The sequence below is a fragment of the Papaver somniferum genome, chromosome 6, assembly GCF_003573695.1.
Source record: "Papaver somniferum cultivar HN1 chromosome 6, ASM357369v1, whole genome shotgun sequence".
In the NCBI taxonomy this organism is placed as follows: Eukaryota; Viridiplantae; Streptophyta; class Magnoliopsida; order Ranunculales; family Papaveraceae; genus Papaver; species Papaver somniferum.
Window position 1 is genome coordinate 53,007,956 of NC_039363.1, and position 72,089 is coordinate 53,080,044.

General features: G+C 37.2%; 2 protein-coding genes and 1 long non-coding RNA gene across 4 annotated transcripts; all 3 read left to right on the plus strand.

Moving 5' to 3' along the window:
- The first annotated feature begins 307 nt into the window (after positions 1-307).
- On the plus strand, positions 308-1,892 carry LOC113285665. The gene is made up of 4 exons (XR_003328848.1): positions 308-637; positions 927-1,188; positions 1,340-1,388; positions 1,497-1,892. It is a non-coding gene; the product is annotated as an uncharacterized LOC113285665 (long non-coding RNA).
- A 28,936-nt stretch (positions 1,893-30,828) lies between these two features.
- Positions 30,829-33,859, plus strand: LOC113287571 (PRA1 family protein H-like). Of its 2 annotated transcripts, XR_003330141.1 has the most exons (5): positions 30,829-31,441; positions 31,549-31,685; positions 32,454-32,563; positions 33,224-33,295; positions 33,383-33,859. XR_003330141.1 is itself a non-coding variant. In XM_026536361.1 (4 exons), exons 1-4 carry the CDS (start codon positions 30,954-30,956, stop codon positions 33,403-33,405), a joined length of 720 nt encoding a protein of 239 aa, XP_026392146.1. In that variant the 5' UTR covers positions 30,833-30,953; the 3' UTR covers positions 33,406-33,859. The 2 variants fall into 2 exon arrangements, 1 of the variants encoding a protein (XP_026392146.1); XM_026536361.1 differs by lacking the exon at positions 32,454-32,563 and having other exon boundaries at positions 30,833-31,441.
- Positions 33,860-35,532: 1,673 nt separating this feature from the next.
- LOC113287572 (germinal center kinase 1-like) lies at positions 35,533-42,816 on the plus strand. The gene is made up of 21 exons (XM_026536362.1): positions 35,533-35,764; positions 36,092-36,366; positions 37,051-37,107; positions 38,012-38,039; positions 38,125-38,247; positions 38,731-38,842; positions 38,993-39,030; positions 39,167-39,220; positions 39,522-39,590; positions 39,675-39,791; positions 39,888-39,956; positions 40,076-40,155; positions 40,276-40,401; positions 40,482-40,803; positions 40,912-40,995; positions 41,099-41,269; positions 41,363-41,460; positions 41,703-41,841; positions 41,959-42,086; positions 42,190-42,366; positions 42,469-42,816. The coding sequence occupies exons 2-21, from the start codon at positions 36,272-36,274 to the stop codon at positions 42,506-42,508; spliced, it is 2,127 nt and encodes a 708-aa protein (XP_026392147.1). The 5' UTR covers positions 35,533-35,764; positions 36,092-36,271; the 3' UTR covers positions 42,509-42,816.
- The last annotated feature ends 29,273 nt before the right edge of the window (positions 42,817-72,089 follow it).

Below are 72,089 nucleotides of genomic sequence, written 5' to 3' on the forward strand. Positions count from 1 at the left end.
TTATTCTCCACCTCCTTTGCAGGAAAACCAATTTGATTTGTGTCAAGTCATCGGTGTCAAGTCTTTTTTTTTTATCAACATAGTGAGTTATATTCTCCACCTCCTTTGCAGGAAAACCAATTTGATTTGTGAGTTGGAAGAGTTATCCTTAAACCCATGGTAAGTATACTTACTAAAAATTAGTGTTCTGATGAGCTGTATCTGCTACGTTTTTTTTTTTTTTTTTTTTTTTTTTTTTTTTTTTTTTTGTGCGTCTTTGTACTTAATAATTACTGGCTTTTTGTTGTGATCAGATATATGTTGGTTGATTCCCTGTGGGGATGGTAAAACCTTATACCTGTGTTTGAGTAACTGAAGGCATAGAAGGAGAAGTCCTCGGGTAAAATGCTGCTTAACTGTATGAAATATTTTCAAGTTCTCTGTTTTGTGAAGCTTTGTAAAAGAGTTTGAGGATCAGTAAACTACCCGGGTACTTGTGCAGATTTGCATCTGTTCTAGTCTTTTTCCTCTGGTCTGTTTGATATGTTACTAAACTTCCAAGTTTGTAATGGTTAAAGAAGTTATCGAGATTGGAAAGCTTCGAGAAGCTCATGCAAAGCCAATATAGTTCAAGGATGGTACATGACTTCTTAGACAGGTCAGTTTGTTCAACTATTTTACTGCGTACACTTTCCTTACTTATACATAACCTTTATTAGTTTTTATGAACGATAATGGTGGTTTGTTTTAAGTGTTCCATGTCATCTATCTTGATATCAACTTTGTATTGGAAGATGACTAAATGAGAATGATTTTCCTAGGAAGACAACTTTGTCAATGGATCAGAATGGTACTTTAGGGAATACAATGAAAGGAGTACAGATGCTAAATTTTTTTCCTTCACTTTACTACTCCATTTGACTGGTTGCATCTGTTACATAATGCAGGTAACACATCCTCTAAGTGATAGAAACAACTTAACCAACTCCCAGTCGAAGATGATGACTGCACTGGTAATGCGAAGGAGATGATAATTGGTTCGCCGTTATTGAGCAAGATGGGAAGTGGCAAAGTTCTCAGGTGGCAACAATGATGCATCATCATCCTCATGCTCGGCAAGCCATGGGAATTGGTGCTTCTAGACCAGCTAGTCGAGCAAGTTGCGATACTGGCTACTGCTTGATCCTGCAATAGCGATTACTGGTCGAGGTGAATAACTTGTCCTTGATGTGAATCTGAACTGATATGTTACTTGTATTATATGCATAACTTGTGGTCATATTAAACTGATTTAGATGTTTTTCTGTGTATTTCTTGGTTCTTTTCTCCTATCTGAATTAGTTGTTCTTAATTGTTGCAGAAAATAGGGCAGCGCAAGTGTTTTGTACTACGCATGTTTCGTTCTTCAGGTACATTGGCTTCATGTAGTTGATATTTACGTAGTTGTTAGATTGCATATCTATTCCTCAAAGATATATTTCATAGTTTACGCTATCTTTTACTCTCTTTTTTTCCAGATTTGTTTGAAGACTTGTCCTTACGGAGGCTATATACAACGGTGATGATAGGAAGGGATCTAAACTGAAAAGAGCTCCTCATGGCAAGGTACCACTGGAAACATAGTAGAAGAGGATCTGGAATTTTTCGGTTGCAACAAGTTGGGGACGAGTTGCGCCTTATCAGAATCTCACAAGCAGTTATTTGATTATGTCAGCAACTTGATCTCAGATAACAGTCTTGAGGTATAAGGTGCCTTGGACTTGAAGTACTGGTGCTTGCAGAAGTAGGCCTACTCTTTGTGATGTATTTTCAACTTATCTTTCATGTATACATATCTTTTATTCCAACAATAAAGTGTAAGTACTATGTATTGCTGGTTTGGAAGAGTTTAGTTGAACCTAATTTATGTGATACAGAGAGTAATTGATATGCCAGAGTAGTTTTTTTTTGGCCTGGATTTGTTGCAGGGAACTCTTGACTAGGTCAACGACAAATTGACTTGACTTTTTTTTTTCATGTTGCAAGAGTTTAGCAACGGATTTATTTGTTGCTAAATTTAGAACCAGAATAATAAACCGGGTCCGGCTAAGATTAGTCGTTCTAAGTTTTTTGGTTCTAAATTTCGCAACTGCTAGAGGCTGTTCGACAAGAATATAGCAACAACAAGCAACTGTGCTATATATATTCGCAACGGCCAAAACCGTTGCAAAGGCAAGTAAAAAAAGTTTGCTAAACAGAAAACCGTTGCGAAATTTTCGCAAAGGCTCAAGGAGCTGTTGCAAAATATATGCAACGCCAAGTTTCGCAACGGCTGTCTGCTGTTGCAAGCCCCTTTTGCAACCGCGTGCAGACGTCGCTAATCCCGAAAAATGGTGTAGTGCAGGATTACAACCTAATTGAAACATTAAACCTAGAATCATAATTAAGTAAAGTGCTGATAACAAAAATCCAAACTCTCTGATATTATACAAATGACAAATCTCTCAGGTGATATGAATATTTTAATGTGTTGTTTACAGAAAAATTAAAGAATACATATATGTAAAAGATTCACAACATCTCTAACATCGCTAAAAGCTTTAAGCTACGAAAACAAATATATTCACACGCACCATTTCTTCTGATTACTGAAACTGAAGTGGCAACGAGTGAGCACATCATCCCAAAGGGGTGCTCAATGAAAACATACAACTTACAAGTAATTACTAACATGATACTAAAAGATAAACAATTAAATTATAACAATATAAAAAAGCAATTAACACCGAGCACAACATCGGAAAATATAGCATTTAAGGAAAGAAAATGCAGATTTAGCAGTCCATGATATAATCTCTAAGATCAAATAGTTGTGATATGCATATGACCGTTTTCCCCAAATACCTCGTAGTAATATTTACACTTCCCGTGCTGAATAAAATATAAATTTACCATATAAAATAAAAAGTAATACTATTTACACTTTTAGTGCTGACATAGTTATTAACACTTCCCGTGCTGAATAAAACTTAGCAAGGAGCCATGGGGAAACCATTTACACTCCTGCGGGGATACTAGGTAACGTATATCACAAATCATGCCCATTCAATTACACACAATTATGCTCACAAGAAGTAAAGGCATATCATGCTCACTGTTGAAAGAAACTTAATGATTACAAGAAGGTTACATAGTTCCCACCTGATTGATGACAAGCCACTCCTATATTGAATTCTTCAATCCACTGGTTCATACTTTGAATCGGTCGTTGTTAATAAAGACTAACTGCAATAACAGCAGTTCCAAGCTCTCACAACAAACACTAACCGCAACTCCATAACCATCACTGTACGATTCATAAATTACAACCACTTAACTTAAGCAACAACCCTGCAATCTCAATTCAACATTCACCAGTTCATACCCTAAAACCATTCAATCACTGCAATTGTATTCTGCAACCCATGTACAACTGAGAATCCATTTTTCAACTTCCCATCGCAGTTACTCATTTACCCCCTGATACTTACATACCCATCATCACCACCAATAATTCTAGTTCTAAACTTATCTTCACCAATTCAACATCCTCTTAATCATTATCAATTCTACTCAAACCCTAATTCAATTTGGGGAAGAACACAAGAACCTTAACCCTTAAATTCTCAAATCGAATTCCCAAATTAACACAACAAACTTCTTCTTCATGATGTGTTCCTAAAACCCATCATTTAATTCTTCTTAATCATCACTTAATCGAACTCCAATGAATTTACATAAACCCTAGCTCTTTGTTTCTTCCATTCATCTTCAGAACAACTTCATATCATTAATATAGCATCAACCCGTTCGATCTTCAATCATTATCAACTCGAAATCATCATCATCAGTTCTATACAAATCTAACTTCAAATTTATAAACCCTAACTTACTGATTTCTCGATTCAACTTCCACTTAAACTCAAACAGCAAAAACACCACCACCATCAACTACTCCATGATCTCCACCACCTATTACCGGTCGCAAAACCTCCACATGATCTCTCAATCACTTGCGGAAGAGAAAGAACAGGCAAAGAGAAGAAACCAAATAAAGAAAGGAAGAAGAATAAGAATAAGAAAAGAAGAATGAATCTTCTCAGCGAGGTGAAGATAAGGCCGAGCAAGATTACCGAAGCACCCTCGCTCTGGATAAGGACTGCCAAGTCGGTTTATCTATAAAATTACTAATCTTCCCTTCATATTCATCCGATGATATCTTATTCATCTGGTATCCAAATGACACGTTCGAGTATCCCATTTCACATAACCTTTCGAGTTCTATCCAATGGTACTAAATTTGTATCTAAATAGTTGTTAGATTAATTTATAATAATTAACGTTCGTTTTAAACTAAACGAGTCATTATCGGCTAAATCATATCTTGATCATCACTAGACCAGTAAAATAACATTGGCGAGCTTACGAATCCTTACATTCTCCCCACCTTATTTCATTTTCGTCCCCGAAAATAAAATTATCCTTTTGATCTTTAAAGCTCCCCACCTTATAGAGAAGTACTATCTCTTGACTAAGTGAAAGTACTGCTCATATTTAGAAACGCGCGAAAATGCAATCATTTAAAATGAGTTCTAAATAATTATAAATGAAACACACACGTGACACCTATATGGATTTGTACAACTAAAATCTATAATTTGTAGCTCTAGGTTGAAAAGACTAATTTCTATTTTAATACACTATTGGTTCTAATTACAAGAGAAGATACTCTATCTTAAAGTTTTCATACGAATCTGTAATCTATCATTCAAAATCATCATACTAAGCTATACTGATTTAAACACTAACAAATAATCAAGTCTCAGTTCTTCGCACTAATTTTCTAGCTCAATAAATTGATGACTCTATATAAATATAAAGGTACTCAACGAGTTTCTAAATAAATTTGGGATCTATCAAATATACTAACCTTGTTATTTTCCTGGTGTTGGATGTCTACGTGTTCATAATTTTCAGCTAATTATTCTTTAATCTCTAGCAGCTTCTAAATCATAATTGCAATTGGTTTAACCTACATTTTTTACTTCATAAAAGGTACAGAGAGCAAGAAAAACAAATCAATCAACCAATAATCTTTTAGTTCTTGAAAGATTTTAGTGATTAAGATTTATCTCTCAACCCGATCCATCTCTAAATTAATCTAATATACCAACTGATACTGGGTAATATCTATTGTTTCCCATGTAAGATCTAATAGTGAGCTCTGATACCAAGTTGTGACGCCCCAACCTATCACCTGCTTAGATAATAGGATTACAATCTAATTGAAACATCAAACCTAGATTACCGATTTTAAGAATCATAATTACGTAAAGTGCTAATAACAAAAACCCAAACTCTCTGATATTATACAAATGACAAATATCTCAGGTGATATGAATATTTTAATGTGTTGTTACAGAAAAATTAAAGAATACATATATGTAAAAGATTCACAACATCTCTAACATCGCTAAAAGCTTTGAGCTACGAAAACAAATATATTCACACGCACCATTTCTTCTGATTACTGAAACTGAAGTGGCAACGAGTGAGCACATCATCCCAAAGGGGTGCTCAATGAAAACATACAACTTACAAGTAATTACTAACATGATACTAAAAGATAAACAATTAAATTATAACAATATAGAAAAGCAATTAACACCGAGCACAACATCGGAAAATATAGCATTTAAGGAAAGAAAATGCAGATTTAGCAGTCCATGATATAATCTCTAAGATCAAATAGTTGTGATATGCATATGACCGTTTTCCCCAAATACCTCGTAGTAATATTTACACTTCGCGTGCTGAATAAAACATAAATTTACCATATAAAATAAAAAGTAATATTATTTACACTTTCCGTGCTGACATAGTTATTAACACTTCCCGTGCTGAATAATACTTAGCAAGGAGCCATGGCGAAACCATAGACACGCCATGCGGGGATACTAGGTAACGCATATGGCAACTCATGCCCATTCAATTACACACAGTTATGCTCACAAGAAATAAAGGCACATCATACTCACTGTTGAAAACAAACTTAATGATTACAAGAAGGTTACAGAGTTCCCACCTGATTGATAAAAAGCCACTCCTACCTTGAATTCCCCAATCCATTGGTTCATACTTTGAATCGGTCGTTGTTAATAAAGACTAACTGCAATAACAACAGTTCCAAGCTCCCACAACAAACACTAACCGCAACTCCATAACCATCACAGTCTGATTCATAAATTACAACCACTTAACTTAAGCAACAACCGTGCAATCTCAATTCAACATTCACCAGTTCATACCCTAAAACCATTCAAGCACTGCAATTGTATTCTGCAACCCATGTACAACTACGAACCATTGCAGTTACTCATTTACCTCCCATGTATACTTATATACCCATCATCACCGCCAACAACAATTCTAGTTCCAAACTCATCTTCACCAGTTCAACATCCTCTTAATCTTCACCAATCACCATTGCTACACTAGTCCAAACTCTATCATAACCAAATCCATACCCACACAAACATCAACCTCAGTTTAATTCAAACAACACAAACATGTCCATCTTAACCATTTCAGCACCAAAAGTTCAACAAGCTACAACTGTAACTCAGTTCCATATCTACCATATCCAGCTCTTCACTGCTGCAATCATCAGTTTACTGTAATAATTCCTCCTCCAGTTCCAAGGAAGCAATTGCTCGAAGAAATTTTCCCTATAGTCCAACAAATCGACTAAAATACTTAATTTTATTGTTGAACCGATTGCGTATCTACATTCGCTTATTTCGATAAGACCAAAATAAAGATCACAATTAACTTTATTTCTCTCATCAGGTTCTAATTATTTCGGAAAATGACTTAGACCCTTCCCTTTAGACAAGACAAACACAAGGTTAGTTAACTAGTTTTTCTTGTCAAGGCATTCGATTAGACTTGAATAACCGAATCCTCCAATTGATAAGTCTAACTAAGATCAGAATTAACTTAGTTTCTCTTATCTGGAATCAACTGGACTAAACAAATGACCCCGTAATTTTGTTAAATCCAAAAACAATAGATACAAACAAAAATAAATTGACTTGCAGTTGTTTTTCTTAACCGGAAGCAATTGAAACAAATATATACATTACAACATTGTAATTGCACCGAATTTCATTAAGCAAAAACACTTGATAACCAAGAATAAATAAGATGCCAAATCATAAGTCAATAAATTGACACATTTTTTCTTAACCGGAAACAATTTTATCATATAAAGCAATCCATACATAATAATGAAACATATCAGTTGTACCGAAATTTTGTCAAGTAAAAGCAAAATATATGCAATAAAATCAAGCTTTTTGTAAGAAGGAAAAAAGATTAATTAACAAATAAAACTCGTTACCTCGAATTCCGTAGCCACTTCTCCCCAAAAAGATATATCGTTTAAGCGCAAGTTCAATAAAAACTCTCACTCTGTTTGTTGTCATTCTCTCACAAGAACAAAAAAATAACAACAAGAGCAACCTTTACCAGAGAAAAGTTGAATCGGTTTTAACTAATGCGTGCCATAGCAAAAGTTTAAACCCAAAACCCATACGTTATGCTAAACACAACTGATGTAAACATAAACTGATTATCAACATATTGTGACTTTTCATACATGAGTTTTAACCGGAACACCTTATGATCCTTTGATAAAGCCTACCAACATAGGATAGAACTTAATCCCACTAATTAAAAAAGACACACAAATCATAATGGCTACACCATATGAGATCGAATATTAAGGTTAATAAAAACCGAAATCAGACATCTCATAAAAACTGAAATCACATAGCAAAAATATAAACATTCATACACAGGCTATACAATCGGAAACTATCACATGAAACAAAAATTATAAAATAACAATTTTATTCATAATAATAATGTTGATAGTTTTATTCAAATATAATCAACATTTTGAATAGCCTAATTTTAAATAAAAGCTTAATCTTATTTCTGCTTTGCATGCCTTTTCTGAGATTTCTTTCAGAAGGTTCTCAACTTCTGTCATATTTTCTTTTGCAGTAATCCAAATTCCTTCTATACTTGGCATCATCTCCTTCATGTTTTAGAGGCCACTGATGATTAGTAATATGATGCTCATAGAAAGAGATTCCATGCTCAGCATCGGCAATTTCATCTTTGAGTAGATCTCTTCTCGCAATGAGTTCCATTGTTCCTTCGAACAGACTAGAAGCAATGATTTTTGAGAGAGTTGTCTTGATAAGAAACTGACAGTATTCAGAGCACAATTCAACTTTCCCCTTTTCAAAATATGTGGAGCTTGACTCGAGAATTTTCTCAATCTTATCGAGACAATATCACCACATTTTCTTCCCTTCTTTATAAAAGAAATAATATGAAGTTCTTTTGAAAGTGGCATAAATCTGCAGGAATTAATTACATCCGAAATTTCCTCTGTTAAATCTTCCCCACTCTCTTCTTCATAGGAGAGAATACTGTACGATATCTTTATGTATACCACAAGATTATCTTGTACTAAACTTGATATTGTATGAAGAAGAACAAGTCCGAAACTATTCATATAAATAGCCCCCTTTTAAAAAAAGGTTCAAGAAGGAAACCTTTAAATTTCAGAAGTAAAAAAAAAAGGAAATTCTCCTTTGATTACCAAAACTCATCTTATGAGTATATGCAAAAAAAAAATTAAAAAATCCATCCCCCCCCCTTTTAGAAAAATAAAGAAGTAAAAAATTTTTGCATGCCAATAAGATTTGAGTAATCAGTGATTCCTGATTAACTTCTTTCTTATTATTCCACTTTGTAGCAGATTATTGAAGGATACCTTTGTATCGATATCATTGGATATATTTAGGTTCTCTTTGAGTCTAATAGTTATACGTTCATAATCATATTTATCTAATATCAAAACTTTATTGTTGACCTTAGTGCTTTATTTAGATGACTCTTTTGTGGTTTTTACTTCAGACTTGGGCATCCACTTGTAAGAGGATTTAGGATGAAGATATTGTTTCATATCTTGCAGCATTGCACTTTTCCAAAATGAAAAATCCGATCTCATATTTCCATTGACAAAGGTATTTACCCTTTTTATCATTGCTCTTTTTAGGAATAACCCTTGTAGGATAGGAATGCGAACTATAAGGATCATTCTTTTGTCTCAAAATAGGACAATGGTGATCTAAGTTTTTGTTAGAAGTAAATTTACTTAATTCTTTTGAAACAAAGGATAGAGCATCCTGCATCTTTCGAATTTTACAAACTCCTCTGCATGTGACCTTTATCTCCACAGTAGTAACAATGTTTATTAAAAGGAGTGTAAGTTTTAGAATTACCTTTGTGAGATGTTTTGGTCTTTTGTGCATACTGATTCTTAATCTTTGGAGACTCAGCATAATACTTGCAGAAATGTTCTCTTCTAGAATCTCACTTGAGTGTTTTGGAAGATCAGGAGCATCAGTAGGTTTAGGTGGATCCTCTAGTGCGCAGGTACTTGCAGCCTTTAAAAAAATTATTTCTTTGTTGTTTGTAGGAGCAATATTGATTCCTTCATAGCCCAAACCAAGTGTATCACGATGACTTCTTCATGTTTCGAACATAAGATATATTGCTTGCACTATCATTGAGCCTTTTTAACTTTGCAACTTCCTCTTCCAGAGACTTAACTTTGTCAAGAGCATTGACAAGGTCGACTTTAAGAAGGTTTTCTTTGGAGAGAAAAGACTTCTCTTTTTCTTCAAACATTAATTGTTGAGAATTAATCCTTGCTTCAGTTTCAACAAGTTTCTTATTCAACGGATAATGTTTTTTGCAAAGATTCTCATAATCAAGAGATTTTGAGTTCAGGCTTTCTCTGCAGTCATTAAGAAGATATCAAGCATTTTTAAATCCTGAATAGAATCCAGAGAAAACTTTTCTCAGCTTCCTATTTTCTCTGCAAAGTGGCGCAAGAAGTCCAACAACATATGAGGTAGATAGCTTTTTTGTAGAAATAACACCTAATAGTGAAGAGAATACAAAAATGTCTTCTTATACATCTTGATCACTTTCTGAATCACCATCATCGGAAATTTCATCGAGTTGTTTTTCCAGGCAAGTTTGCCAGTCATCAGAATCTTCATTACACTAATCAACTTGTTCAAGAGATTCACCAGAGATGACTTTATTAGGTATTGATTCTTCACATATGATTTCTTCATCTTGTTTTTCATTAACTTAATTATTTATAGGATCAACTGTGACCATTTTGATTCAAATCTTGTAGGTTGGATCGCACCAAATACAAATTGTTAGATATTTTCGTGTTTTCTTGCTCTGATACCAATTAAAAAGACGAGGGTACCCAAATACACCGTAATCTTTTATTTATAAACTTATAAGTCCTCAACCGAATGTGATCGTCTATAGATAGATTTGAGACAATAAAAAAATTCGGATCACACTTCGTGTGATCCTTTATGGATACGATATCGAGACAATACAACAACAAGGTTACTTGTGTGATTGACTATGGATACAATATCGAGACGATACGACAACAAAGTGTTTATTTGATAATAGGTTCGGTAATAAGCGAAACTCTATTGGATCAATATCAAGTATTACGGAGTTAACATACTTGTGTATTTTACTTAATTATAATAACAATTATAATGAGAAAAACAAAGTAAAAGACACAACAAGATTTTGTTAACAAGGAAACTGCAAATGTAGAAAAACCCCGGGACCTAGTCCAGTTTTGAATACTCTCAGTACCGTTATACAAAATCAAATACCAACTTCGTATAGTTGAGTCCAAGCAGACTACACCTAGATACTTAGTTCCCTTAGTATCCATGCGCACGTGAATAACAAGTCCTTTAGATAGTATTCCAAACAACAAAGGAAGACTCTGTTTGGTAACCACTCTAATCAATTTTGCTAGAAGATATGTGATTTATTGACAAAAGCTCTTGAAAAAGCGGGGGTATAACAACCACACCGAATATTTCGTTGGAAAATCTGTATGGACTAACTCCAATATAATTCCAAGATAATCAACTAGACAGTCAGAGTCAATCAAGGAAATATATCCAAGAGTTATATCTCTTTTTCTCAATGTAATCAGCAAATCAAACAGATGGAATCCGTGAGCCTGAATACTCTGAGAAACAACTTGAACGGTACCAAAGACCAATGTTCAAGTGTAAATCAATTTTAATCAACAACCAAAGGTTGGATTTAGCAATCGATTGAACTACGCACAACCTGTGATATTTTAATTATATTTCAGACACGAGGAAACCGCAATGCAGAAAAATCCCGGGACCTAGTCCAGTTTTGAGCACCGTACTGTATTAAGGCGCTACAGACTCTATTTTACTACAAGTTAACTTCATACTGGAATGTACTTGATCCCTAACCAAATTCACACTGATTAAGGTACAATTGCGTTCCTTACGTCTCTGAATCCCATCATGACTCTACGCACTTTATTACCTTAGCTGATCTCACGCACAACTAAGAGTTACTACGTCCCAAAGTCGAAGACTTAATAAACAAATATGTCTCCCACAGAAAAGTCTATTCTGATAGATAAATCTGTCTCCCACAGAAATACCTATGAAGTTTTGTTCCGTCTTTTGATAAATCAAGGTGAACAAGAACCAATTGATAATCCGGTCTTATATTCCCGAAGAACATCCCATAAATATAAATCACCTCACAATAACTTAACTATATGGTAGTAGAACAAGTTATTGTGGAATCAGAAAGAATGAGACGAAGAGCTTTGTGATTAATTTTTATATCTTACCTATCGGAGATAAATCTCGAGCAAATCTTATAGAAGATAGTACTCAATACGATAGAACAAGTAAGATCAGAACACGCAACTACAGAGAAAATAGTTGGGTCTGGCTTCAGAATCCCAATGAAGTCTTTAAGCCGTTAACTTATAATGGTTTTAGGAAAAACCTAGGTTAAAGGAGAATAGACTCTAGTTGCAACTACTATCACACAGGAGGTGTGGGTATTAGGTTTCCCAGTTGATAAAGTTCTCCCTTATATAGTATTCAAATCAGGGATTGGTAGCTTTGAAACAAAGCAATCAATATTCACCGTTATATGAAAACCTTATTTAAGATTCAAGCTAAGTTTGCTTAAAACCAAAGCAATATCTCTCCACTGTTAGATGGTCTTAGCTTGTTACACACAAATGAAATATACCTTCATTTAGATATGGGTAACCGTACCTAAACGTGTATAATGAGTTGGTTCAACAATAGTTAACTGAAGTTAGCCATATGAACACTTTTGTATTAACCTCATTCAACAAACACTTCTAGATCATATGATAATCAAATGAATCTAATTGTGTTACTCATAGAGTTGTTCAATTGTTTATATTCTCATAGAAGTATACAAGACACAATTGAAGCAAAATCGGATTGATTCAAGAGAATCAGATCATGAACATTTTAGCCTCGGTTTGCAAAGATTGCATTCCTTAATTTATAGATGTATTTGTTCATGAGTATGAAATCATACATAACCGATTTTAGAATTTAAACCAAATCAGTTTGCTAATTGGTATGCAAACTAGAGTTCCGAACTTTGATCTTTTCCGACATTTCACAAGCAGGTACGCATATGGTCGTTCCAAACCGAACTCAGGTGAAATACTTTGCAAACGGGTACGCAAACTTGGTTCCCAGACTTTAATAGTTAAAACCGTTCACATACGGGTATGCGTACTTGGTTTCCGGACCTGAATCATTCTTACAACAGTTAGCACACGGGTATGCATACTATTCTATATTCAGACAGTGGTTAATTGTTCTTAACTCCCATTTCAATCATTGAAACATCCTTAGAAGACGACAATAGATATCTCACACAAACTATTAGCATATAAGTAATTTTCAAGTGATCGAATGATCAATACGAAACATTCCGAGTCTACATCAAATGACTGTCTCAGACAAATCATGTAAGATGTTACAAGGCGATTTTCACATTATCATCTTTTGACTCATTATTTAGTTTCCAACAAATAAATTGTTTCCAACTAAACTCGTCAAGAACAATGATGAATGTAGTTAAATCAAAAAGTTTTCCAACACATATTCCGAGAAAGATATAAGCGAGTTAAACTTAGCTCGAAATATCAAATGTGTATAATGTAAAGTCTATATAACTATACGACTTAGTATCAATAGGAGATAGAATAGAATAGACTTCGGAGTGATAGATGAGTTCAAGTCTCCATATACCTTTTGTTGATGAAGTTCCTCCAAGGTCCCCTTAGTAGATCTTCGTTTTCAATCGATGAACGTCGTGAAGTCTAAAGCTCAACTACACATTCTATCCTAATCTGAGACATAGATATAAGCAGACTAGAAATCAATACTTATAGTTTTGACACCTACACTTGACAAACAAGCTTGAGATAGCAACGCTTGCGAGTTCGACCGAGCAGTAGCTCTAACAATCTCCCCATTTGTCAATTTTAGTGACAAAACTATCAATACATATGGATTATAAAATAAATAAACTTTTTAGATTCTCATCCAAATGCTTGATTTCCTTGGTTCTTAAACATTCCTTGAATTCTTCGTCACTCCAAGTACTCCAGTGACTCTGAACGTGTTCAACTCGGCATCATAGTTGTTGAAGATCCACAGCCATAACAATAAGAAAACAAATGTTCTCAATTATTGTAATACAATGTCATAGTATTATTACACATAATCAAAGTTCAATTGTATCACAACTTTGAAAATAATACTGCGGTGATATGTATCACTCCCCCTTAGTCAATACTTCATCTCATAATGAAAACCACTCCCACTTACATAATGATTCGTAAACCATATGTATGTAGTGTGAACTACAAAATAATTCTCCCCCTTGTTGTCAATATAATTTGGCAAATGAACGGAAATTAACGGGATCATAATGAAATTCTCATAGAGACACGTCATGACTAAAAGAGAACATATCAACTCTGTTTCGATGATTTCACATGTTCGAAACTTAGTGTATTCATCAAGGAGTTTATAAAGATACAAGATAACTCCTACAATATTCCACAACCGCATTTCCCACAAAGATTTGGCAATTAAGCAAAAGTTCAATTAAGAACTCTCCCCCATAAAATGTCATTCCCGAAAGAACAACAAGAGCGACCTTAATTTTACAAGAAAAGAAGGATTTCTTTGGACATTAACAATTACATGAAACATAAATTTGTATCCAGTAAACTCGAATAATATTAACCACAAGAGAACCTTAATGATTAATTTAATCGGAAACGCTCAACATCAGAAAACTTACGGAACCATACAATACTTTCACATAGAAGTGGATCAGGGAAAGATCAATACTGCGGAATATACAAAAGTTCATTCTATCTTTTATCAATATTTTCATAATGACATAGTAGACTTAACTTTTGACATATGGGACAATCATAGTTCACATATCCCATAACATTTTTGCAATATATATAAAACCAATAAAGATTAATACTGCAAAATCATCTTCCAAATAACTTAGAATTTAAATAAATAAATCTAAAACATTGCAAGATGAAAATCGTTGGCAATAGCTATGTGTAATCACAATATTTTCTATTCCAAACCCTAGTTATCCTTCTTAAAACACAAAAATAAATTCTCATAGGAAGTTTCCTAGACATAAATAAAAAAACTTAAGAAGAACAAAAATAAAGGACTTTAGACATAATCAGCAACTAGAGATCGCACAGAACCAAGTTTCATCAGTTGCTTTCTTCTGTTCAGTCTTCAGAAACTCAAGATTCTTTGTTGCAATTTCAAGTTGTTCACGTACAACCCAAAATCTCGAAGAAGATTTCCAACCAACTGAGATGATATCTGAACTGGAAGATTGTTTTCATGATCAACTGCATGATAGCAGGTTATGGAAATAGGGTTCTCATGAAACTCGATAACTTTGCCAACTTCAACCTTGTCTTCCTTTTTGCATCCATCCACTATGCACTCCATGATATCACAAGAGAATTCTTGACGGTGCGGAACGAGCATATATCAGAAGAAACAGAATCCTTGATATATATATATATATGTGTGTGTGTGGGTGTGTGTGTTTCATAGGGAAACCCTATAGTCACACGTTTATCTTTCCAAACTTGACAGTATTGAAACCGTATGTTTGGTCATGAAGCAGATGCATGGATGTTCGTGGTTATGAACCAAAATTCGGAACCAAGGCACTAATAGACTCTATTTTAGAAGCATGTTTTGACAGAAAATCAACAACAAGTTCTAAATTTTCGACATAATAGCTCACCCTAAAGAAGATTAGAGCACAAGCCATTTGTTGATAAACAACAAATCAACTGTTTAAAGGAAGAACAAAAAAAAGTTCTTTCAAAGCAAACAACAAAGAGCATTATCTCAAGAGTCACGATCATTTATATTACAAGAGTAATAATTATCCGGAGCAAGGATCAAGAGTAAGATGATCATTATTAAAAAAAAACAATATACAACAAAGACCACTTTGTAAATAAGAGGATATCTTCTTGAGAATCATGTCCATCCTCTCACGGTCTCAAAGAGGACGCACAACAGTAAGCAGTCAAGTTTTAATTTGATGAGCATATTGCTCATCAAGGGCATTGTCATTCTCAACTTTTCATTCTTGAACAACATCAAAGAAGTCAATAAATTTAGTATCAAGAGAATTAATAAAAGGAGGACAAGAGATACCTGAAGCTGCTGCCTTCTTAATGCTATGCTTGAGTCTATTTATACTGGTCTTGAGTTCCGAAACACGATTATTGATATGAATATATTCAGGAACGGTTGAGACTTTTGATCCAAAACTTCCTCCAGCCACGGAAGAAGAGTTTGAAGAATTTTTCTTACTCATTGGATCAACAAGGCAGTCATTTGTCCTTATAACACTATTTTTTTTACGATTGTAGAAAGACTTTGTGTCATCTTTGCAGGCAAGAATTGGCCCATCACAACACTTTCCTTGTCTGAGGGTTGGACATTTAAGACCAGAAATATAGAAACATGTTTGATTACTTCCTTAGCCATACAGATAAGAATGTTATGAAGTTCTTCATTCCGCAAACGAAAACGACATCTCCTTTCAAAATGACCCTTGTTTCCGCAATAATAACATCTTAAGGGAATGTTATTAACCATACTCATATGAACATGAGGTAGACAGCCCTTGTTTTTTGAACCTTCTGCCGCTGAAGGTAATTTTCCACGTTTGCCGTCAGTGAAATTTTTCTGCTGGAATTTGCTATTAGTACAAACAAAATCAATCTTGCTACTATGAGTTCGACCGAGCAGTGCTCTAACAACTCTTATGTTTAATGTAATAAACTCATTTGTATGATTAGATCAATCTAAATATTAATTGCTGAAATAATCAATTTCTAGATTCGCAATCAATCAGTATAGATCTCAAAATAGAAACTATAAAGTGATGTCAATCTCATGCACCTAATCAATCAAGTCTATCAAAGATAAACCATTCTATTTGGATCCCAGCCGATCAAGGTTTGTGCACTAAATCCACAAGATACGAAAACTAATAAGAATTCTTCTTTGTCTTGAAATCTTCTATTGCCTTCAAAAACCTGCATAACAACACTTGAATCCTCTTGTGATCAATCACACACAGACCTGAGTCTGTTAGCAATGGATTATCACAAGATGTCTTTAGATCCAACAACAGTTCTAAAGACCCCGTCGATACTTTAATCTAGTCTGAGTGAATCTTATATCATAAGAGAAGATTCTCAAGAATAAACAAACTAGGTGAAATCAAAGTTTCAACAACCGATAATCAGTCAAATCAATCGAAAACTAGTAACAAGGCAATTATCTAGTTTCCCACCAATGGTACTCGTAGAGCTTCTTGATCCCACAGAAGTCTTTAAACGAGCGGTCGTAAGAGATTTCACCTAATTTGGATACTTTTATCTTCGAATAGACGGCTCCACCAGAAACAACAAGAAATGAAGTTTACCTGGCTCCTAGGATAGTTTGCTAGAAACTTAGGTATTTATAGACCAAAGTTGGTTGGACACCAAGGAATTTCCAAAATCGAAATTATTCTTAAGATATGCAATGAATGCCAAATTCGGTTTTCCTACTTCCATTAAATGTGACCTAATATTTCCGAAATCTCTCATAGAAAATCTCCAGTTAGTAAATACACATTACTAATTTTTATTCTCTTGAGCTATGCATTAATTATCGGTAATTAAAGTACATAAAACCAAAAACCTTAAATAAAGGATTCTTAATTTATTTCGGTACAAGATCACCTTGAGCATCAAGGAATTTCTTTGAACAACAAATGATAAGAGTTATGTACATGTTTAAATATGTCGACATCATGAAGATTCTCACCTTGGTAAACCCTTACACCCTAATTCATACACAACGTGAAAAAAAAATGTGAACCATAGTTTTAGATCACAAACCTACTATACCATCACTCCAAAGAATGTTGTGATCGGATACAGTAAGATTCCCAATATAGGTTGTAATCAGTTATGAGATCGGTTACACCTTGCTTCCCGAAGTCATCATGTGACCGGTTACACTTTCTTTCCAAGGTAACTATGTGACTGGTTACACTTTGCTTTCCGAGGTTATCATGTGACTTATTACCACTAACCTCCAATACATCATATGACCGGTTACACTTTGATCCAAAGTGTTTATGTGACCGGTTACATCTAGCATACAACATAGCATGTGATCGGTTACACTAAGTGACCAATTTTAACTAGCTACTCATTATAGTTCATGACCGGTTATACCTCAAATCTTAACATAATCAAGATAGGTTTTACCACTGTTAACTCCATTGGTCATCTTGATCGAAATTTTGATAGTGGTAAATAGAGTTGTCGTTCACTCGGACTTTGTTGAATTGATTCTAGGCTTAAATATAAAAATACTAAAAATAAGAAATTATATACAAAATGTGTCACAGGATGAAGAATTTACTAAGACTCGGGATTCCACTGCTTTTCATGTTCATGGGGTCCATAAATTAATCCTAGACTTTTATAGATCAAAACAAAAGAAACAATAACTCTATTCTTTGCCAAACTAGATTTCGTAAAACATTAGTTGTAAGTTGTGAGCATGACGCATCAAAAGTAATTAAAACCAAGCATGCGACATCAAACAAAATAACCAATAATTAATAGAAATCATAAAACAATTAAATTCTATGCAAATAGTTATAAAAGAATTATTTTAATTACCACATGAACGAAACACAGCCTCCTCCGTCGTCCCAGACATGGGTCTAGCTCCGCATGGTGAAAACACACTCAAAGGAATTTTTCATTGCTCGAAAAGGTGTTTACAAATGATGGAAAAGGTGAGAAATAACTAAAACCGGGTTTGTAAAAATTATATTTGTTACAAACCAAACTGTTACAAAGAACGATAAATATGAAGTATCGTTGGCACTGTAGCAATACGACTGTCTTTTGTGGTCTAATGTTCTTCGTGTTCTTCTTCACCAGCAGAACTGGTTCATCTCTGCAACTTGATTTTTCTTCATCCTCAACCCTATGTTCGCTCCCCTATCACTCCATCCTCTTCGAGTCCCAGGAAATCTTTTTATACTCGACAACGATAAAATATCTCCTCATAACTGCTCTAAATCTTCTCTCTGTCAAGCCATAAACTCGGGAATATTTTCTTCTCTGATTTATCTTCCCATGCACCTGATTGCGTCTAACTCACTCCAAACACGCGGAAAACCTTCTTGCACGCTTCAGAAAGTGTCCCAAGTCCTCCAAACTAGAGCAATGTTCATCTCAAACTCACGGCCAGTCATGTTATCCCGTGAATATCTCAACTGCACACTGACTCCCCTGTTTTATTCCCAACGATTATCCGGCCCAAATAAACTCATTTGAACACCCATACCAGTATTGTTTGGGCATATCACATTTATCCCAATCGAAATCAGTGGTTGAGTCTCACTGATACTCCTCCAAAAATCCAACAGAACATCCTGCAGGAAGAAAACCCGGGAATATGTTCAACCCTTATATCCACCGTTCTAGCCAATTCTGGTATAAACGACGACCATTAATAGCTCTATTGGATCAAAATAGACAAACCCAATGAGTTTCAGCCCTTGAATCTCAATAGAACACGATCAAAACTTCAACCCTAATTCTGCCAGCGTCTGCACTATCTTCCCGCTAATTTTGAAAATTGAAATGAAGAAGAAGAGGTGCCATGATCCAAAACACGGGATCCTTTAACAACAGGGGTGTCCGGGGTGCCCTTATCCAAAATGAGGGTGCCTTTAGTACTTTTCTTCGGGGGTCTAAATCACACTTTTTGAGAAACTTTTTCCACACAAGTGTATTTCTCCAAAAACACCTACACAAACATAAAAACACCATAATAAGTACAAAATCAAGCACTAACATTAGAGACACTGAGGACAATTCAGACACAAAAATGTGTCTATCACATCCAAAAAAGATATTCAAAGAATAACAAGATCAATCATGATTTCCCTTTTGATTATGAAAACACTTCATATATCTACTTCGTTAAACTAATGTAAAGATATATAATTTTCTAGGATGAAATCATACCTATACGATGCACACATAATCAAATAAATATATACAATAGATTATGTCGATGTCGTCTTTATGAAGTTCCAAAAGATAAGCGTTTATCTTTCGTACTATGCTTCCTTGATACTTTGGTCACACTACTATGACAAAGTCTCATCATTAGAGTATTATATATAACATATACAACTTCGCATGTTATGTTTTCAATATAGCGCGACTTGAAAGATACGTTAGGAATTGAAACAAGATCAAGTCAATATTACTAACCTCAAGTGGAAGGATGATGTCGCCGTTGTAGTCGTTACTTATTCTCATTCTTCAGATCTTCAGAGTAATACTTGTATGTCTCAACATCCCTAGACTTTCTAGTCTAACCTAAACGAAGTTGACTCTAGTAGTAATCAAGCGACTCTAGATGAGTTTTTATACTAAAATATGACAACCAACCTTGACATACCAACGCCTGGTGAGTTCAACCAAGCTATGCTCTAACACAAAAGACTATCAAATATTTGAAGACAAGAAGATTTTTCTTATTGGTTTTGTATATTTGTGATTTGCTTCGTGCACAAACTTGATCGGCTGGGATCCGACTAGATCTAATTTATATTTTGATAAAATTGTTATTGATAGTCGTATTTATATAGTGTTAGAGCATTGCTCGGTCGAATTCACAAGTGTTTCTATATCAAGCTTGTTGTCAAATTTTGTTTATCAAAACTATGTCTTTATTTCTAATCTGCAATTAGTCAAGTCTCGGATTAGGATAAAAGTGTGTAGTTGAGAATCAGACATCACTCTATTCCACCGTTTGAAGGCGAAGATCAACCGAAGATTTTGGGGAACTTCTTGAACAAAAGGTAAGTGAAGACCGAACCACATATTTCTCAAGTTATATTCATCCTTCTATCTACGAGACGATGTCACATGACTAATTAGACTATCGCAAGCATATCAAGAATTTCGAGTCAAGTTTATCTTGGTAATTCGTTCTCGAAATATATATGACTAAGCTTAATGAAAATTTGTTTATACTTGATGAATTTCGATTAAGGATAATTTATTGTTCATAATCTAAATTGTGATTCAATATAATCATTCGAAAATAGTATGGAATAGTGATATGTGTCATTGATGTTATTGGGGAATGTTTCGAATTGATTTAGAGAGAAATATAGAACTACTGTAAATATGGATACATGACAGTATGCATACCAGTTTCACATACTGGTGTTGATGGTGGATTTTCAACCAAGGCTAAAATCATAAAATCATGATCTCGCATGTTTCTGATACGACTTCAGAAATGTATGTGAAACTTAGATTTTAGGATTTGTGAAAGCTCATTTCACAACCTCTGACTGCGCGTACATCCTCTCAGTGTTTTGTATGAATATGTTATTTGTAAAGCCTCTCAGCTGAGTTTTTTGACACTTCGTAAATTTCATCAACACCTTTATATAGAATCGAAATGATTGGACGTCTCCTAGACATATTGCATACTAGTATAGAGCGTTAGCGTCTTCAGGATGCCACACTGTTCCCTGACTATGTAGAGCGTATATGTATAGAATCTCTTAACGAAGGCTCATAGACATATTGTATGCTAGTATAAAGTGCTAACGTCTTCAGGATGCCACGCTGTTCCCTGACTATACATAATCAATATTCAGAACGAGTATGATACTTCTATCATTTCATACCTTTGTTCTTGAATAAACTCGCTCCTAGACATATTGCATGCTAGTGTTAAGTAATTCATAGGTTAAATTCTAGTGCAACGTTCATCAATCGAATTCCTAGAAAAATAATATATTCTATCTCATTACTCCGTTGCATGGCTTATTACCGGTTGAATTCCATGAATTAACAATAGATTCACTGTTCGGGCATCTAGGCCACCACCGAGTAAGCCCCGAGAAAATGGTGCTAGTGTACTTAACAATAATGCACGAACAAGCACCCACACGCATGAACGAGCATTCAAAAATATGGACGAACGAGGAAACATATGTGAAACAAGAGAAGTATAATAATAAAATATAAAAAAAGAGGCGCGCGGGACCGGGCCCACCGACCCGCCGGTCCACGCCTCTCTCCTTTTTATTTTTTATTTTATTTTATTACTTTCCTCATCTCATGAAAACTCCCTTATTTGAGCAAACTTCCTTGTCTGAGCAAAACTCCTAGTTTCTCCATATTTCCCTCACACGATGATAAATATAAAAAATAGGGAAGGGTGCCACAGGACAGGGCCTACTAGATGGCCGGTCATGCCCTCGTGGCCGGTCCCACACCCTATAATCCCTTATTTTATTATTATTATTTCTTCCTTCATCTCATGGAACTCCTTCGTTTGATAAAAAAACCCTGGGTTTTTCCATATTTCTCAAACTACCAAAAAACTAAAAGTCAAATTATCACATGACCGTCCGGGATTCTCATGGAAAACATTAGAATATCATTATTTTGATATTCTCAAAATATTGGTCGCGCGAGCAAAATTTTACTTGCTCACTCAAGCAAAATCGAGAGTTTCAGTCAATATCAAACTCTTCTGAAAATCCAAAATACTGCTCGAACGCGCACTAGAAAATATCAAAATTCTCAGGATCGAGTCACGGACAATTTGATGACGCGGCATGCCACCTTGACTGACCAAGGTCGTCCCTTAGGCTTGCAATGAGCCGGTCCCACATACATTAATGATTTTGACCTAATTTTACTTCTACAGTTCATATTGGGTTCAAACTCTTTCCAATCAACATGGAACTTAATCAATCAACCACCAGCTGGTCCCACGACCACCAGGGCCCTTCTCATACCCCTTGGACTGTCCCTCCCCTCTCCATCATTAGGTTTTACCACTTAATGCTCAGACGAGCACTATTTTAATAATGATTAAACAAGCATTTAATCATCCTTTCACCAACTGGTCTACAAAGAACTTTGGTGCATGCTCATGCGAGCACCTGAGCGCTAAGTGGTCGGCCCATCATCCCATGTATCCGGTCCCTCTCTCACTCACCGTTGATTTTCAGTAAATCATCAATTCATCAACAATCGATCAAAATTAGGGTTTCAAACCAAATGCTCTACAAACCATAATTCTGAGCAGGTTCAAACACTAATAATTTTATGGTGATCCAACAATCAACATCCTAATTAATTATACAATATTCGGTCTAACTACCGGTATTTTTTTAATTAATATTTTATTTGGTCTCGCTACTAATAATTCATGAATCGAGCAATATTTCTCAAACGAGCAATATTTATTTTGCTCATCTATAACACTAAATTGCTTAATACACGATAAAATGGGTTAAGAACTCACTGATTAAACTATCAATTGCTCGACCGAGCAATATTCCTCATGTTGATTCAATTATCAACATTCGAGAATTTTATTGATCCAACAATCAATATTCTTATTTATATTTAATGTTTGGTCATGTTACCAACATTTTTGCTCGACTGAGCAACATGGTTCGAACGGACGACCATCAAACGTTTCTGATTCCTACTTTATCATTCGATCACTCATGATATATTAGATCCGAAATGAGCATTCTATATAATTCATCAATATCCTTTATTTTCTGTCGAATACTCGACATATCAAAATAAGTCCTCGATCGAGCAATCTCATCGGACGCTCGAGCCAAATTATCAAAATATCATTATTACTTCGACTGGTAAAATGATATATCAAAATTCTTCAAGACTTAATGTCTTTCCATCATTGTGTCCCAGCAGGAACCTTATGCTCAATCCATGAGTCTCTGAGCATACCACATTCGTTCATTATGCTCGACTCATCAAGGCTAAGACTCATCGTCCAGTCAAGTCAGCAACTGACTAATTAAATGCATGTTTGCCATGCAGACTCCACATTCGTGAGACATCAATCACATCACATGGGGGATAATCACTAGGGTTTTGGTATGGCGGCCTAAGACACGTGTGTACACCCACGATGAGAAATGTGAGTAAGTCATGCAAATGATTGGGGAAGTTATCAAAGTAGTGGATGGACAATCAACCAAGTCTCCGCACGACATGGAACTAGTTTACCCACGATTTCCCACTTTCCCACTATTTCTCTCCAGCAACCGTCACACTTACTGGCATCAATGTATCTATTATTCTTACAATATAAATAAGTTTCTGAATCCACGATTGAACAACCAATAGTCAATCACACGATAATTTCGATCAACAAGAAATTATCTCTCAATCAATCAGAACTTATTCGAACCCAGCTGTTCACAAAACTTGCAGAAATATCCAACACATCCGTAATCGATCATCAGTAATCTCACACACTTCTCAGCTTCCCTCCTATAAATCGACCCTCATCCCTCTTTGTGACCGAATTTACTCTGGAACGGCCATTGTCTTAGTTTAGGCCGGAGTCCTACTGATTGATCTCTCGAACTCAAAGCACTCCCGTGTAGTGCATCTGTTTAAAAAAGGTTTCAGAAAATTGCTCGGTCGAGGAGTAATAAGCACGAAAGTACGATGCTTTTTCACCCACAATTACAATAGTTATGAGTCATTATTTCTCTAATAAACTTGTTTTAGATGTTTTTGGAAGAATAAGCTCTTGTGGAGAAGTGGCTCGAAAAAATGTTATTTGCACCCGGAAGACACGTGTTATTCGGACTCACAGTGTTGGTTAAGGGGCACCTCAATTGATAAGGGGCACCTTCTTTACTATTCAGCACATGTTGCTATTCACATTCCAGAATCGGTTAAGAGCTGTCCTTTTTCTTCTTCGTTCAAACACAAAAATTGGCGGGAAATTTTGGCTGTGTAAATGCGATATTTTCTGGAGCATATTTGGACAGGTTTTTACGTGAGAATTTTATGCAGTTGGATTGGTATAATCCTGTTTCAACTAAACAGGACTGGGAAGTCCATCAGAATCGGAAAACTTGGGCTCGTCACGTGGAGTTTTTGTAAAACAGGGCGAGGGAAATAGTCAATCAACTGCAAGATTTTCTGGGTAAAATTGGACGTGATTCTTGGAAGCTTTCTTGTTGTTTTGGATAAGAAATGAGCTATCACAACTGAACAGGGTAGATAGTATATTTGGTTTCGAAAATAAAGAGGTTTGGTAGTGATTCTTGTAAAACAGGGAGAGAAGAAAAATACTCGGGTTTTTGTTATACTGTCACGAGTTAATTGAGTTATTTTTGGAAGTTGCGGAAGTTTGGCTCAATCCTTAACGTGTTGGAAACGTGAAGAGAAGACGTATGTAAACCACCAGAAGATGTATGCAGAGAAGAGAAGACGTATGCAGAGAAGAGAAGACGTATGCAGAGAAGAAAAAAAGGAAGTAAAATATATTCCCATGACTGTCGAACTAATGAAGATTATTTTGGATTGAATACCGAAGATTTTGGTTTCTTGGGCTATAAAAAGGAGTCTTGGGGGTTCATAGAAGACATGGAGTGATAGGGGAGCCAACAGAGGGTTTAGGATCGAGAGAAATCAAGTTGCAGAGAATAACCAGTTCTGCTGGTTAAGAAGAGGACGAAGAACATAGTGCTGCCGAGAACTGTCGTTTTTAAACAGTGTCTGCGACAGTTTTCGTAACACTTGTTCTCAGCTTCGCAACAGATATTTTGAATTCACTAAGCTTACATTGTAATAGTGTTTCTGTAAAGCGTTGCGAAATTCTGGATTTAATTATTTTCTCTCCTTTTCATCTTTGTACACACTTTTTGAGCAATAAAAAATTCTTTTGAGAGTGTATACAACATGAGAAGCTAAATCCCTACATTGGGGTGAAGGAGGAATCCGAATTTCATACATGGGTGAATTTATTTTATTCTTTTTATGACTTTTGCACTTATTTTAAATTGATTTATGATTTGAATTTTTTAGTTATTTTTTTATTTGATGGGTCATGCTTGCTTAAATGTTTGATGTCCCATGCTTACAATTTATAACTAATATTTGAGAATCTACTTTGGCAAAAATTAGAGTCCATGTTTTTTTTTATTGATCTATAATTGCTGAAGAATAAATAATTGAACCTTATGATATGAATTCGGTGAAATCCTAGCCCCTGTAACTCCCGCTTTTATTTAATTTCATTAAATATTTAAATTTCATCTTCACAAGTCTTAGAGTTCGAATCCTATTTACAACAACAATATTGAAAAATCCCATGAAGGAGTCCCTATCTGCGCGGTCGTCTATTCACTTTCCCAAAAAACCAGCAAATCGTTTTGCCCCATCAACAGATTGGCTTCCACAGTGGGAGATTAATCTCTCGGTTGCAATATTAATTTTCACAAAGATGGCCGGTCTTAGGTCTGATTCAACTACTCAGAAATCCCCTCAGAATCTTTCAAATGGAAATGTTCCTCCTTCAAACACTATATCTGATGGCACGGTCAATGGAGAAGTCCCAACCCTGATCGAGTTGGCACGGGTACAATAAATCCACACAAGGAACATGGACCTAATGAAAGAGACGATAAACAACATACTTAATATCCTCGTAAGGTTAACATCATATTTAAGGGCGCCTCTGCTCCAGAAATTCCGACACTAAGGGCCAACTCCTCAAATGATGATCATCCTAAAGCCCACAGTTTCATTACTTATGAGAAGCCGGTGGACCAGGAAGTTACACATTTAATCGAAAATCTATGTGAACTCCTGCACTTCTCCAGATATCAACGTACGAACACGTTTGTTGCACTCGACCAAATATCATCTGACGTGCAAATAACCCCGTCATTTCTAGTACGTAGTTGAAGAAGTATCCATGGTGTCTGAACATTCGATAAACAATATCACCTTCACTGAAGAAGATCGAATGGCAGAAGAAGGACATAATCGAGCCTTGTACGTGACTGCTTTTATCAAATACTCTGAATTCAGGAGAGCTCTCGTCGATACAGGCACTTGTACCAATTTAGTTTTGATAACTATTTTGTTTGATTCATTATAATCCCTATTTTTCTCCTTTTCCAATTTTGTTGACTAAAAGCTGGAGAATTATTAAGTAGTATCCAACTTCATACATATAGCTTTTCGAAGCATTATGTAAGGGAGAGTGGATTATGAACTATAATTTTTACTTATATGCAAAACAAGTAAGTATTGAGTAAGGGGGAGAACATATCATCGTAGAATTGCTCCAAAGTTGTGGTACAATTTAACTTTGAGGAAGGTAATAATACTATGTTTTTGTATAACAACCATTGAGTAGAGTGATTTTTCATTCTAATAAAGCTCTAATTGAGTATTTCATAGGTTGTTATCACTATGGATCTTCAACAACAAAGGTAAACGAACACATACAAAACCATAGAATAAGTTGAAGTACGAAGAATTCAAGATGATGCTGAAGAACCAAGGAAATTAAGGATGGTGGATTTCGAGCTGAAATATCGATTTATTGTTGAATTCATATGTATTAACATTTTTCACTAAAATTGACAAAAGGGGAGATTATTAGAGCATAGCTCGGTTGAACTCGCAAGTTTCTCTTTATCAAGCTTGTTATCATGTTAGATGAACAAAACTATATCTTGATTTCTAATCTACTAAAGTCAAGTTTCGGACTAGGTATCTTGAGTATCAGACATCATTGAATAACCCTCTAAGATAGAAGATCGACGAAGACATTTGGAGAACTTCATTAGAAAAAAGGTATGTGAAGACTGAACCATTCTATCTTTACAAGACTATGTTGTATAACTTCTGGTAGATTTAATATTACAAAGAAGAAATTTTGGGTCAATCTTTCCTTGTTAAAAATCTCAAAATATGATTTAACCAATGGATGTTCATTGGTCCTTGATTAACAATCTTAGTTGTTTTTTTTGATGCAAAACTTAGCAATCTTAGTCCGAAACAATTTATTGTCAAGAACTTTTTTCATGGTAAATGGATCATCTACGTAGATACCAAAAACATATTGTGCCACGTGGCGCAATATTAAAGGTGAAGCAACTTATTATGTTACAACAACACACGCTACATCTCTTCTTAGGATGCTTAGTTATGAAGATATCTCCATCAACGCGTGGTGCACTATTAAAGGTGGGAGTAGCAAAGTACGCTGCAATGGAGTACACCAAATCACTACCAAGATTGCTTTATTGTTAAGCAATAGGCTATAGTATAGGCACGTGGGTGCGTTTGTTTGACAGATGTAGCTGAGCAGTCTATACAACATTAATGCGAAGGTGTGTTCTTCAACCAAGTGGGCTCAGGGTACGTGGCATCCTATGACTGGCGAAGGTACGCGGCCAACGAAGGTACAACTTGTACAGAGGTTTCACAGTTCACGATGGCACGTGGAGGAAGCTAAGGCGGCATCCTATGACTGGCGAAGGTACACGACCAGTGAAGGTACAACTTGTACGGAGGTTTCACAGTTCACGATGGCACGTGGAGGAAGCTAAGGTGGCATTGTATGATTGGAGACGGGGAGAGGCCAACGAAGGTACCAGATTGACCAAGGACCATCGGATCTCGATGGAAAAGAAGACATCAAAGATATACATGATGCATATGGAGCTATAAATACCCATCCTTACCTCAAGAGAAAGGGACAATTGGGTTGGTTAAGAATTAGAGAAAAGGCTCTCTCTTTCTACTATTTACTTTATGAGCTTCATAGTTTCTTTAATGGGCTTCTTCCACCTTTTTGTACCGATATCATCAATAAACTTATCATCTTTATCCGTGGACGTAGGTTAGGACTAACCAAACCACGTAATCTCTTGTGTGATTTGTTAACTTAGTTGCACTTACATTATCTTCTCACTTAGATATTTATTTACCGATTTATCTCTGTTTTCAGAGTTATATGCTCACCTGAGATATCTCTTTATTTAGCTTATTTGCTTACTTCTATCTGTTTTACATACATACCTTTGTTTTCTTAGTATCTGCTCGTACGAAGTATCTTTACTTACTTAGTATATATATGATCTTCTGAGTAGATCTCATTTTGAACATATCTTTTATTTACTCAGCGATACTACTTAGTATATGATCCTCTGAGATGCTCATGTTACGTAGACTATGGGAAAAATAGTAGTCACAATCTAAAAATTTCCTAATAGTGGTATTTTACATCAATGGCAAATGAGAATGTATCAAAAGAGAGTGTATGAGAACTACTGAAATATGGACTCAGGGAAGGTTACCGAACCATCTCGCGAACCATGGATATCTGAAGTTTCGGAATATAGGTAGGTCTAGGAACCCAGTTCGCAAACCGTGGAGTTCTAGATGGGACAGTTCATGAACTCTGATGATCTAAATTTGTAAAATAACCAATGGTTCACGAACCCAGTTCATGAAATGTAGACATCTGATTTTGAGAATAACTGAACGGTTCACGAACCGTAGCGCCTTGAATTCACGAACCGTTTCACAAACATTCCCATTACATATTAGCAGATATTCAAAGACTATTTCGTAAATATGTCTAATATTGCTATGACTCTCATAAACACCTCGAAGACATCTATGATCACTAAAACACATGTATGTGTATCATGATTCAAGTCTCAAGTGTTTTTATGAACTCATTGCTTACAAGTTCAGAAGGCATATTTTCCAAGAACTATAATTTTACATGGTTCTGGAACCCGGTCCACAATGTATATTCTTTTATATGATTTTAAGACAAGTTTCTCACATGCTTACTTGAAACCCTAACTAGAGTTTCATCTAAAAAGAGAAAGTGTTTGCTTAATTTTCAAGTTATCTTAGCTTGAATTCTAAGCAACCATCGGTCTTGAAAATCTATATATAAAGAGACTCATTTAACTGGGAAAATCAATCCATGACACTTCTGCGTCCTAGTTAATTATTAGAGTCGTCCTCTATTGATTAAGGTTTCCTCTGAGAAACATAATTAGGTCTACGAATAAAAGACTTTCACTGAGGGATTCGTGAATCCATGTCCGACTATCTTTACCTTGATAATTCGTGTATCCTGATCTTATTATTTATGTTACCGAGGTTTTAGTAATCTCTTTCAGGAACAAGATAAATAAAAATCGCAAAGTTCTCTTCGTCTCACACTTTGTGATTCCTCAAGGTAAATATCTGAAAAGTATTCTTAATTTATTAGTTCACGACTGTTCATTAGAGGTGGTTAAGAATCCAAGATTCTCAGCTAACTGAATATAAGTGTTGCGAATTTGTAAGGTTTGCTAGGTTTGTCTATTGCGAACAAATTTCCAAGCCTTGATCTGTTCGATCTAAAGCGAAAGCAAATAGGCTTGTATGTTAGAGGCAGATTTGTATCAAAAGTCTTCGCTTAGGCTGAAGCAACTCTTATGATGTAAAGGACGTCATCTAAGGGAATTGATTGCGTAGAGCCTTGCGAGGTTCAAGAGACGTAAGGAGAACGGATGCAGCCGAATTGCTTGGAGGGTGAATTCGGTATCAACTACATTACAGTCTGAAGTATGATAGTAGGCTATTGTCTGTAGCGGTTTAATACAGTTCGTTGTTCAAATCCGGACGAGGTCCGAGGTTTTTCTACAGTTGCAGTTTCCTTGTTAACAAAACTTCTGGTATCTTGTGTGTTTTCTTTTTTCGCATTATATTGTTTATCTTTATAATAAGAATAACGCAATTAGTACATACCCAATTCTAATAGATAAGTTCATAATAATTGTGATCGATTACGAGACTCGTTCTTGTAGAATTTGTATCTTGAAAGATAGATAGCAAGTTTCATACTTGGCAAATCCGATTTGATTATTCGGAGGTGTGGTATTTATAGGCGGTATACAGTCGACCGTTGGCGATACTGAGTCGAACATTGACGATATAAACAACATCGAGCGATGTTGAGAAAATATCTAGTGATAGGGTCTCCATCGCTGACGAAATAAATAATATCCTTCGATGAGAATTCAATCGCTTAATTCTTGTACCACTGACACAACTGGTTTGTCATACCACCTGATATCACAGATAGATATTTTGGTTATAGTGCATAAAAGTAGGCTTTATGCATGGCATTAATAATACATTACAACTACATGTAGTTGGTAATGTCATGCACTGCTAACGCTGACATGCCAAACAGACCCTTAGAAATATTGGTATGTCATCATGCATGCTAACTCTGAGTGCCAAACGGACCCTTGGAAATGTTGGTCAAATTGAGCTTCCTCCTGGCTATTGTCTTGGACTGTTGGACAGGTGGAACTCTCTCTGGTCAGAGCCGATAAACACAATCTTCCTCTCTTCTCCCGATTAATCCCAACCAAAAGCACCACAGGTCGTTCTTCAATCTTTGGGAGGAAAAATGGTATTTTCCGCAAACCCATTATCTCTAAGTGTTCCAGAACCAGCTTTCGAATCATGGCATCGGGATACTGGTTACCTCGAAATTCTCGATGAACGAACCACAAATCTCGATCATCACTCTTCTTACTCGAGCAACAACCAAAGTGATAAGAAAACAACCACCACCGCCGCCGCTTCTAGCACCACAAAATCTTCATCGTCTTCAACGATTACATCAACGTCGACCATTACTTATACTTTATTTGCATTAAGTTTCTCTTACTTATCAATAATCTTCTCTCTTTTCACTCTAAATCCTTTTTCTAAACTCACAACCGATGATTTCTCAGGGAACACCCTATCTTGGACTGTTGGATTTATTGGTTCTTTTGATTCTTACTCTTTTCCTTCTACTCCTTCACAAGCTAAACTTAGGGTTCATGAGAATATTAAGCGTTATGCTCGGAATTATGCTACACTCCTTGTCTTGTTCTTTGCGTGTTCATTGTAATTTGTTTGCACTTTTCTCAATTGTGTTTTGATTTCTAATTTGTTTATGTTGAATTTTAATTTTTAATTATTGGATTAAATTATGTTACGTTGGTGAATTCCAGGTATCAAATGCCCGTTTCTCTTTTAGGGTTGGTTTCTGGTTTAGCACTTTGGGACAGTGTTAGATATTGTAGTCATCGATGGAATTTGGAAGAATATCCATCTTTAAAGCTAACTTTGGTTCGATTTGCTCAATGTGGTGAGTTTTTATCTCGATTGCCAACCTGTTTTAAAGTTAGTTTGATTGTTATTAGTCTGCACTTGACATGTTACCATACTCATTAAGTATTGCAATTGCTTTCATTGATTTCACTTGTGGAGTTGGTGAAGTGTATGCCGTTGTCTGTGGTTCAAATCATATTATTTGCACAAACACGGAGAATCACGGGATCAACTAGACATAAGTTCACTTCACAATTTATCTCTTTGGAGAGTAGTACTAATTTGTAAACGTTTGGCTATTGAGTTAAAAACAATCTTTTGCTGAGTTCAGAACCATGGACATCAGAAAACATAAGAACTAGAAAAGGGTTAGTCACTGGATTTTAAGAAAACACAAATATTATTGGTGAGTGTGATGAATTTGGTTTATCCACGAGCAGATCAGCATCCTTGATTTAGAATCGGAACTTGGGACCACGGATAGAAGATAGAAGATAGTTGGTCAACCTAAATACCTAATCATGTGCAGAGAACAATATCTGCACAGAGGATTTTTTACCTGATTTACTATGGGTTAGCACTGACGTGGTCGTTCGCTGCTGGCATTAGTTTATCAGGCAAATACAGTCTCCCATCATTGCCATTAAGTACTACCTAATATTCAATCTGCTGAGTGTTAGATTCTTAAGTGTTGTATGTATCTCTGCTGAATATTAGATTCTAATCTGCTGAATATTAGTCTTGCATCTAAAGCAGTTTTGATGGCATTTATAACTGGTAGAATACCTTGGATGATTGTGAATAGATGGCTACAGATCAAGCAGTACATTGCCACAACTACTTCCAGACATTCTTTCCGGGATATTAAATTTTCTGCCGGTAAGATGGCCAAGAAAGGAGTTCTTCTAGATAGAGGTGAGGTGGTTTTCTATGAGGAGAAACCAGTTTTTTTGAGGGGTATGGAGTGTGAGCAAGCATTATATTCAGTTAATGTTTAGTTTGTAGGGTATAGCCTTTGAGTGTTTGTATGCTTTTTGCAAGTTTTTTGTAATTCTCTGCCTATGACTTAATGTCTTGGCTGTTTTTGTTTTCCTTTGGTTTTTTTGAGTAATAAAATTACATGATTAAACAAAAAAAGAATAAATAAACACAAGGATAAATCAAAGGCTTACTGCGAAGAGGAGAACTGGCACAAATAATCAGCACATGTGTGTCCAACTTGCTGCTGCGTATAGGAAAATTACGCCGTGTTTATCTGGAAGATCACCTTGAGTTTTCTTTCCGCAATATTCGTTGTCATTTCATGTTTACAGTATGCTTGTTTCTAGGTATTTACGTGTTTGACAGATATATAAATATGCAGTGATTAGCCTATACATTTCACTTTACCGAAATAGTTGTTACCAAGTTCTCGATCAGTTTCTTCGTTGCAATTAGATTGATAACTTACAAAATGTATGTACTGTGAAATCCTTTAACAGGTTGGAAATATGGAAATGTTTTCATTAATGAATGGTTGTGCATAATTTGTTGACAGTTGGCTTTGAACTAATAAAATCTGTTTTGTTCTTCCAGCAACTGCAGTTATTCTGTATTGTTCCAGCGTTCAGATAGCTACCTTTTGGGCGATTGCCGTCGGTTATGCAGGTTTGTGTTGGATCTACACTTGTATAAACCGTTAAACGTGCTTTACTTTTCTTGTATTGCATCTTAGTTTCCTACTTCTTTTTCCAGTTATGCTTATGCATGCCTCATAACGGAAGTTAAGTCCATCAAAGCAATCTGCTCGGGCTGACGGGAACAAAAGGTTTCTGCAGAGCAAAAACAGGGGTTAACTACCATATTTTACCTCATTACCTCATTCCAGCATGATACTTCTCAGGAATGAGAAGAGCCAAGAGAAATCAGACTAAAGTTGCGATTTCTGTCCTCATGGAGAAATCTGTAGTCCATACAGAGAGCCAGAGCCAGGAGGGAGAGGATTTCTTTTGATTTAACCATGGGTCATATTCACCATATGTTGAAGTAAGATCAAATTCTGTCCCAGTAGCATAAGGAGCATCATGTATATTACTATAATGTTTTGCCAGTTGTAATGTACCTGAAATAAGATATCCTCCTAAATTTCCAAGTGTTTAGAAGATGGCTATGTGGTTTGACTATTATTCCAGAGCTAATTAATCTGATGCTTCTCTTCTGTGGGTCATGCCATACTTTGATTATTTTATTTTTTTTTGAGAATTGGTTGACTTATACTAAAAAAAAACCAGCTAGATGATTAAAAGCTCATTAAAGTTTGCCCTGGACAGGGATGGTCTCCTCCAATAAGCTCCCAAATCACCAACTTCAAATGAGAAACATAAAAAGTATATGTAAAGACCTCGGAAAAAAATTGGACTTGCACACGTTTGTTTGCCTTATTAAAACCTTGACAAAGAAAATCCGATGTGGTAAAACTTGACCAAGTTGCCTCATTAAAACCTTGACAAGGAAAACCCAATGCGGTAAAACTTGACCAAGGAAAGAGTACAACTGTCCAAAAATTTTGACAAAATTAAAACTACCTAAAAAGAAAAAATTACATTTATAATCCTTCATAATTATATGAATTCGTCGTTCTCCATCGGTGCTAATGAGCTGTCTTCTATGGTTGGCAATATGTATGTCGCCACAAGTAAATTGTGGAAGTTGAGCGTCCTCACTCGTGATAAAACTATCAATGAATGGTCCTGAGCCTTTCTATTAATATCAAGACTAATAGAAATGTCATAATGGCTTGTAAAGGATAAGAAATTCGTCCTTTTGGAGATTGAGAATGACGGTATAGCCTTTTTTGCAATCAAGAACTTCTAAGATGAGAAATGTATCTCTAACAAAATACAAGTAGATGAGTCGCGATTTGTAAAACCGGACCAAGACAATACATAATCAACGATGATTTCAACATCATGTTGTTTCACACGAACATTCAAAAATCCTAGAAAAGAAGAACTAGCCAAGCTTTGATTAAGCTCATACCTTGCTTAAAATGACAGACGAGACAAACCAAGCTAATCTTGACATGGACTCTATACAGTCGAACATTATGCAAGAGTTGAGTAGATACTCTTAAAGACAAGAGATTAGCGTTACACCCCCCTTCTATTGTGCAACCCTCTTATATTCCTATCAAAGGTAGTAGGCTGCTTTATATCTCAGTCTTCATATTTACCGCTTCTACTCCTCCTTCTTAAGAAGAAATTTAATTTTGATTCTAAGTGTTTAATTTGATTCTTCACTGCTGATTGTTGGATTCGAAGAATGTTTACGAATGAAAATTCTCTGAATAAACTTATAATCCAAACCAGGGGAATAACAAAAGCCAACCACATTGGCCCCAGTACACAACCCCGGTAATTGTCCATATTTTGAATTGGTTTTCATTTCGAAAATCATGAATTCCTTCGATAAAAAGAATAACAAAAATATGTTATTTGCAGTCTTTGCTTTCGGCCTCGTTTTGGTGCGGTACATGCAGTATTTCCCTTGTCACCCTCATGTCCTCGTCCAAACGCAAGTAATTCTAATTTTGAGGTAATAACTGTTTTTTTTAAGAAAAAGAAACAACTGTAAACCATATTACAGGACAAAATTCACAAGAAACCAAAAGAAAATCATGTTATTTTAATTTACTAACTGTTAATGGTAAGATTTTGTAATTTATAACTAAACTGTTAATGGTTGGATGATGATTAAAATATCTGTAATCAAACAATCAAACCCATTCCCTAGCCGTCCAAAACCCTAAAACTAGACCAATCAAATCACACACATGCTATGGGTCTAAAAATCCAAATAAGCCTACAACATTAACAGTTTCATGACCCGTCGCCTAGTATTAACAACCATTTTTTACAGGGGAAATATAAAAAAGAATAAAAGAAAAAACAGCTCATAATTCTCTTTCTTAAAACCATTGCAAGTAATATTTTTCCCGATCTCTCTCAAAATCTGATAAAAAAAAAAGAAGAAGGAGAAGAAGAAGAAAGAAACCGACTGAGTAAACAGAGATCCGAGGTTTTCCCTTTTCAGTGCTTCACAAATCTTCCATAAAAAAACAATCTTTATACGCTTCAGGTATTTTACTCTATCTCTTTTATCAATAGTTAACTAACACACTTATACGATCTTAATTTAGACAAATGAGAAACCCTAGATTTTAATTCTATTGATTCCGAAACGATAAGTGTTGCAAATTTCGCTTTCTAATTTGTTAGTGGGTTATGTCAGTATCCATTGTCTACCAAATGAAACAATGAAATTGAAAGATAAATTTCTTGGCTTTTAGTTTAAGTGACACTAGCATTGTTGATTGATATATAATGGGGTTGATTAGATCTCAAATTATCTGAAAAATTGACTATTTTGTTGATTTTAATATATTATGTATTGTTTATATTGCAGTCATAAATTTGCTTTTTGGTATATTGAGCCAATGTCGGTTCTTTGTGGTTGTGACGATGAAGAGGGTATAGAAGAATATAAGAAATTTTGCAGGATTTGACTTGGCTTTACTGCCCCAGACCTCTCCATTTTGTATTTTAGTAAGTTAAGCTAGTAACGAGGGGGGTTATATTTGCAAATATGGCTGATGCTGCAGCAATAATGGATGCCATCGGATCCAGATTCAATTCACTTGAATTGATTGGAAAAGGATCATTTGGTGATGTTTATAAAGGGTGAGTACTCAATCTTGGTATCTTTTATATTTCAGATTTGGTAACTGGACGACTACTATTTTGTTGATTTGCATACACCCAATTCTGTTGAGAACCCTTTTGAATTTTTATCCAATAGTTTCTTGGCAACACAAGGCAAGATTGCGTCTTTTCATACTGAATATCTGATGTTGATGTTTTAGTAGGAGTAAGTTGTGTGTTCGACTGTAAGTGAACAAATTTACTTGAAAAATAGGAATACTTGTTCCTTATGCATGAACCTGGATCAGAACCTTAACCTCAGTAAGCATATATATGCCATATGGTTTCGTCAATTATCAGCTCCAAACTCTATAAACTGCCTATAAAAATCTTTTTTATGCGTAAGGTTTTAGTGTACTACAAATCTTCTGCAATTTGAGAGTTTCAGTTTTCACTATAGATTGCTTTGCAATTTGTAAGCAGTAACACTGCATACTTTAGTTGTTATGCTGCACGTCTTTATTTTACTAATGCAACTTTTTTTTGTATCGTGAACTGAAGACTTTCAGTTGAACTTCATTATCATATCTTACACACTCAATACCGCGAGATTGTTTTTAGTTAGATTTATTTTTTATTTGGTAAAGTTTTTTCGTTAACAGTTTCATTATTTGGTTCAGTTTCATACACAAATTTATTATTGTACTTTATGTTTCTTTACAGGTTTGATAAGGACCTCAGCAGAGATGTTGCTATTAAAGTTATTGATCTAGAAGAAGCGTGAGTGTAACTTGGCTTCTAATGTTTAATTGTTTTAGAACTTCTGCTTCATCTGTCAGACCCTGTGTTTTCTATGTTTACTAGCATGAGCTTGGGTAGCTATGTACGTAAAAAGTTTCCACTAATTTATTAGTTGAACAATTCGATTTTGGATTTCTGTCATGATGTGTAGTTGCATAAAACTAAAAGACGACCCTTTATGGAAAGCTGTAGGTTTGACCATTCCCCTATATGAGCAAGTCAAAAACGAAGCTGATAATATTTAATGCAGGGCGATCAACTTCCGTTAGTATATATGCTACCATTCGATTTCTAGAGTCTATCTGAATTGGAAATTACCCTGAATTGAACACAAGTCATGCATCTGCCAACCTTTACTTCAAGTGAATTTCCAATACAACATCGTACTTATCCCTTTTATTCTGCTGGTCTTCTCTTTTATATTCTTTCTCCAATAGCCTTACAGAGTAGTATTAACTGTTTCAGCAATCATATCAGATCATGAAATGTTTCAGAATTAGGTTTATTCTTAGTTTTAACCTTTTTAGTTTCGGCAACCCAAGAAATTGTATGCTTGAAGTTGAAGTTTGGGGAAGGAAACCCGCAGCCATCCTAGACGTGTCAGTTTTAGTAATGTACTTTTCAAATATTGTTTAGCGAATCCCCTATGTACTTTAGTTCCATCCCTCAGTACTACCAACCCATCTTGCACATGTTCTTAGATCTTAGTTTCTTACAAAACATTTTCAACATCATTTTTCTCCTATTCTTCTTTGGTCTATAACCTAGACCCTTCTCCGAAGTTGGCTTTCCTCTTAATTATGGATTTATAAGTATTCAACTTTATTGAGATTTACTAAAAAATTGTCCCAAGTGGTTATTTATTTCTTGTGGTCTTGTGCAGAGAGGATGAAATTGAAGATATTCAAAAGGTAGTTTCTTCACACTTCAACATAATGGTTCCTTCTTTGTCACGTTGAAGCTGTTCTTTGCTCATCCAATGTATCTTTACTCCAGGAAATATCAGTTTTATCCCAGTGCCGGTCTCCATATATTACCGAGTACTATGGTTCCTACCTCAACCAAACCAAACTGTGGATTGTAATGGAATACATGGCTGGTGGATCCGTCGCTGACCTAGTAGGTTACTCCAGCTCACTTGTTTCTATGTTTTTGATAACATTATCTCAGTTACTATCTTGAGAAGGATAGATTGAACAACACAGTTACTTGTCATTTCTTCTTCTTCGGTAACATCATAGATTCACCACCCTTGCCAAACCTTTTATATGTTAACCCATTCCTGTCTTTTTTCAACTACCGAGAAAATATTTAGCTCTAATCTTTTAATGTTGATTAAATGGTCTGGCTTGTATGCACTTTAACTATTTACTTGGTTCTATTAATCGGATATTGTAGAGGGGGGAAAAGAATATATCTCCCCAGTTAGATGACTCATCTTTAAAATACCAGATAAAAGATGGGAAGCCTGTAGATCATTTCCTTGGTTTTATTATCCATTAAATGAGGGCAACACCAATTTTTTCTTATGCACTTCTTTATGTACGCCTGTTTGATGGGGTTATGGAAAAATAGATTGCTAATTTACATGCGCTCTTGCAGATTCAACCAGGTCAGCCACTGGATGAAATGTCCATAGCTTGCATTTTACGCGACTTGCTTCATGCCATTGAGTACCTTCACAATGAGGGAAAAATTCACAGAGATATTAAAGGTTGTATGACATGCTTTTCTTGAAATTTACTTATTTGTACTAGATAAAACTGAAGCATTCAATAAATCTTTTCTTATGCACTCTGGACTGCGATCTCTTTGATTATTGTGCCAAGGATTCTAAACTACCATGTTGTTCTAATTTTTGCAGCGGCAAACATCTTACTTTCAGAGAATGGAGATGTTAAGGTATGCATCTACATCTGTTTCTCTTTTAAAGTCTAACATCATCAACCTGGACTAATTGAAAAATAATTAGATAATGGATGGCATGTGGTTTTCATCAATTGTGTGTTTTCTCACTCATTAGTTACTTTTGTGACAGGTCGCAGATTTTGGTGTTTCTGCCCAATTAACACGAACAATTTCGAGGAGAAAGGTCTAGCTCTTACTTCTAGTTTTACCTTTTGAAGGCCTTATCTTTTGTTTATCATTTTATCCTGTGAGAGTCTTGAGTCTTTGAGGACTCATTAAAATTTACGAGATTGTGATGTATTTCTGCCTGGGATGAGGAGTATTGACGATAGTCCTAAGTGGCACATGGACAATCAAAGGCAACTTTTATCAGTTTATAATGATCTTGTGCCTCTTCACTCATTACCAAATGGTTTTGAGTTGGACGCACACAAACTTAAAACAGAGTGTTATTTAGCTGTGCTAATATGTTTAACTGGTGGCAGACATTTGTAGGAACACCATTCTGGATGGCTCCAGAAGTTATTCAAAACTCAGACGGATATAATGAGAAGGTACAACTGGAATATTATGATCATTCTTTTGGTCAGTGAAAATTCCATCACATGTTTAATAAGGTCGGATTATTCTTGGTGCAGGCAGATATTTGGTCTCTGGGGATAACTGCTATTGAGATGGCAAAAGGGGAACCCCCACTTGCAGATCTACACCCAATGAGGGTTCTTTTCATCATACCTCGAGAAAATCCACCTCAGGTTTACTATTCTTCTGTGACTTCAATTTGGATCTTCTGTTTACTTAAAGACAGCTTCTTCATTTACTTAGTAAGGGTGCTGTTGTGTATTATGCAGCTTGAAGAGCATTTTTCTCGGCCTATGAAAGAATTTGTTTCCTTATGTTTGAAGAAAGTACCTGCTGAGGTAATTATGGGTCCATTTATATATCTTATATATCAAAAAGCTTTAGGTACAGAAAAGAGAAATACTGGGCTACATGCTGGGAAACAAATTCAACCCTCTTTTTGGCCACTTACTTTCAGAGGCCAAGTGCTAAGGAACTACTTAAGCATCGTTTTATCAGGAATGCTAGAAAAAGTCCCAAGCTTTTGGAAAGGATAAGGTACAAGTGTGCCGATGTTGCTTACTTATGAGTTTACAATTGTAGTATAGTGTGATTATTCTAGTAAATTGCATGAAACTGGCTTATTTAGTAATTATGCCGGCTTTTCTTATTCTTTAGAGAGCGTCCAAAATACCAGATAAAGGAAGAAGATGAAGAAACCACAAGAAACGGTCCCAGTGGTTATGATGGATCGGGTACTGTGAGAGTCAGAGACTCAAAAGATGATGACACCGTCAGAGTCAGGTTAATTACATTTTTAGGTGTTAATCTTTTTCTTTTTTTTTTCTATGTAATTGTTCTAAGTTAGTTTTTCTGTGTTTCAGTCATACAAAATCCTTCAAAAATGCTGGTTGGGACTTTAGTATGGGTGGAGCCGGGGGTACAGGAACTATATCAGCAGGTTCAGGAACTATATCAATGGGTACTGGAACAGTCCGTAGTGCTGTAAAGCCACCACAAATTGGTGCTACAAGAGAGAAGAAGTCAGAAGTCTCCTATGGTTATTCTCCAAGAAAAAATCTTGACAGAGGGAACCAACCGATTGCCTCTGGAGGTTCTGTTAATGAATCATCACAAGAACTTTCAGTTGGGAAAGATTCTAGATTCCGGCGTGACAATGAAATACAAGATAATTCCCTCAATGATGTGAGACATGTTTATGTCAAGAATATAAATCAATTTGTTTTTTGTTACTCGATCAACTCGTTTTGTGTTTTTCAATTTCTAATGGTGTTTGAAGTGTCCAATACACAGGACGATTTTAGTGGTTCCGGAACTGTTGTTGTACGAAGTCCAAGGGGAGTGAAGACGTCTATGTTTGGTGACCAGAGTACTTCGGTACGGGAGCATTCATCTTTTCTCATATAGTTGCCATGAACTGGGATTTATACGTATTTATGTTTATATGATGAGGCATTTGATGCAATGTGTATTTCTGCAGTCTAGCAGCAGAAGTACTTACTTTGACGATGCTTCTACTAGTGGTACTATTGTTCTTCGTGGGCAACATGATGAATCTGATACTCCTCCTCGAACTCCAAAGTCCAGACTGGGAATCCAAGAAAAATCGTCGAGTGCGTCCCTTGAAGATAGTGCAATTAATCTTGCAGAGGTTGGTGTCGTCTTTTTGGTAGTTTGCAATACATTCATAAGCTCCACTGGTTTTTGTTTGTTTAATTTCCATGGGTTACATCTTTAAATGTAGGCAAAGGCTGCAATGCAAGCAGCATTGAGGAAAGGAAATTCTCGAGATAGGTCTGCCGTGAGCAAGTACAACAAAGATGCACAAGATAACAAAATCAGGTTCAGTCCTGCGTGTTTAAGGACCACTTGTTTGTTAACCTCTGAAATAAATTAAATAGTTAATATAGGGCCTCAAAACTTACTTGTAGAAGAAAGAGACCCCACGATCTATCAAATGTTACCTAGCAAGGCTCGACTTTTGAACATTCTTTTGCTCTACACTTGTTTGTTTCACTCAGTAACTAGATTGCAAAATTGAACTCTTCTTGCTATCAACACTGGATGACACTATACCTTCTCAGGAATTCGCGTGAATACTATGATGCACCTAAAGCACTTCCTCGTTCTCGTCAAGCAAGTGATGAAGACGAGAGTGCAACAATTGCTGCTGCAGCAGCATCTCCTCTATTTTCAAGTTTGCTAATCCCGTCATTGGAAGAGGTGAATACAAACTTGGCAAACTAGGGTCACTGTAATCACTTCTGATTCTGCATTAAGTTACAGACAACAAACTTACAACCAAACTTCGTCAGTAACATGTCCTGATCTTTTTTATAGGCTGTTGGTGATGAGTTAGAAGGATCAACGGCAGTACGGGATGTGGTGAAGACGCTTGTGCATCTCGATCGAATGAAGTCGGGTTCATGTGAATTGTTTGTCAGCAAGTTGCTGGAACAACTGGGAAGGTGCACAAAATTCATTTATGTTTTAGTTTCCATTTTCCATCTATCACCAGCCGAGCAATGTTGTAGTTGAACACAAATAATTAAACTGGAGCAAGTTTTACAGCTCGAAGGAATCATCCTTTAAGGAGCTTCGGGAATTGGCAACCAACGTGTTTACAAAGAAAACAACGGCTGCGGAAGAAAAAGAAAATTCAAATATCAAGGAAGCAGCCGAGAAGAAGAACCAAACTGCGGAACTTTCTGCAAATTTAAGTCCACTCGCGAGATTTCTTATCACGAGGTTAGTTTAGTTCACAACTCTGTAGTCTCTGATTCATGCTAGGGATCTTCTCCTTGTTAAAAATCTAAGTTGCCCAGCATTTGAACCTTTGGTGTGATGCAGATGGCAGAGCCAAGCTTCACGAGATCTCAACCCGATTTAAGAGGATTGATCCCGCCTTGGTTTTTTGCACTTGTTTGTGTGATTTACATTTTTTTTCTCTTTGTAAATCTATTTATTTAGGATTTGTACATAAGGTTATCAGATTATTTTTATTTTGCTTTTTTTACCAGCACCATTGCTGTATAATTAGCGATTTTTTTTAGTCATTATTGTTTTCTTCTTTTTCTGCGATCTATTTTTGGTAGCTGTATTTCTCGGTAATATTGAGAAATTTGCAGTAATTCTAATCTTGTACTGATGTAAGATACCAACTTTTGCGTAATCTAAGCTCATAATTTATTCGGGTAATCAACTTGTGATAACAACTCGGTGACTATCGTGCCTAATGTTCTTGGATTTGTTTCCCTATAAGTGAGCAGTTCTTTGAGCTACATCTCTATGCGGCGAATTTTAAGATTTTTTTTTTTTTAGGGATCCATTCACACTTCTATTTTCACACTATCTCATATTTGGGGGTCTTTTTCCTAATAAGTCCTCATCGGTATCGGATTTGAAGTTAATATTTTGGGGACTAAGAACGGTTCCAGAGGTGATATAAAAGAAGTTTTGCCATGCCACATGACATAGCAAACTACTTTCCCCATTATGGTAAAACTAGCAAATTTTATTAAAGTAGTATATAATATTGTGTTTTGTGAGACCCTTATCTATAAAAAAATTTAGTTGTTTGCGTTTGGTGGAGTCTTTATTAAATTTTAGGGACTATAAATATTTTGTGGGACCCTCTTGTAATAATTAAAAAGTAGGAGAGAAGAAAAAAAATAAAAACTAAACAGTTATCTCCTTCCATAGTAGTTATCTTCATCCATTAGTAGTTATCTTCATCTTCTCCATTGAATTTTCTCAACCATCTTCTTATTTTCTGCCCGAATTTTAATTTAGTTCAAGATCCGGGTAGAATTACTCATGTAATATATACTTAAATAAAACAAATTGCATTATAACAATTGATATTGTAGTATGTTTTTATTTCTGATACGTATGGCAAGTCTTTGCCATTATGATTTCTCATATCTCCTGGAGGGGCTTCGATTTTATTCAATCTTTCCTACGACCATCTACGGACGTGATGAACAAAGATTACAGAATTCGATGTTGAATTTGGGCATATTACTTCTTTTATGGAATCATCATATCTTCTCGGAGTGTATCCAACAAAATGGTGATAAACCATTAGAAGATTTCAATTTCCCTGTCGGTTTACATATATTTGGTGCAGATTTTTGTTTTCGATTTTCTTCGTTTCAAAATTATTGTACTAATCATGTATTTCGATTCATGGATGTAACTGAATGTTATGTAATCATATTTTATTAATCAATGAAGTTTGGAGCTTTCATGCTCCTCATTCCTTCAAAAAAAAAACGATCAACATTACACCGGTAGCGATCTTAATACACCGTTCGATAGAAACTTGACCTAGCCTGGCTAAGTGGCAAATCTGCCACTTAGCCAGGCCAGTTTGCTTGTTTGTCAGCTTCATAGCGAGTGCAAAACTGGAAATCAATCACACCCATAAAAACCGACCTAATATGCCGATGCACGATTTGCACGTGCTTTCTTTTTGACCCTCTCATGGGACCCTTGCACACTTGACCCACTCTCTCTATTATTTATTCTCCCGATTTGTTTTTTTCTTCTTCCATTTTTACCTTTTTAACCTCATTTAATTTAGATGTTATATTTAATGCACTTATAAAACTACGGGCAAAATGTTTTTCAAAATTTACAGCTTCATTTATTGTAGATGAACAGTGGCTAAGGGCTCTGATCAGAAAAAAAAAAAAAACTGTGGCTAAAGGGAGTTCCCTTTATAATAGTACTAATAGATATGCTACTCTTGCAAAGCTCTGTATACCCACAAAAGTGTGTACATTCTGAAATACCAAACATCGCAATCTATCGATCTTAATTTTAACGGTTGAGAATTTATTGATTTTTAATGGCGTAGTTTTCAAAGTAGCAGGTGGTGGTCTTATACGTTTCGGAATGTGCTCGTTTTTTGTAGAAATGTAGAGTTAAACAAGATGAACGTTATCGCCAAAATATTAGCTTCAAATCCTTTACTGTTTAAGATTTATTACCAAAAAAACAAACCCAGAATGTTAGTGTGAGTAGATTCTCCCTCTTTACTAAGAAGTAACTTAGTACGATGCAAGTTTGAAACCTCTTACGTAACCAAGGCAATGGAGGAAGCTTTTTACGTATGATTTGGGTAATTATTTTTAATTATTTTATTTTCTCTAGTTATTTCGTTTAACTCACTTAATCACAGCTTTGGCGGAGTGTTAAATTATTTGCATAATTTTCTTAATTACTTCTGATTCAATTTGATAGGTTATGCTTTTTTAAATCAATTGAAAATCTATGCTTAGTGAGTACAATCAATATTTGAAAATATGCATGATTATTAGTGAATTTAGAAATATAATGATTTAAAAGGTGATTAGGGTTTTGAGATATTTGTAACATCATTCAATCATGCGCAGTAGTGGAGTCCAGTGTCTTAGTTATTTTTAATATATTGTTATCACTTTCGTTTGAGTTCTCCTTATTTTTGTAAAAGAAATTAAATTTACAATCAATTTTTACAAGTCCGAGAATCGAACCCTTCTTACTACTATATTATAATTACATCAATTTTTGTCGCCGCCGACGCCGGACTTGTCTTTAGGTTAAGGTTTTAGATTATTTATTTATTTATTATTATTTAGTTTTTTTTAAAAAAAAAAAAGAAAGATAAAGAGACGCCTCAAGGGGCCAATATATTAGAAAAATTAGGATTCGTACAGAGTTTTGGTTGGTAACCTAGCAACAAGCTGGGCTCCAACACCTTTTTGAATAACAATACCCGGTTTATAAAAAAATAAAACTACCTACACCACTAGCATAGAAACTAACAAGGCAATTCTTCAATCTCTTAAAAAAACACTACGTGTCCTCACTAAGATCCCCCAAAATAGAGAAAGCAAGAACACCCAATCCACAGCCATGAGAAATACACTTGTCCAAGTATTTAGTACATCTACGCGATACAACATTTGAAATAGCTTGGTCTGGAATAAAAGCTCTTATGTCTTCACTAGTGAAGGGTGAGACCTCCGTGAAATCCATACAAACATCTTGGCTATTCTCCCAATTATAAACAAGAATATATGCATTGCAAAAATCTCTATTATTATCCGAAAAAAATCCAGAGCAACTTCTTTACACGCAGGCACCCCTTCCTTGTAACAAATGTCAGCGATTACATCACGTACAAGGTCATGTCGGAACTTGATTCCAACATCCTTGGCACAATGAAGCGCATGCTCGCCAACAATATACATAAGCCTATCAAAAATATGTTGAACTTGAGTCTAACATCCTTGGAACTTTAGTGAATTAGATTAATTAGGATTTATTTTTATCTTTGATTTTACTTTGGGTATAGTCTTGTCTTTGTTGTGCGGGTTATATTCTCCATTTATTGTGGATTTTCCTACCAAAAAGGTAAGTGATGTCCTCAAGATTTTTATTTTATTTTAGATTAAAATTTGTTCATTTATCTTTTGTAAATAAGGAAGTATTTATTTTAGATTTTATTTGTTTGTACATGATTAGTCTAGGATTCTTTTTATTTGTAAATATTTTGTTTTATTATGCACACACGAATTGCATCTCTGGCGCCGATTCTTAGGAAAACTTATGGGATTGCATGGTGAACCCTCTGGGAGTTATTATCCGAAACACCACAAACCTCAGCTTCGTACCCTTGACCAGTCTTTGACTGTAGGTATATTTTGCTGAGGTAAACCAAGCTTACCTTTAATAGCGAACCTCAACATTTGCACGTGCACAAAGTTTTGCTTAACACTAGTAGTTCTATTTGTGTATGCGTCGTTGGATATGTATAGGATATAGACTTGAAAAAAATGATCTTTTTTTTAGTCCAACCCGTTACACGGATTTAGGTGGTACTTCTGTCTTTGCCAAAATGGTTAATGAGAATGAGCCCCCTGTTGACAGAACCCTTGAAGATGGGATGAACCCTACTAGAGTAGTACGTGACCCAGGGGTAGTTTTACCAGACTTTACTGTCCAATTTGATATTAAACTTGGGACAACTGGCATGCTTCGTACTTTTAGGGGGTTAGAGAATGAGAATCCGTATACTAACATAAGAGACTTTGAAATGATATGTGACACAATTAATTATCTGAATATCTCCAAACATATGCTTAGGTTACGTTTGTTTCCCTTCTCTCGTGATGAGAAAGCCAAAGAGTGATATCATTTCATTCCTTCTAAAAAAATCACTACCTGGGATGGTCTTGTATAGGTTTTTGTTAAGAAATTCTACCCACACCATAAGATTGCTCCTGCTCCATAGTCTATTTAAACCTTTACGCATAAATTAGGTGAAAACCTTCATGATTATGTAGAAAGGTTTAATGAATTGTTATACCAGTGTCCAAATCACGACTTTGAGAAATCCCACATGTCCCAAATTTTATATGAGGGCCTTGATAGTGAAACCCGCATGCATGTGGAAGCAATGAGTGGTGGAGAATTCACCCATCAGAACCCAGATACATGTTTTGACTCATTTATCGAGTTAGCTGAGAAAACTAGGAAATGTGCTTCAATGAGAGAACCAGAAATATCTAAGAATCCTATCCATAGGGCCTATCGAGTGGATAATATCCTTAGGCGTCTAGAGGCCTTAGAGATGAATCAATGGTCAAACCATAATAGATATGAAGAACAATCCCATGTTCTTTATAACAACTCTAGGTTTGAAAACCATCAAAAGTTTGACCCATATTCAAAACCTATAACCCTGGTTGGAGAAACCATCCTAATTTTTCTTGTTCTAAGAGCCATAGTCAAGGTCAGTCTAGTAATTTTCAGGTTCCCCCAGATTTCGGTTATACTAAGAATCCTTCTAGGGCAGCTCAGTTTCTGAACCCTTCATATAAGAAGATTATGAACTTAGAAGAGTTTCTCACCTTGTTATCTCATAACACCATAAATTTTTAACAATCGGTTTCACAAGGTTTAGAAGAAAACAAAAAGATGGTCCAGGCCAAATCTCAGGCTATTTCCGAGTTACGAATCCAGGTTAGTCGAATTGTTGAGTCTTTGAACGAAAGGGAAAATGGCAAGCTTCTTTTTCAGACACAACCCAATCCTAGAGGAATTCGTGAAGTATCCTACGGAGATAAACCATTCAATCATGTGAATTCTATAACAACCCTTAGAAGTGGTAAAACGGTAGACAATAAGGTAGCAGTACCTGATAGTGGACATACTGTAGTTCCACTTTCTACTTCCAAAGAGGAGACAACAGCTGAGGAAACTGATATAATCTCTAAGGATTCCCAAGTTGTTCCAGATAAGGCTAACTTTGTGCCTAAATCCCCATATCCACAGTTGCCAGTTCCAACAAAGAAGGAATCGACTTTCAATCAGATAATGTAAATATTTAAGCAACATTCCGTCATTAGAAGAAATTAGGAAAATGCCTGCTTATGCCAAGTTCCTTAAAGATCTTTGTACAAGAAAGAGTAAGCTTAATATACAAAAGAAAAACTTCTTAACTGGTTAAGTAAGTTAAATCCTTCTGAACCAAACACCCCCTAAGTATAAAGACCCTGGATGCCCCATCATATCTTGCAGGATCGGTAGTCACGTGGTTGATAAGTCATTGATTGATTTAGGAGCCAGTATTAACTTACTCCCTTATCATGTGTACACCCAGCTAGGTCTTGGTAAGTTGAAATCGATCAAAATGATGCTGCAGTTAACAGATATGTATGTCAAAGTCGTCGTGGTATCATATGCAATGTTCTTATTAAGGTTGATAGATTCATTTATCCAGGGGATTTTGTTGTTCTATATACCCAGTCTGTTCAGGACCAAAGTGCTCAAATACCGGTGATTTCAGGTTCCCCATTTTTAGCTACATCTAATGTTGTCATCAACTGTAGGACCGGACGTATGAACATATCCTTTGGTAATATGACCACTGGTTTAAATGTCTTTAATATTACTATACAACCTTCTGAGATCGATGATTTAGAAGAAGTGAATATGATTAACACTTTTTCAGGATCATTTGTATGACACTTTATTTGATGATTCCTTAGATTAATTTAGTGATATCATTCTCTTAAATCGGATGTATGACTAGTCTCTAGAAGAAGCTATTGAGTATTTTTTGGACTCTAAGAACCCTGAAATTCAAGCAATAGTGTTAGGTTTTTACGAGAGTAATAGGTATCCTAAGTTGTGAGGTAGCAATGATTTGTAATCGTCAAGTATCCATATTTTAAGTCCCTAACTTGGGAATCGAGCTTTGTGTGTCTAAGGTATTACCTGAGTCTCTTCAGACTCCACAACTCGATCCTCCTGATACTATCTAAGATAAATTCCAGGTATTAGAGACTCGTAGTTCAGATGAATCTGTTTATCGAGACGCTCATATGAAGCCCAATTAGGCGCCCCAGATAAACTCGATTGTCTTGAAAGAAACTCTAGATAAAAGTTGTGCCCTGTCTGTTCGTTATTCTGATCCAACTCTATTTGGTTTTGATGACCCACAGTTGTTTCGGCTATTGGTATATGATTTTGAAAGGTGACTAGACATTTTGTGGAATTTGATGTATGGCTAAAGATTTTAAACTTAGCACCTCTTGGGAGGTAATCCATGCTCATACGACACACGGTAATATCTTTCCTTATTTTCTTCCCCACAAGTAACTATTTCTCCTTCTTCATGCTTTTAATTTACAAGAGCAAAGAAAACATACGATGTAAGTTGTTGAAGTTTGTGATACCAAGACATTACAAGTTGCAAAGATCCAAGTAGTAAAGTCTTTCTCTCATGGCCATGTTAATATTAGTTTTGTAATTATTGTAGTTGCAATCTTTCTTTTAAAAAAAAAGGGAAGAAAAAGAAGATTTTTTTCTTTTTTTTTTGCATTTGTAGTTAATTTTTGTTCCATAAGGCCATAGAGAAGAAAAATCTATAAAGAAGTTTCAAGCAAAAAAAAATTGAGGAGAAGAGTTAATAAGCTATCAAGATTCTACGAAGTCCACGAATTTATCATCAACAGTTGAAGCCGAAGCCGATATTATTTCTATTGAGCATTATGAGAGAGCCGAGTAGAAATGCATACTGGTTTCTCTGTTAGTCCGCTTTCCATCTGGTATTAAATATATTTGTCATTGGTTCAACTCATCACACATACTCTTTTTATCCACCATTGAGCGGATAAGACCAGATGTTGAGCGGGTCTCTCTCTCCTAATGTTAATGCCAATATGGCGTGAACATCTCTCCGCCATTGAACTCTTTGTCGATGTTGTTCCAATTGTTTAACAGGTTTTTCTCCTCTATTGTTGAATGGATCTCTCCCTCCGTGGAGCGGATATTGGTAAATTTTTCTCTTGCATTCTAATTACTTGGAGATATGTTGAGAACTTTATGTCCTCAAAGATTTTTGGATACATTTGGACAATTAGAAGTAAAGGTTTTGCGGGTACACCTCTTGTAAACCCTGACAAGACTACAACTCTCCCGATATGGATACTTATGGGTTCAAAAGCTTGGTCACATGCTAAGTGTTATAGCGATGCCTGCAACAGTGTAAGATTTTTATTTTCTAGATTAGACTTGCTCGAGGACTAGAAAGTAATAAGTGTGGGGGTATTTGATAGACACATTTTTGTATCTGATTGGATCTCAATTGTCTATTTTGTTAATACCTATTTTTTTACTTACTTTGATATTTTATGTATTTGTAGATGTTTTTGATGAAATAAACTCTTGTGGAAAAAGTTGCTCGAAAAATGTTGTTGGCACCCTGTAGATGGGGAAAAACGATTCGCTGGTTTTTTAGGGAATGGAGAGACGACCGTGTGACGGAGGATCCTCAACCGAGCAAACTGCCTAACCTCAAACAGATGCACTGCACGGGAGTGCTTTGAGTTCGAGAGATCAATTTGTAGGACTCCGGCCTAAACTAAGACAATGGCCATTCCAGAGTCAATTCGGTCACAAAGAGTGTGAATACCAATATTTCACGGAGCACGTGTCACGATCTCGGCGGTCGCATACAAGATAACTGTATAGCCCTTGCTGTATAAAGGAACCTGAGAAACAGAAGATACCTTCGTAGATCTACTTTATCTTCCGCGAAGAAGAAACGTCTCGACGGTCAAGATGGATAAAGTAAAGCCTAGCCTAGGGGAGGTAGCTGGCGAAGGGACAAAGTTAGATAACAAATCTAATCAGCATTAAATGCACAAATCTCTTATCTACACGCATAATCAAAGCACGTGGAGAGAGATGACGTGGCGGGACCCGGTAGGAGAAAGCTAGCAGCGAGCGAAGGTACAATCTGTACTAAGGTTGGGAAGTTCCCGAAGGAACGTGGGTCAGTTGAGGTGGCAGAGTTCGACTGGAGGAAACAACGCTGACGAAGGTACCATTTGTACGGAAGGTATATCAGGGAACGATGGACTCCAAGACAACAAAGATATACCTGGAGTCGAAGGGGATATAAATACCAAGCCTCAACAACAAATTAAGGCATTCAATTCTTAGAAGAAGAAGATCTAGTCTTGAGCTTATACTTCTTTAATGTTTAGAACTTAAGTAGACACAACAACTTGAGTTCTCTCTATTACTTTGGTAAGCATTTAAGATCTCTTGTAACCACCAAAACTTAATACAAACAATCACTCATTTCCCTGTGGACGTAGACTAAATAGTCGAACCACGTAATTTCTCATGTCATATGATAACTTAGCTTTACTTATCTTGCTTATTATTTTTTGTTATCATTTTGATCTTGAGTACCATTTATTTACTTAGCATCATCCGTTCAACAGAGGTATCCATACTACTTGGTATATGATTCTCTGAGCTATATGCATCACGTAGACTATGGGAAAATTAGTAGTCACAGTTTGGCGCTAGAAGGTTTTTGCTCAACAGCTTGAGTTTTTTTCGATCCTTTAATTTTTTGGCATACGCTATCTTCATTAACGAAGATATCTGAGTACAACAAGGATGGATATCACTTCCTAATGACCCGTTCATCCAATAGTTACGTGAGTTCTTTGAGTTCATGGCCTCTAAAGACTTGCAACCTTTCAGATCTACAAAGTTTTACCAAATTTTTTTCACAACGTCAAAATTTTTATTTTGTACTAAAGAAACATTTTCCAACAAAATCTCCTTCAGATCTGAGCACCTTTGAATACTAGGGAATCTCAATGACCGTTTAAGGAGAAAATTTATTACAAAGCATTTAATGCGCCCTCCTTTTTGAGATTTGACAACCTTTTTTACTTGTTTTCAACATTTAAGGTTGTTTTTTCCAAGGCTGTCGTCAAACATTAAATACCTATCTTTTCAGACAACATTCAAGTACTTTTTCTGAAAAATCTGCTTAGCCGTCTTCTATGTCAGAGCATTAATTGCTACTTTTCAACGAAGGCACCCGAGTAGCAAAATTTTCCATCTTTTCTGTATTCGTAGGGTAACAAAAATCCGAAGACATGCAGAAACCAAGTGATGTACCAGCAAGCTCACGACCTACTGTTACAAGAGCCAGATCTCAGAATCCATCTCGAACAAACCAAAGAAATGAAGTCGAGGATGGACAAAGCGAGATAGCAAGAAAAAAGGTTGCTACAAAACCACCTACTCCCACTGAAGGGATGGGGAAAACATCGGAAGCACAACCAATATACGGTATGTCGTTACCGGAGCGACCAAATATTACAAAGCCACCTACGGTAAACGGAGGGTCACCCAGAACCTTACCCCCCACGAGACGAGGATTGGGAAACCTAACACCAATACAACTAGACCATGACGCTCCAGTAGTAGAAGAAGGCGTAGATGGCTCTGAGGATCCGGAAAACGGCACTCCTCAGGGTGGTGGAAATCAAGAAGAAGAATAAATAACAGTGCAGGTAGCAGCTCTGCTACTACGTAACAAGGAGCAATAAGACGCAATGCACGCCATGGATCAGGAAAACCAGAACCTCAAAGACATGTTGGACAATCAGATTGAGGGTTCCCAAACTCACCCTCCTCTTAAAAAGGGTGAGAACGAAGCCATCTCAGGCAGACGAAGGGTGCATCTCAACCCAACTAAGGGTAACCCACCAGGGAGAACAAGGAAAATGCAACACAATCCAAATGAGATATATCCAACTTACAAGCCATGTCAATCTTATTATGATGATACATTTTCTAGATATGCTCACAATGTAAACATGGTCATGGAGAAAATGGAGAAAATGCGTACAGAAATACAAGGATTGAGAACTGGCCGCGCAGGAGCAAGGCTAGAAGAAGTACTCCAAGAAGCGACAACATCTCCGTTATCTTTTCGCATTTTAAGGGAGCCTATCCCTGCGAAATTCCCATACCTACATTCCAGGCGTATAATGGTACCTCAGATCCCGCAGCGCACCTACGTTACTATACTCGTGTCCTTGCCTATTGGGAAAGAGATGAGATAGTACTTTATAGGTACTTTCCCGCAAGGTTAATAGGATCAGCATTGGCGTGGTATGACAATTTACCAGCAAACTCAATTGACTCTTTTGAGCAATTCTCTACGGTGTTCTTGTACAACAAATCAACAAAGGCGGGGTTAGATAGGCTATTTGCATTAGCCATCGGACCCAGGGAGACATTGATGCAATACACATACATGTGTCAAAAGACGTGCCAAGCAATCAGAAAGGTCAATCCGGAAATTAGCATTAATTGCTATATATACGGACTTGACAGAACCCAACTATCTTCGTTGAGCTTCACAACAGAGCTATGGATTCCGAAGGGGAGCTTCGGGTAGTCCAGAATCGTTACATCAGGCTTGAGGAGATACAAAAGGACAACCCCAGGGCACAAACGAAGGCAACGGAGGCTACGCAACGTACAAATTCTCTGGAACCAATTCCGGAGGTACCTAAGCGACAAAATGAAGCCGAGGGAAGAACCAGATCTCGAGACAAAAGATCAAAGTACGGAGATGGCAAAGGCAGAGGAAAAAGCAGAGAAGAATTCGCAGATAAAATCTACACAAAGCTAAACACCACATTTTCCCACATTCTAAGCAAGGAGGGAGCAAATCCAGGTTTTCCATACCCTAACACTAGGGGAAAACAACCTGAAAAAACAAAGAATGCTAAGGAATACTGTGAATACCACCAGTATTACGGGCATACAATAGACACGTGTTACCACCTGAGGAACACGATTCAAAGATTCAACGACGAAGGAAAATTCGCATAATACGTGCAGACACAACCTGCTGATACTGCGGTAACCCCCAATAAAAGGGTGGAGCTACCACAGGACGACAAATACATCAACATGATCACCTTCTCTAACGGGGGGCAAGAGGATCTACTCGAAGATATCCTTGAATTGGCTCGAAACAGGAGAAAGTTGGAAACCCACGAAGTCTTCAAACTAAGTGGAATGCCAGCTAACACTTGGGAAGAATGGATGGCTACGCCATTAACATTCTCAACAAGATACGTCAACCAAGAGGTTGAGATGCACAAGGATCCATTGGTGATCAACCTTCAAATTCACGGATGGAACGTTACAAAGGTCCTCATTGATGGGGGAAGCTCATTAAATGTGTTGTTCTATGTACCATATCTACGTATGGGGTTAACAGCCGAGCACATGGATTCATTCACTTGCACAATACATGGCTTCAATGGAGCAGTTTCAAGACCAAGAGGAGAAATTTTTTTACATGTACGAGCAGGACCTTTGGTGACAAACACTAGATTATGTGTTGTGGATGCACCTTCGCCATACTACGTCATTATGGGAAGGCTATGGGTCCATCGCTTACGAGAAACAACTTCAACTTATCATCAGTATCTCCGTTTCCCCACACCCATGGGAGAAATGGAACTCAAAGGGGATCAACAAGATGCAAGTCTAAGTAACTTGGTGGGGGTCAGAATTAACGAAGAAAGAGTCACTGCAGAATAACACGAAAGGAAAAGACGAAATGCAAATACTAAGGAAGTGAAGGATAAAACCTTCTTGGTTCCCGAAGCCTCCTAGGCCCCAGATGCAAGCACCTCCGCTACCCCGGGAGCCAACGTTTCCTCCAAATGACAATTACAGAAAAACGCTCCTCAACGACCTCAGAAGAAAAGCCTATCACTGGTAGAGCCAACAAAGAAAATCAACATCGGAATGGAGGCGGAACCAAGGATGATCAGCATCGGCACATTACTAGAAGAGGATGAGGAGACGCAAATACAAAGGCTACTAAGTGAATACTTAGATGTCTTCGCATGGTCAATGGAAGATATTCCAGGGATTGACCTAAATCTGGTCTCACACCACCTTCGGCTCAAACCAGAATTTGCACCATTCAAGCAGCGTATCCGCAAGGTGGCAGATATCTACCACGAAGCAGTGGAGAAGGAAGTGGAAAAGCTCCTAGCAGCAGGATTCATACGAGAACTTAAGTATCCCACATGGATATCTAATATGGTGATGGTACCTAAGAAGAACGGAGGCGTGCGCATCTACATCGACTTTAGCAATCTTAACAAAGCATGCCCCAAGGATATCTACCCGCTACCCAATATTGACCAACTGGTGAATGCAACCGAAGGACACCAGAGACTGTCCTTTATGGATGGTTACTCAGGTTACAACCAAATCGCCCTTGCAGAAGAAGATCAGGAGCATACTGCGTTTTTTACCCCACGAGGGTTGTATTGTTATACAAGGATGCCTTTTGGACTAAAGAACGCGGGGGAAACATACCAGCGATTGGTGGACAAAATCTTTAAACCGTGGATAGGCAAGATACTGGAGGTCTATGTAGACGACATGCTCGTCAAAAGCAAAGAGGCGAAAAATCATCTGTCGGACCTAAGGGAGATATTCGAAGACATGAGAAGCTTTCACATGAAAGTAAACCCGGAGAAGTGTGCGTTCGGAGTTACCTCAGGAAAATTCCTAGGGTACTTGGTGACAAAGCGAGGAATATAAGTAGACCCTAGGGTCAGAGCAATAATGGAAATGCCATCTCCACAAACACTAAAAGGAGTACAGAAGCTAAATGGAATCTTAGCCTTCATGAGAAGATTCATAGCAAGATCGTCTGATAAATGCAAAGCATTCTTCGACACACTAAAGAAAGGAAACAGGTTCGTATGGACCAAGGAATGCGAACAAGCTTTTTAAAATATCAAATAATACTTGGATTCAGTACCCATCCTACAGAAGCTGGAACCAGGTGAGATACTCACCCTATACTTAGCAGCAAGGTTGTGAAATCGTGAATCGTAACGTAAATCGTTTTTCAAATTTTATGAATCGAATCGTATATTGAGTTGTGAATCTTAGATTCATGGTTGATCTTTGAATCGTATATTTTCTAATAAATAATCATGTTGTATGGAAAATTTAACTTGGGATACATATTATTTGATAATTTTATTATAAAATCTATATAGTTTCATTACATTTCACAAAATCGCAACATGGTCCAGTGGTTATGACCTCATACGAGGGCGCCGGAGGTCTCTGGGTCGATTCCTTACTTAAATTTTCATTTTATATTTAATTTTTAAGAAAGATAAAATCTACACGAAGTTATGAATCGCATAACAAATAAGAAATCTTCACGATTCAGGTGAAGATTCGATTCAAAGCACGAGTCGAATCGAAATTTAAAAAAATGACTCGAATCGTACGAGTTGACTCGTAACTCGTACGATTTTAAAAACATTTCTTAGCAGCAACAAGCTATGTTGTGAGCGCAGTATTGGTACGAGACTAGGGGCAAGGAGAAAAACCCATCTACTACATCAGGAAAACCCTCAGTGAAGCGAAGCGTAACTACACCAAGGTGGAACAACTTATATATGCCTTAGTGATTGCAACTCAAAAACTAAGGATATATTTTGACGCACACACCATCCGAGTCTTCACAAAGGCTCATATTGGCCAGATCCTCGATAACACGGAGAAAATCGGAAGAGTGGCAAAATGGAATGCCATGATTAAACAATTCCATATAATCTTCGAAACCAGGAAAGCTGAGGAATCACAAATCTTAGCAGATTTCCTAGAAGACCTGCCTCTCAATGACGAAGCAGAAATATACGACATCCCATGAATGGAGGAAGACAAGCAAGAACCCGAAGACTTGCTGGAACCTCAGAGTTCACGAAGGTGGGAAATATTCGTAGATGGCTCCTCCAATGGAGAAGGTGCAAGCATAGGGATTGTAATAACAACCCCTACAGGAGATCGACTAATCTATGCATTCAGGTTAGAATTCGAACAATACAACAAAAACATCACAGAATAAGAAGAAGTTATACATGGTCTACGCTTGGCACGGGATCTAGGCCTATCAGATGTTCGGTTGACCAGTGACTCTCAGCTAGTCATTAGACAAATCGAGCTCAAATATCAAACTTTGGATCCAGTACTATATTCGTATCTGAAGTTAGCTCAGGAACATGTATCCAAAATTAACAACGTAATATTCAGGCACGTCTGCCGGAAAGACAACAGGCACGCGGACACCCTATTATTCATATCTTCAATGCTAAGGGATAAGAAAACCACGACAGTACAAATTGGAAGGATATATGAGCCTTCGATAAAGGGACCTATCTCAGGCACCGAAGAGGCTTTGGTCGTCCAAACACGGGCCATGAGAGAGGTGGAAGAAACACACCAAGAAAAAGAAGAGTCATATGAGGAAGCAAAGGAGTCTGACGAAAATCAGTCCATGCCAGAACAGGACAGTGGAAACGAAGCAGAAGATGATTGGAGGACTCCAATCCATGATTACCTTGACAAAGGTATACTACCATCTGACGTCAAGGAATCCAGGAAGATCGAATCAAAGGCAGCAATGCACAACCTGCATGATGGTATACTGTATAGAAAGGTCATTTCTCGGACCTATGTTACAGTGTCTCTCACAAACCGAAGGAAGAAGGATACTCCATGACATACACAACGGAGATGCCGGAAACCACAGCGGAAGAAGATCCTTGGCAGTTAAAGCCAAAATGCAAGGATACTACTGTCTAAGCATGGACGAAGATGCATCAAACGTGGCTAAACGAAGCGAAAGGTGTCAGCGCTTCGCCAATAAGATCAAGGCACCAACAACGGAGTTTAACTCAGTTATCATCCCTTGGCCATTCGCCAAGTGGGGGATTGATATTGTCGGACCTCTGATAGAGGGAATAAAAAAAAGGAAATATTTATCGTGGCTACAGATTACTTCACCAAATGGGTGTAGGCCAAGCTTTTGGAAAGAATTAGAGACACAGATATCTTCAAATTCTTGTTTGAACAAATTATACGCAGGTTCGGGATACCAGCTGCCATAGTCTCTGATAATGGCAAACAACTGCAAGGAAAGAAGAACAAGTTTATTCATATATATCCTAAGAGAAATGGACAAGCGGAGGCGACCAACAAAACCATAGCAATGAACTTGAAAAAGAAGTTAGGAGCATATGAAAAGAGATGGTGCGAACAGCTGCACAATGTCATGTGGGCCTATCGAACTACAAGAAGGTCACCCACGGGAGAAACTCCATTCTTACTAACCTACGGAGCCGAAGCGGTCATCCCAATAATACTTCCAACAACAAAAACAGAGGCATGGGAGAAGAACCTAACAACGGATTTGATGTTAGAAAAGCTGGATGATCTCGAAGAAAGACGGGAAGTAGCTTTGCAAAATATGGTGAACTACCAACGAAGGCTAGCTCGGGAATACAACAAAAAGGTTATTCCTAGAAGCTTTGTGGTCGAGGAATACATATTGCGTCAGATACCACCATATCAAAGGAACAAAGAGTGAGGCAAACTAGCTCCTACATGGGACGAACCCTACATCATACACGACATTGCAGGAAAAGGGTCTTATTATCTAAGGACCATGAAGGTTGAAGTGTTACAACACCCTTGGAATGTGATGTACCTAAAAAGGTACTACCCATAAGAGAATGGTGATTACTCAGGAGAAGAAAGGAACGTGTCGTAGCCTACCATGTTCTATCCCTGACCAAAGGTATTATAAACCTAACTAATCAATGGAAGAAACTTTTTTGCTATAAAATTAAGTTTGATTAGTATAATTGGGTTAGAATAGACACCCTCCGTAAGGATTGACGATGAGACAAGGCAAGACATAACTGCGCATATGTCAATACTCGGATCCTCAGAGCGATAGCTCCCCTAAAGAGGCACTAAGAAAAAGTAAGATATCCCCTATAGAGATACCTTGTCTAAGTAAAGCAGACTCAGCGCTGAACGCGTAGGGTTACAGAAAAACTATTGCCCGTGTAGGGACCTTCACCACCACGGTACCTTCTAGACAAATGATACTTAGGTAGGACGATGAATATTCCATCAAAGGTTAAACATACCTTAGCACCTAGCGATGACTAGAATGTGCGATCGAATAGACACAATATGTCTACAAATGAAATATCCATGCAATAACAAAGGTAAACTGATAATGTTACCAAAATATGACTGACATGTCTAGAAAATCGTAGATAAAGAAGGTTAAAACCATAGCGGATCATTGTTTCAAAGAAAGGAAACATCTCAGATAAGAAAGACACCTCAGCTAAGGACATAAACAACAAGGAAAAGTTTTTACAAAGGTAAAGCTCAAAACAGATCAACGATAAGGAAGGCGAGGAAAGGTAATTCCTCCAGCCTGGAGTTCAGCATCAACAAAGGCACTATTAATATAGTCAATAGTGAAGCGCTCGAACTGCAACTTCATTTGGGAGGACTGATCTTCCAAGTCTGAGACCGATTTACGACGAAGCTCCATCAACTGGCATTAAGTTGATCATTGGCCTGTTGAAAAGCCTCAGCCTTGAACTTAGCAGCAGCATCAAATTGACGAGATATCTCCATCGAAGATACTTGGCCCTCGAGATGGCTAACCTTGGCATTCAAACCCACAATCTATTCTTGAAGACCCGCGCATAAGAAGAGAATAAGCAACAAACAAAGATACATCAAAGACGCAAAAGAGGGTACGGGAAAAGAAAAATCCTAATCTACCTCCGGCATGGCTAAGGGATTCTTCTAGACTACACTGAGCCTCAACAAGATCCACTTCGACAGAATCAAGATCTTCAGCAAGGAAATCTCGTTCAGTATGAAGATCATCAACATCAATCCGGGGCGAAGCATTCTCAGTGGACAAGGCTTGTTAAATATCTTCTAATTCTTCCAACCTTTTTACCTTAGCCATATGAGACATGGAAGATGAAGCGGAGGCAGCTTCGTTGAGTTTGTTCTTAAAAGAACAAACTTCAGAAGCCAATACGTTGCATTCAGCAGTAACCTTAGCTAAGGAAGCACAAGCATCCTCGAAAGCCGTATGGTGATTTTTACGAATAATCTCTTGGGCTGAGAGGCGTTTCTGTAACAAAGACATATCACTCTTTTGCTTGGAGTTTAGATTCTCTTTCCACTTAAGGGAATCTTCACATTATTTACGTAGTGAAGCCATTTTCTTCATGAGATCTGAGTTATGAGCGGACTCAAGGGATATTTGGGCCTCTTTATGAACGGTTACATTCATTAATCTATCAGATTTCTTCTGATAATACCAAACGTCGGATCTTAGCTTGGATACTTGCTCTCTGAGGTATCTAAGTTCACTGGAACTACCAACTGGCAGGCGTAGGTTCACACAGGACTATGCTACCAGACAAAAATAAAGAAACAAATCTATAAGGCTAAAGGAAAACTAACCTATAACTTTGGAGGCCTCAAAAGCAAGGGCAGAGTCAGCAGCTTTACGACCTTCCTCGGAAGTCTTTAAGGCATTATTGGCTCTCTCAAGTGCCAACAAACAAGCTTCGAGGGACCTTTGGGTCTTCTTTATCTCACCCTCCAGCAAAGATATCTTGGCAGCCGGGGCAGAATCACTAGAAGAAGGTTCATGCACATGATCCTGGCGAACACGCTCCAGTAAAGAACTTAAGAGAGTGCACTTAGCCCTGTAGAACTTGAAGAGGGTACATCCAACATCGACTTGTTTGCAAAGCTGCAAACAAAGGAGCATAAAAATGATTGAAGGTTCAAAACATGGCGTAAGATCAGTAATAGAAATGCTGCTTACCCACGATACAGACAGGCGAGGAAGAAAATCAGCATAGGTATCCATGAAAACTTCCATCTCTTGGATACTACCCATGCGAGTCTCGCCGAAGCCTTGACTGAAACGAAGGTAGTCTGGATCGAAGAAATGATCCTTAGACATTCAGTACTGAGCAGTCAAGGTATCCAACCTTGTGGTAATATCGAAGGATATGGACAGACAATGGTGATCAACTTCAGAAGAAAAGGGTCCTTTCGAATCCTAAAGAATAGCTGCAAGAATGGAATCATCAGAGCTACCAAGGCTCAAATTCTCAGCCGAGACCCCACCAATCACTTTAGAGCAAGCACGGGGCACAAGGTCTGAACCGTCACCAAGACGAAGAGAAGGCGAGGTGGATGAGCTAGGAACCAAAGAAGAAGCTTGGCTAGAAGGACCACCCAATTCCATATTGCCAGCTGAGGGAAGATTACCCAGCACAGTCAAATCTTGAGACAAAGGTGGAGGTCCAACAGGTTTGATCACAGGAGCAGTATAAATAGACTGAGCACTCCCCAGTGAAGCGGGGGCTACATTGAAAGAAAAGCTGCTAAGGGAAATCACAATCTTCTTCTTCTGCTGATAATCCGAACTACCAGCTCTTACAACCGAAGCCACATCCTTCGAAAATGAACCAATCGAATGAAGCGAAGTGGCAGGAGAAGAAGGAAGACTCTTGGAGGACACCACCGAAGCACCAACAGTGGGAAAAACAACAAGCTGAAAACTAACAGGAGCAGACAACAAATGTACCTTCGCTACAGAAATAGGAGTTGCAACTTGGGTGCTGACTTGACTCACCGGCAAAGAGCGGCTAACACCATGAAGGTTATCACCTTCCACAGAGTTAGCAGGAGCAGGACTGGGAACATCCTTGAAAAAATCCTCCTCCATATCAACCAAGTGAGGACTAAAGGCGGTATCCTCAATATCTTCCATGCCCTCGTCCTGAGGCTCCTCCTCACCAGCTTTAGGGTCCTCATCAGGTTCGTCAACATCAATCACAGCTTTTAACTTGCCCTTCTTTCCAGAAGCCTAAGAGAAAAGCACATGCGAAAGCTAAGGATCATGGGCAAGATACTAAGGAATCTACGAACACTTAGGTAGGAATGTAATCCTTACCTCCGTAGGTGTAATGGCAGTTTCAGACGAAGCCCTCATCTTACTTGTCCTAACAGCCACATAATTGCTAGCGGTGCCTGGAGCAGTCCCAACAGAAGAAGTAGGGGCAGACTGCGAGAAAATTCGCTTAACAAAATCCACAAGACAAAAGAAACCAAGACAGAAGCAGGTGAGCTATACAAAGCTTACCTCGTAAGTAGTAGGATTGAAGACCCAAGGTTGGTACCCATCATACTTAGCAGGCAAAGACGAAGTTGTGCGAGGAACATTGGGGTCTGAAGAGGTAAATCCATAATCCCAAGGACCAGTAATGCGAAGGGGTGTACGAGCCCAACGATCATCATGATCCAGTCGAATGCGATCAGCTTTCGGCAAAGGAAGCTTGGCGGAATAAGGAATGACAGTCAGCCCAGTCTTGTCTATTTCTTCCAACAAGCGAAGGGTATTACCTTCCCCAATCTGCTTGGCAGTAACATGAATACGGCGAGGACCAACACTCCAAGGAAGAAGACTGCTTCTCTGAATGGCATCAGCATAGGCGGCATTGAAATTGGCAGGAGTATAATCCTCTTGCTTAGATCTCTCTGGAGAAAAAGGATCATAAGACTCCAAAGTAGTCTTACCCTTGCTACGGTACCAAGACTCACGAAGGGCACGCCAGTAATTACCATTATATTGCTCTACTCTTCGAACATGAGTTTTGTTCACCGGATCATCCCTAGTAGACAAAACATCATAGTAGAAAGGATCATTCCTACTATACAAAGGCAGGAGCAAACCTGCAGCCAACTGACCTACGCTGATCAACAAGTTATTTTAATCATAATGAAAGCCTCAGATCAAAGACTCGGTAAGAACTTCAGGGCCATCAAAAAAAGATATCTCAAATTTACGGAGGCGAAAAGACTTGGCGATGTCAGCCAAAGACAGATGAGCATAGATATCCTTGTCACGAAGCTGCAGCCTCTGAATCTCATAGTGGGGTGGAGGAGGAGGAAAAACCTCGGCATTAACTTCTCCAGCATCTGACTACGCAACAACCTCAGGGACCGTAACCACCTCAGTTCTCTTTGTAACATCAACCTCATCAGGAGGGGGAGAAGGTGTAGCATCAAGATGATCCATGCACAGAGGAGGCTCAGCAGGCGATATAGGACTCTTGTCCTTACGCGTAGGTTTCTTCGGAAGCCTCATAATTCCTAACACCAGCAGGAAGAACAGTCTTCAACAATGGCGGACCAAATTGCAGAGAAAGTAGAAATGCAGTTGGGGAAAAAACTAAAGTACTTTGGGCATGGGTTTCACAAAACCAACCAAGGGAAACAGTTAGAACCAATCACAAAGCATAATGAAGCGCAATCTCACATCATCACCAAAATCATGAAACCGAAACAATCATGAAGGAAGATCGAGATATGAAGCGATTGAAGTAACACCATTTCCACAAATGGTAAGGAGAATACATTGAAGGCCACAAAAAACACATGCAAAGATTCAAGAACATCAAGGATACTCAGAACAAGGCAGTTAAGGCGAAAGCAAGACTAAACCAAGTTAAACACACGAAGAATCAAGGAAAATGCAAAGAATTACTAACCTGTCAGTAATGATTAAGCAATGGAAAGGCAAAAACTCCATAAAAATCGAATGAAGAATCACAGTCGGGGGCAAAGAAAAACTCCTGGGAAAAGGATGGAGAGCGACAGTTCACACAAAAAGAAAGGGAGTTAATGAGATTTCTAGGATTATTCTCTTCTTATAGGCGTCTGGAGAATCCAAAAATTTGGAGGGCCCGAAATTCAAGGGGAAGTTATTGCATGAAAGGACATGTAGGGACCACCCAATCGGTACGTGAAAAAATGACGGCATTACAAGAAACGTTTTTCTTCCAATCCTACCGGATGGTAGAATATGAAAGAAAGGGGGAAAACTGTGAATACCAATATTCCGCGGAGCAATGTCACGATCTCGGCGGTCGCATACAAGATAACTATATATCCCTTATTGTACAGAGGAACCTGAGCAGCAGAAGATACCTTCGTATATCTACTTTATATTCCCCCATGAATAAACGTCTCGACGGTCAAGATGAATAAAGTAAAGCCTAGCCTAGGGGAGGCAGCTGGCGAAGGGACAGAGTTAGATAACAAATATAATCAGCATTAAATGCACAAATATCTTATCTACATGCATAATCAAAGCACGTGGAGAGAGATGACGTGGCGGGACCCGGTAGGATAAAGCTAGCGGCGAGCGAAGGTACAATCTGTATTAAGGTTGGGAAGTTCCCAAAGGAACGTGGGTCAGTTGAGGTGGCATAGTTCGACTGGAGGAAACAAGCGGTGAACGAAGGTACCATTTGTACGGAAGGTATATCAGGGAACGATGGACTCCGAGACAACAAAGATATAACTGGAGTCGAAGGGGCTATAAATACCAAGCCTCACCAACAAATTAAGGCATTCAATTCTTAGGAGAAGAAGATCTAGTGTTAAGCTTATACCTCTTTAATGTTTAGAACTTAAGTAGACACAACAACTTGAGTTCTCTCTATTACTTTGGGAAGCATTTAAGATCTCTTGTAACCACCAAAACTTAATATAAACAATCACTCATTCCCCCGTGGACGTAGACTAAATAGTCGAACCACGTAATCTCTCGTGTCATATGATAACTTAGCTTTACTTATCTTGCTTATTATTCTTTGTTATCGTTTTGATCTTGAGTACCATTTATTTACTTAGCATCATCAATTCAACAGAGGTATCCATACTACTTAATATATGATTCTCTGAGTTGTATACATCACGTAGACTATGGGAAAATTAGTAGTAAAAAAAGCGGGAAGAGGGTTGATCTGTAGGAGGAAACCTGAGAAGTGTGTGAGATCAATGATGATCAAGGATTGTGAATGTGTTTAAGGTTTCTGCAAGTTTTCTGTGAACTGTTGAGTTCGAATAAGTTCTGGTCAATTGATGGAATTCCTGAGAGTGATTGCTCGAAAAATTGTCTTCCTTTCAATCTTGGATACGGAGACTTATTTATATTGTCAGAATAGTAGACACATTGATCTCCAGTAAGTGTGACGGTTGCTCGAGTGAAAAAGTGGGAAAGTGGGAAATCGGGGTTTAACCAGTTCCGGGTCGTGCGAAGACTTGGTTGATTGTCCACCCACTACTTTGCTAACTCCCTCAACTGCTTTCACGACTTACTCACATTTATCATCGTGGATGAACACACGTGCTATAGGCCTCCAGACCAAAACCCTAATTAATATCCCCCATGTGACATGATTGATGTCTCACGAACGTGGAGTCTGCAAAGCAGACGTGTATTTGATTAGTCAGTCGTTGACTTGATTAGACGATGGGTCTAAGTATTGTTCAGTCGAGCATGATTGTTGAATGCTCTGGGATTCATGAATTGAACATGTCTGCTGGGACGTATAGTTCTCGAATGAATGATGTTGATATTGCTCGTCTGAGCAAATATTGTCTGATGAATCGTTGGATATTGATAGTTGAGTCAATCGTTGGATATTGATGTTGATATTGCTCGTCTGAGCAAATATTGTCTGATGAATCGTTGGATATTGATAGTTGAATCAATGTTCGAGCATCAGTAAATTACTTAATATTAATAGTTAGATCAATATTCGAGCATTTGAGCAAGTATTCGATAAATTACTGAATATTGATAGTTGGATCAATATTCGAGCATTTGAGCAAGTATTCGATAAATTACTGGATATTGATAGTTGGATCAATATTCGAGCAACTGAGCAAGTATTTCTCATTCGATAAATTACTGAATATTGATAGTTGGATCAATATTCGAGCAACTGAGCAAGTATTTATCGTTCGATGAATTATTGGTAATGGACCCAATAAAATATTAACTAAAATATTGGTAGCCTGACCGAATATTATATTTTAACCCAGATGTTGATTGCTGGATCAACATAAAATCATTAGTGTTTGAACTCGCTCAGAATTCTGATTTTTAGAGCATTTGTTCGAACCCCTAATTTTGATCAATTGTTGATCAATTGATAATTTACTGAGAAATAGGTCACTGAGTGAAGGAGTGACCGGCTACATGGGATGATGGTCGACCATGTAGCGCCTGAGTGCTCGAGTGAGCATTCACCAAAGTCCTTTGTTGACCAGTTGGTGAAAGAACGATCAAATGCTGGTTTAATCATTTATTAAAATAGTGCTCGTGTGAGCGTTAGGCAGTAAAACCTGGCCATGAAGAGATGAGGGACCGACCAAGGGGTCATGGGACCGGACCTTGGTGGTCGTGGGACCAGTTGTCAGTCGATTGAGCGAGTCCCAAGTTGGTTGAGAGAGTTTTGACCCAATACGAGCAATTGATAGCAAATTAGGTCAAAATTATAAAGATGTGTGGGACTGGCTCATTGAAAGCCTTAGGGCCGGCCTTGGTCGGTCAAGGAAACACGCCTGTGTCACTATAATGTCCGTGTCTCAGTCTTGAGAGTTTTGGTATTTTCCTGGTGCACATTTGAGCAATATCTTGGATTTTCATAAGAGTTTGATCTTGACTGGAACTCTCAATTTTGCTCGAATGAGCGAGTAGAACTTCGCTCATGTGATCTGTATTTTGAGAATATTAAAATAATAATCTTTTAATATTTGACGTGAGTAGCCTACTCGGTCATGTGGTCGTTTGACTTATTGACTTTTTCGTGGTTTGAGTAATATTTGAGAAAATATTGAAAAACTAGGGTTTTTGCTCAAACGATGGAGTTCCATGAGATGATGGAAATAATAATATGAGAAAATAAGGGATTGTGAAATGTGGGACCGGCCATGCCTGGCCGGCTAGGTGGCCCGGTCCCGTGACACCGTTCCCTATTTTTGTTCGAGGAAAGTATGGAAAAACTAAGAGTTTTGCCCAAACGAGGGAGTTTTCTCAAATGAAGGAGTTTCCATAAGATGGGGGAAACAAATTAAAATAGATATATAAAATAATGGAAGAGCGGCCACGCCAGCATGACTAGCCGGACGGTGGGCCCGGTCCCTTTATTTTATTTAATGTTATTTTCTTCATAAGTTCCTCGTTTGTCCATGTTTTCGAACGATCGTTCGTGCGTTTGGGTGCTCGTTCGTGCATTATCGTAAAGTACACTTGCAAATTCCCTCGGGGATTACTCGGTGATGGTCCATACGCCCGGACAGTGAATATTTATTATGAATTCATGGAATTCAGTCGGGAATGATCCATAGAAGCGAAGTAATAAAATGAGTTGAGTATCTATTACTAATCCATGAATCCAAACGGGTAATTCAGGGAACAGAGTAATGAGATATAATAGATTATTTTCTAGGAATTCAGTGGATGAATGTCACGATAGAACTAATCTATTTGCAGAATCGAGATATGAGATAATTGAAGTATCATATTCGTTCTGAGGGGTGTATAGTCAGGGAAAAACGAGCGGCGTGACGTCCTGAAGGCGTTAAGTTCTCTAACAAACATTATGTCTAGCCCAATCATTAAGAGATTCTATACACGGTCTCTCTATATATGTAGTCAGGGAACAACGAACGTCGTGACGTCCTGAAGGCGTTAAACTCTCTAACAAACATTATGTCTAGGGAACCACCCAATCATTAAGATTCTATGTAGAGGTGGGTCTCTCTATGTAGTCAGGGAACAACATGCAGCGCGACGTCCTGAAGGCGTTAAGCTCTCTAACAAACATTATGTCTAGGGGACCGCCCAATCATTAAGATTCTACATAGAGGTGATGATGAAATGTGTGAAGCATCGAACGCTCAGTCGGGGAGGCCTTTCGAGAAACATATTCATCATAGCTCCGAGAGGAACGCTCACTCAGTCAGAGATCGTGAAACGGTTCACAGATCGTAAAATATGAATCGTCACATGCATTCCTGAAGCCGCGTCAGAAAATGCAGTATCATGATTTTACGATTTTAGTCCTTGTCGAAAATCCTCCATCAACACACCCTCGGAAAAAACTGATAAAGGCACCCAGAAATAGTGTTAAAGGTACCTTAGAAAATTGATAAAGGCAGCCCCAAATTGGATAAAGGCACCTCACTGCTTTGGGCACCCCAGGAATTACGGGATAATAGCGTTGGGCACCCATAGAATTACTAGGGGCACCCCCCGTTTCCCTTCCTCATTTAAAGACTTTTTGGCGGGAAAATCTGCTTTAAATTTTCAGCATACCTACAAGTTTCTAGACAGAATTTGTATAGATTTTGAGAGAGTTCTTCATCGATATTGATTGATATTAACCTTTGATGACTAGACATGGAAGGTATGTGTCTTAAAAACAAGAAAAAATGAAGATCACATGGATCTAAACTAAAACAGGGAGCTTGAGGATATATCGGGATTTTTAGTTGTTTATGGAAGAATAGCGTGTGGCTGTTGCATGTTCGACTTCTTCTGGAACTAAAATCAACGTGTTGGAGTGTACTAGTTGATAGAAGATGTGTGCAGAGAAAGAAAAAGGAAATTATTCCCGTAAATGGCAGAAAATTAATGAGAATGATTCTCGAATTAATTATAGGGATTTGGAGGGTTGTGGTGTATATAAAGACTTCACGGGAGTCAGAGAACTCCTACCGAGAGTTTGAGGAAGTTCGGAGAGCTAGAATAGGAGAATCACGAGTTGCATACAAAATTTTCAGATGCTGCAGCCGAAGAACATTAGGCTGCCAAGAAGTGTTGTCACTAAACCGCTGCCTAAACCTTCAGAAGCGACAATAACTTCTGCGACGGTTCCAATTGCAACGGTAGCTTTAGCAACATTTAATTTGATCATGCAACACTTCCATTATTACAGAAAATTTGTAACGTCTTGCAAATTCTCGGTTTTAATTATTTTCTCTCATTTTCATCATTTGTAAACACTTTGATCCATGAATACATATTTTGAGCACGTTTCTACCACCATGAGTTGATTCTTACTCAACCAAGAAAATGAAGGAAGATATCTAGCATGATTGATGGGTACCTATTTTTGATTATTTTATTTTCTCTAGTTATTTCATTTGATTCACTTAATCACTGCTTTGGCAGAGTGTTAATGTCTTAATTACTTGTGATTCAATTGATAGGTTATACTTTGTTAACTGAATTGATAATCTATGCTTAGTGAGTACAATTAATATTTGAGAATATGCCTGATTATTAGTGAATTTAAAAATAAAATGATTTAAAAGATGACTAGGGTTTGAGATATTTGTAACATCATTCAATCATGTGTAGTAGTGGAATCTAGTATCTTGGTTATTTTTAATATCTTGTTATCACTTTCATTTGAGTTTTCTTTATTTTTGTAAAAGAAATTTAGAATCAACTTTCACAAGCCCGGGAATCGAATCCTTTTTACTATTATATTACAATCACATCATCAATACAAATGGTATCAGATCCAACGACATGTCACCCACTGAGATTGAGAAGGTATGCTCGACGGGGTTAGTCCATGTGCTTGTCTCATGAGGGGAAGGGAATGTCGGAAATCTGGTCTTGTGTATATATTTCGTTGCTGAAGAGGACTCCAATTTAAGGTGGTGATATTTGGCAGGTAGGGGTCGCCAATTGGAATATGGGGTAATAATTTGTCTTTCACTAATACCGAAGCCTTTCAGTACAATTGGCTACAAAGTCGGCAGAAAACTCTGCACTTAAACGTGCTCGAACGGAAGTAATCCATGCAAGGTTGTGAAATCATACACCGCAAGCAAATCATTTTTCCATTTTGAGGATCAAATCGTATGTTGAATCGTGAACCGAAGATTCATAATCATTTTTACATTACCTTGAAACTAAAAAATAGGAATGTGTGTTTGTAAATAACGTTGATGGATATAAAACATTAAAGGAAATCAAATCGGAAAGCCCAATAAGCTTATATGATGAAATATTAGAATAAATATAGTACAAGTCAACTCTTATATGCGTGGAGTACACGAATATGATCCATTTATGAAAATTTAACTAGAATTGATTCTAAGGATAAGTGACCTCCCGGGAAGCTGCTTTTGGATGATCGCAATGGTGCACATTGAAAACCTCACGCTGTCGTATAACCGCAGTGGCTAAGTGGTGACAATATCGATAAAGGGTCAGATCATTATATTAATGCTTCTTCAAGTTGAATTCATTATATTAAGGCTAAGTTGACAATATCAGTGATAAACACTAGATTACTTAGTGCTAAATAATTTATGTACTAGTGATTGCAGTATTTGTTTATAGTATAATGTGTTACGAAGTATTCACCAAGTGGGGATACTTTAGGGTTATTGGAAACGTGAGTGGGTGAATGATGGTAATGATACTTGATTTAGTAATATTTGTTGTGATGGACGATAAATTTTTTTAACTAGCTTTCTCCTCTGATATTTTCGTAAAAACTTTCAGCCTTGGTTTTTAGTTTAATTTACTTTTTGTTAGAGCATTGCTCGGTCGAACTCGCATGCGTTGCTATCTCAAGCATGTTTGTCAATGTTAGTGATCAAAACTATAAGTCTTGATTTCTAATCTACTATAGCTAAGTCTCGGACTAGGATAGAAAGTGTAGTTGAGCTCAAGGACTTCATGGAGATTCATCATACAAGAAGAAGAACTACTCAAGGAACCGGTGTAACTTATCCACAAAAAGGTATGTGCAGACTTGAACTTATCTGTCACTCAAAAGTCTATGTACTCTATCTCCTACTTCTTGAGACAAAAAGTCGTATGCTATATATAGACTTAGATTATACACATTTGGTATTTCGAGCCGAGTATACCTCTCCTATATATATCTCGAAATATGTGTTGGTAAGCGTTTCGCATCGGCCATGTTTATCTTTACCTAGTGACGAAAGTCATGATATGTTTCAATCACTTTGAAAATTTCTTTGACGAGAAATGGTGTAACAACTGTATAACGCCCTCTAAGAATGTTTCAATGGTTGGAATGATAATTTGGATTACATAACCAATGATGGACATAAGTATTGTTGTGGAAACACATATGTGCATAAGTCCTATCCCTTGAACCGAATTTTTCGAACTTTGTTGATCAAGAGAAACCGGAAGAATGGCTTATTGCCAAGTCCGGGAACTCAGTTCGGGAACTGCCGAACTTCTCATCCCGAGAAATTCTGCTGGAGTTGACAAACTTGTTGCGTAAGTACCAGTCCGAGAACCAAGTCCGCGAACCGGCGGAAAGTCTTTGCCGAGATTCTCTGCTGGAGTTTGTAAACTCTGCCCCAGTTGCTTAAGTACGCGAACCTAGTGTGCGAACATAAGAAGGTTATATATCTGAAGATGATTTCTGAACTTAAACATATAAAGACTAAGGAATGCAATTTGCAAACCGTGGCTATAAAGTTCATGAACCGATTCGAGTGAATCAAATCATCTTTGCTTCAATTGTGTCTTGTGTAGTACATAAGATTTCCTTGAAATTGAACAACTCTCTGACTAGTTCATTTGAGTCATTTGAACTAGTTATGGTGAACAAGAATATGGTTGGTATGAAATGCTCATATGGCTAGCCTTTTGGTTAACTATTGTTGAACCAACAAATGTACACGTTTGGGCACGGTTAACAAACCTATAAGCATGCATTTCATTTGTGTATAACAAGCTAAGTTTTCGATCTAACGGTTGAGAAATATTAGCTTGAATCTAAATCAGGTTTTAATCTAACGGTGGATATTGTTTGCTTTGTGACCAAGGCGAAACCCTAATTTGAAAGACTATATAAGGGGACATCTAGCAACTCTGCAAAATTAATCCCAACACTTCATGTGTGATACTAGTTTGCGTGCTGGAGTCGTTTCTCCTTTAACCTTTGGTTTTCTTCTTATAAAACCAGGTTAACGACTTAAATAATTCATTGGGATTGTGAAGCCAGACCGATACTACTTTTATCGTAGTTGTGTGATCTGATCTTGCATCTTATATCGTACAGGTACAATAAGATTGATTGGCTTGAGATTAATATCTCCGATGGGCAAGATATAAAAAGTAGTCACAAACATCTTCGTCTCATTGTTTGTGATTCCGCAACATCTTGTTTCGCTACTATACGATTAATATTGTTGTGAGGTGATTAATTTATCTAGGCTGTTCTTCGGGAATATAAGGCCGGATTATCAATTGGTTCCTGTTCACCTTGAATAGTATCAAAATACGGAACAACATCTTTAGGGTTTTTATGTGGGAGACAGATTGATCC

What these genes read in the sequence shown, in the direction of transcription:
- LOC113287571 (XM_026536361.1), top strand. Translation starts at nt 30,954, where the DNA reads ATGGTATTTTCCGCAAACCCATTATCTCTAAGTGTTCCAGAACCAGCT. An exon ending in TTGTTCTTTGCGTGTTCATT is followed by an intron (nt 31,442 to 31,548) that starts GTAATTTGTTTG and finishes GGTGAATTCCAG; the next exon opens with GTATCAAATGCCCGTTTCTC. An exon ending in GGTTCGATTTGCTCAATGTG is followed by an intron (nt 31,686 to 33,223) that starts GTGAGTTTTTAT and finishes TTGTTCTTCCAG; the next exon opens with CAACTGCAGTTATTCTGTAT.
- LOC113287572 (XM_026536362.1), top strand. Translation starts at nt 36,272, where the DNA reads ATGGCTGATGCTGCAGCAATAATGGATGCCATCGGATCCAGATTCAAT. An exon ending in TTTGGTGATGTTTATAAAGG is followed by an intron (nt 36,367 to 37,050) that starts GTGAGTACTCAA and finishes GTTTCTTTACAG; the next exon opens with GTTTGATAAGGACCTCAGCA. An exon ending in CTCGAGAAAATCCACCTCAG is followed by an intron (nt 39,792 to 39,887) that starts GTTTACTATTCT and finishes TGTATTATGCAG; the next exon opens with CTTGAAGAGCATTTTTCTCG.